We start from the raw sequence: 66650 nt of genomic DNA on the forward strand, positions 1-66650 counted from the left end.
CTCCCCTGGTGCAACTTGGGGCCATTTCCTCTTCTCCTGTCACTTCTTACGAGGGAGGAGAGTCCAGCCCCCGCCAGGCTCCATCCTCCCCTCAGGTTGCTGCAGAGAGCAATGAGGTCTCCCCTCAGCCTCCTCTTCTCCAGGCTAAACACCTCCAGTTCCCTCAGCTGGCCTTGCAGTGCTTCAAGGGCTGAGCAGAAAGCTGGGGACAGACTTTTTCTCAGGACCTGTTGTGAGAGGCCAAGGGGTGATGGTTTGACCTAAAAGAGGGAGTTTGAGAAGAAATGTTTGACACTGAGGGTGCTGAGAGCCTGGCCCAGGCTGCCCAGATAGCTGCAGCTGCCCCATGGCTGGAACCATTGCAGGTGAGGTTGTTTAGGGCTCTGAGCAACCTGCTCTAGTTGGGGGTGTCCCTGCTGACTGCAGTGGGGATGGTCTGGATGACCTTTAGAGGCCACTTCAACCCAACCCATTCAGTGATTGTGTGAAATCCAGCGCTGGGGATAGCACAGAGGGATTCACAGCTCCAGCTGCAGCTTAGTGAGCAGGGACTGGATCTTTAAGGCTCTTACAGAGCTGCTCCTCCCCAGCCCTGTTCTCCAGACCCTTCCCCAGCTTCATTGCCCTTCTCTGGACCTACTCCAGCGCTCCTGTAGTGTGTAAGGTGTAAACCTTAAATAACCACTGTGTAACTGAAGTTGAATAGCAAGGAGCTGCCTCCTGCTTAGCTGTTGTTTGCCAGCTCTCCTCAGGGCACACAGCACCTCTGGGCACCGCATGGCTCTTGGCACACTGGCAATCAAATGCTATTTTCAGCAGCATCATTGCCAGGCACCATTTGAAGGTGCAGCTGCTGTGTCCTGACTCAGGAGTGCAAAGATAAGAGCCTTATCAGCAGGATACAGTGATTCTTCCAGTACGCACACCTGTATGGTGCTTCCTCCAGTGAACGCAGCCCAGTGCCTGGAGTGGGGTGAAGCTGCTCGCTTTGAAGTAGCCCAACACGCCCAGGGTGTGGTTCCGCACCCCCCGGGCAGGCTGGGACCGTGGCAAGCTCTGACCAAAGGTTATTCACATCAGGCCGTGCCACGTCCCCCGCGCCCCTGCCGAGGATTCTGGCACACGGCGGTGCCGGAGGTGTGGAAAGTCCGGAGCGGTCCTGTGAGCCTTTCCTGATTGCAGGCTTCCCAAACCCCTGCTGGCAGCTGATAACTGGCACTGCCCGGAAAGAGCCCTCTGGCCCCGCTCTTCACCCTGCTTGTGTGCCCAGCAAGCAGCCCTTGCTGCTGCTGCTGGGGAGCAAATGTTGGGATCTTCGTCTCCTTCAAGGCTCTCCTCAAAACACTCCACTGGTGGTCTGATTAGACCCTTCCCTGGCACCAGTGGCTTGTCCTCACCTGCCTTGGCTGCTCATGCTCAGGCACCGGCTGCTCTGCAGCTGAGCTAAAGCTGGGCAACCCTGACAGGCATTTTTCACTGCTTCACAGAGGATCCAGTTTGTTACAGGATGGGGCCCACTCTGTACTGGGAGAGGAGCAGGGGATCCAGTTTGTGCCAGGGTAGAGCTCAGTCTGGATGGGAGAGGGTCAGGGGGTGCAGTTTGTACTAGAACAGAGCTCAGTCTGTAGGGGAGGGGATCAGGGGGTCCAGTTTGTGTTAGGTTAGAGCTCAGTCTGTACGGGAGAGGGTAAGGGGGTGCAGTTTGTACTCAACCAGAGCTCAGTCTGTAGGGGAGGGAATCGGGGCGTCCAGTTTGCGTTAGGACAGAGCTCAGTCTGTACTAGGGGAGGATCAGGGGCCAGGTTCGTACGGGGACAGGGCATAGTCTGTACTGGGGAGGGTCCTTCCTCTTCGGCCGGCACCACACGGGCCAGGCAGGGTAGGCAGGATTAGCAGGCAGGATTTGGGGGCGGGGGCTGTCCCCAGCTGTGTCCTGGAGCCTGACACCCACGTTCCCGGGGAGGTCCCGTCTGCGGCAGGGCAGCAGAGACCCGGGCGGGCCACCAGCCCCGGGCACGGAACTCGCCACGTCCCTAAAGGCCGTGCGGGGTCACACCGCCCGTGCCGGAGCCCGGCTGCCGCCCGGCGGCCCCGCAGTAGGCGGCTCTCCGACACCCGCGCTGCCGGGGATGGGGGCGGCCGCCGAGCCCCGGGACGGCCCCCCGGGCAGCTGTCATGGCGCCCGCCCCGTGGAGGCCGGCCCGGGGGCGGCGCCGGGGCCGGCGGCGGGGCCTGGGCAGGTGCGGGCGGAGCCGGCGGCGGCGGCCGTGCAGCGCCAGTGCCGCCGTGCCGCCGCCATGAGCAGCGCCGAGCCGCCGCTCGGGGCCGGGCCGCGGGCGCAGCCCGCCTGGAAGCGGGAGATCCTGGAGCGGAAGCGGGCCAAGCTGGCCGGCTTGTCCGGCGGCGGCGAGCCGGAGCCCCCGGCGGGGGAGCGGCTGGTGGTGGCGGAGAGCCTGGGCCCGCTCCGCGAGAACCCCTTCATGCGGCTGGAGAGCGAGCGGCGGCGGCTGCGGCAGGGGCTGTCCGCACACGGCCCCGGGGCGGCGCGGCCGCTGCAGCAGCTGCTGGAGCTGTACAGCGCCGTGCCCGGCATCCGCACCATCCGCGCCGACAACATCCTCATCATCGAGTCCCAGCCCGACGCCGCCGCCTGCTTCGCCGATGGGGACGCGCTGCCCGGCCGCCGCAAGGACCGGGACCCGGCCGGCTCCTCGCCGCCGCGGCGGCCCGACCCGCTGCAGCAGCTGCTGGCCCGCCGGGGCGCCGCCCTCGCCGAGATCCGCGCCGACCAGGTCGTTATCTACGAGACGGCCGAGCCGCCCGAGGCGGCCGAGCCGGGCACCGTCAGCCGCCTCCTGGAGAAGTTCGGCCAGCGGCCGCGGGGCCGGCGCCGCCGCGTTGGGGAGGCGCTGACCGGGACCGGGCCCGGCGCCGTCTCAGGTGCGCCTCCTCCGCAGGCGGGACCCGGTTCCCCTCGGGCCTCGGCCCCGAAGGCGAGACCGGGATCTCCGCATCCGCTGCCGGCTCCCCCCCGGGCTGCCACCCCCCCGGCAGTGCCGGCCAGCCCCCAGCCCGCTGCCCCGCAGACGGCTCCTCCCGGGGCCATCGCCCCCCAGCCCTCGACCCCTGCTCCTCCCAGGGCTGTCACCCCCCCAGCCCTCGACCCCTGCTCCTCCCAGGGCCGTCACCCCCCAGCCCTCGGCCCCTGCTCCTCCCAGGGCCGTCACCCCCCCAGCCCTCGACCCCTGCTCCTCCCAGGGCCGTCACCCCCCAGCCCTCGATCCCTGCTCCTCCCAGGGCTGTCACCCCCCAGCCCTCGATCCCTGCTCCTCCCAGGGCTGTCACCCCCCAGCCCTCGGCCCCTGCTCCTCCCAGGGCTGTCACCCCCGCAGCCCTCGGCCCCTGTTTCTCCACGTGCTGCCACACCGCCGCCCCCTGCCCCAGCGACCCCCCGGGCTGTAGCCCCCGCGGTGGTCCCAGCCACCCCCAAGCCCGGAGCCCCGCAGGCCAACTGCTTTCTCCACAAGATTGGCTCCAACTCCTTCACTGTCACCCCCCGGGGGCTGCCCCCTGGCAGCCGCATTCCCGAGCCCGGTGCTGTCCCTGCCGGCCGGCCCACGCTGCCCAAGGGGCCACCAGTGCCATCCACCAGCGCTCCCCATGCCAGAGCCAACGCCAGGAGGCCAAAGCCAGAGGAGGCTGAAGCGGCCGTGTCACCCTCGCCCAGTGCCAGTCTGGCCCCCAGTGCCACCAGCGCCACCCAGCCGCTCTCTGCCTCTGCACCTCGGGCCGGGGGCTCCTTCGAAATCCACCCGGCCCCCAAGCCCGACCTGGCTGCCATCCCAGCCCACGACCTGCAGGCCCAGGCCCTGGCCAAGCTGCGCCTGAATTCACGCAATACCTTCCTCTTCGTGCCCCGACGGGAGGGACGCTCAGCTCTGCCCGCAGCCCAGAGTGCCCGGCCAGGGCCGCCGCCGCCGCCGTCCTCCGAGGAGAAGGCACCGAAGGAGCCCCCCAGGGCTTCCGCCCCGGAGCAGGAGGAGCCTGTCGCTTCCTCACCGGCGCCTCAGGATCCCTTGGTACCAGTGACTTACATCGATGACATCGTGGAGCTGGACGGCGGGGAGCTCTCTCCGAGGGCCGGCTCTGCTGCGAGGACGGGGAGCGTGGCAGAGCAGCCTGGAGGAGCTGGCCCTGACCTGGAGATGGAGTTTTCCTCCGTGCCCCTCTACAGACCGCACTCTGCCCCCCGCCAGAGGGGAGGCAGCACCTTCACTGTCGTGCCCAAAAGGAAGCCCCTTGCCTCGGGGCTGCAGGCTCTCACCGATGCCAGCGGAAGGCTGCAGCGGGAGGAAGAGGAGGAGGAGGAGGAGAGCAAAGTCAAAGGCAAAGCTGTGGAGAGTGCTGACGGTGCCCCAGCAGGAGTGTCCCATAAAAAGCGCTACCCCACGGTGAATGAGATCGAGGTGATCGGGGGGTACCTGTCCCTGGAGAGGTCCTGCATGAGCAAGAGAGGCTCACGCCGCAAGAAGGTAACTGCCTGGGGTGAGCTGTGCTGAGCAGCCAGGCTGAGGGGAGCTCCCTGCTGCTTCTGGCTTGTCTGTCTGTGAGGCACTGGCTGGGAAGGTGGGCAGTGTTTTCCTGGTCCCCTGGGGAGCCAGGGCTTGCCCTCAGGGAGAGGGCATTGGGTGCTGTGCCACCAGGTAGGTGAGGGTGGGATATGACCTGTGGTAACTTCAGGGCCCCCCTTCCGGTCGCTTCTGGGAGGTATGGTAACAAAAAGTGAAGGGTTTCAGATGTTTGGGAGGTTGAGGTGGGTTGTGTGGCTTGAAGGGCTGTGGCCTTGCCCCCTCTCCAGCCCAGCTCCTGGTGTCTGGTGTGTGTTGGATGTGTTGAGCTCCCCATGGTCACTGCCTGGCTGTGACAGAGTACTCTGGGCTGGGTGGCATTGGCATCTTCCCTGCATTAGTGATCTATTGATAGAGGCTGAAGAATTAGGTCTCTATTAGGCAGAAAGAGATCAGCAACAACTTAGCTCCCCTTGATGGGATTATAGCTCCTGGCTGCTGGCTCGGGATGTGCAGCTCTGTCTCGGAAGATCCACCAAGCTGTTGAGTGCTCCAGGTGTCTTTGGGGTGGAGGCCAGATTTTTCTCCCTGCTTGGTGGCTGAGGAAGATCCTTGTGAGCCTTAAGCTGAGAATTAGTCTGTGTGTGGCTCGGTGAGGTGCCCCTGCACGGGACAGAGGCACAGCCGTGCTCGGGGAGCAGGTTGTGTGAACTGCCTGGCTCTGGGAGCAGCAGGCCGAGCTGACAGATCGCTGGTGGCAGGTCTGGGTGTGCCGTGTCCCTCCGCAGTGGGGAGAGCTGCTCGACCTTCCCGTTACCTACGCTCAGCTCATCAGTGCCTGATGGACGCAATCCACACGGCTGCCCGAGGCACTGAGCATTATAACTTGAGGAAGTCCTTTGAAGAGGGCAGGGAGGCAGGAGGGCTGCTTCTCGTGGCTTAACCTCGTTAAACTCTGTCATTAGGCTGTAGTCATTTGATTGTGACTGATGCAGGTGGCAGATCGGGAGCACAAGCACCATGAGAGCCTGAGTAAGCTGATAAGCAGGAGCGTGGAGGCTCGCTCGGGGCTCCTGCAGTGTTTCCTTGTGCTCCTACAAGGAAATGTTTGGTCAGACTGGAGTTGTGCTGCTGCTGCTTAAAGACCTGCTGGCCTGCACTCCTCTCCAGCAGTGTTCTTGGCTCTGCTCAGGTGTTAGCTGGACTTACACCAAGTCAGTGTGGTGTAAGTGGTGGGAAGGGTCAAGACAAGGTGTTCCAGTGATGGGCAGCCTTAGGATGGAGCAGAAGACAGAGGAGGCCTTGTGGGACTGCCACTGTTGGCTAAGCCTTCTGATGCAGCCAGGGGAGCTGATTTCTCTGGGATGCTTTTACTTTGCTGGTGAAAGAATAAAGGCTGAAATGAGCAAACCCACATCCATGGTGCACACTGGGAACTGTCCTTAGCAGTACGAAGAGGAGGGTGGGAGAGGAGGACAAGGCTGCTGCAGTGATTGACTTGTTTAAGGTTGGTGGAACTGAAAGAGGAATGCAGTGGCATCTCCATCCTTGGAGCTATTTGAAACTTGCCTGGGGACAGCCTTGAGCAACTGATCAGGTCAGACCTGCTTGGAGCAGGAGTCTGGGCTCAAGACCTCCAGGGGTTCTTTCCCCACCTCAAATATCAAACAGTTCACTGGAAATTGGTTAACTGCTAACTGTTTTGTCTGTGCAGGGTTGGACTTGTGTGACATTGGGCAGGCTGTGTACCTTCTCTGCCTAAGTTCTTACCAGCTTAATAGCATTAACTGTCCTCTGGAGATGCAGTGTGCTAAATACTGCACCATGTGCATGCAGCCACGGTGGTGTTTGCTGAGAGTCACACGTGGGGGGTGTCCTGCATGAGAAATTTGACATCTGACTGCTGGACTGGGTCCAGAGGAGGCCATGAAGGTGATCAGAGGGCTGGAGAACCTCCCCTATGGGGACAGGCTGAGAGAGTTGGAGGTGTTCAGCTCGGAGAAGAGAAGGTTCCAGGGGGACCTTAAAGCAACCTTCCAGTACCTGAAGGGGCTCCAGGAGAGCTGGGGGGGGGAACTTTTGACAAGGCCTGGGAGTGAAAGGGAGAGGGACAATGGCTTTGAGCTGGGAGAGGAGAGATTGAGACTGGAGATGAAGGAGAAATTGTTGAGAGTGAGGCTGGGGAGACACTGGCACAGGTTGCCCAGGGAGGCGGTGGCTGCCCCCTCCCTGGAGGTGTTGAAGGCCAGGCTGGATGAGGCCCTGAGCAAGCTGGGCTGGTGGGAGGTATCCCTGCCCATGGCAGGGGGCTTGAACTGGAGATCTTTGAGGCCCTATGAATCCATGACCTTGTGTAAAGGTCTGTCTTCTGAGAGGAGAGCTGTGAAAAGGAGTGACTGCAGAGCTTGGGAGGCTGAGGTAAATGGGAGCCTTCAAAACCAACATCTAGCTTAAGGAGAAGCAGTGGAGACACAGCTTGCTGCCTCCCATCAAATGTGTTGATGCAGCAGGAGGAGCAGCTCCCGTCCTGCTGGGGTGGCAGCCGTGGAGCTGGCTGGGGAGCCAGGGCTCAGAAGATGCTGATGCTGCAGCAAATGGCCAGACTTCTGTTTACTCTTAACCCAGAGGATGTTTGTGGCTTTTACTCTGGGCACTGAGGCCAAGTGTAGATGCCTGGAAGAGGAAGGAGGCACTACTGGGACACATGCCTTGGGTTCTGCCCAAGGGATTGCTGAGTGTCGCCGAGGTGACCGGCCGAGAACAAGGGTTCTGTTCTGGAGACCCCTCAGGCTTGGCAGACACTTCATTTGTAGCCTGAATTGGGTACAAGCAGGCATTTCCTGGAAGCTGTGGGTCTTTGGGTAAAGCCAATGTGCCTTTCCCTTTTAGAATTAGAATAGAATTAGGATAGGATAGGATAGGATAGGGTAGGGTAGGATAGGATAGGATAGACCAGACCAGCTTGGAAGAGACCTTCAAGATCATCAAGTCCAACCCATCATCCAATACCATCTGATCAACTAAGCCATGGCACCAAGCACCCTATCCAGTCTCCTCCTAAACTCCTCCAGTGATGCTGACTCCACCACCTCCCTGGGCAGCACATTCCAATGGCCAATCTCTCTCTCTATGAAGAATTTCTTCCTCACCTCCAACCTAAACCTCCCCTGGCACAGCTCAAGACTGTGTCATCTTGTTCTGGTGCTGCTTGCCTGGGAGAAGAGCCCAACCCCCACCTGGCTACAACCTCCCTGCAGGGAGTTGGAGAGAGCAAGAAGGTCTCCCCTGAGCCTCCTCTTCTCCAGGCTAAGCAACCCCAGCTCCCTCAGCCTCTCCTCACAGGGCTGTGCTCCAGACCCCTCCCCAGCTTTCTTGCCCTTCTCTGGACATGGATCCTGTCCTTTTGAGGGCATCCAAATCAAAGCTGGTGCTGGTTTTGCTGAGCAGCTCCCCAGCTCTTTCGGGGGGATGCTGCCCAGGCAGACCTGCTGGCTGAGCCCACCTCCTGCTGAGCGTCTTCCTCTCCAAACTTTGCCTTGGGTTTGCTGAAACAAACATTCAGACTGGCCTGAAGTTGTGCCAGGGGAGGGTTAGGTTAGAGATAAGGAAAATTTTCCTGCAGGAGTGGTCAGGGATTGGCAGAGGCTGCCCAGGGAGGTGGTGGAGTCCCCATCCCCAGAGGTGTTCCAGAAACCTGTGGCCATGGCAGCTGGGGCCATGGCTTAGTGGCCATGGTGGTGGTGGGTTGATGTTGGACTGGGTGATCTCAGAGGGCATTTCCAAGCCAAATAACTCTATAATAAATGTCTTTAAGTGTGCTCCAGGCTCAAGAAAGTGGTGTTTGGTGAAACTTGGATGACTTGGGAGGCACTGTGAGAGTGGTGAAGCCCTGGAATGGGTTGTCCAGGGAGGTGATTGAGGCCCCATCCCTGGAGGTGTTTAAGGCCAGGCTGGATGAGGCTCTGGGCAGGCTGATCTAGTGTGGGGTGTCCCTGCCCATGGCAGGGGGGTTGGAACTGGCTGATCCTTGTAGTCCCTTCCAACCCTGACTGATTCTAGGATTCTCTTTGCTGATGCCCAGGAGGGGTCTGGGTGAGATAAGCAGCAGGTCTGGCACAGCCTGGAAATGCCTCATGGATCAGAGGGTTCTGTGCTTGCAGTCAGGGCTAATGATTTCCCAGGAGGTGGGGGTGGCAGCCAGGCTGCTCTCTCAGATGCAGAAATTTGGCCTCACTTCTCCCTCCCCTTGTCTGGCCACTGACTGCCTGACTCTGGTAGAGGAGCCAGCAAAACGGAGCTGACTCAGTCCATGTCCTCCAGTCCACATCCTCCATGGCTTTTTGGAGGGGGAGGCTGGCTGGTGGCTAGGACAGGATGGGAGTGAGCTGCAGCACTGCTGTGGGCTGCGTGCAAGAGCTCCAGTGCCCTGCTCAGGGCTGTGTAGCTGCAGGACCAAAGGTCTGCTTGTGACTTTGCTCTGACCTGCTGGTGTCCAGGCCTCTCAGGAAAAACAGCTTTATTGCTCCTTCCAGACACTTCAGATATGTGAAGCAGCTGGCTCTTGAGCTGATGAGAGATAAGTTCCTGTGTCAGAAGGACATACTGGTTCCCAGTTCTCTTGTGCAGCCAGAGCTGCTGTGCTGGGACAGCTGACATCCCCCAGGGCTGTGAGCTGAGCACAGAATCATAGAATGCTCTGGGTTGGAAGGGACCTCCAAAGCTCATCCAGTCCAACCCCCCTGCAGTCAGCAGGGACATCCCCAGCTAGGATCAGGTTGCTCAGAGCCTTGTTGAGTCTGACCTCAGGGATGGGGCCTCAACCACCTCCCTGGGCAGCCTGTTCCAGTGCTCTGCAGTGGGGCTGTGTGTGATGGGACACAGTCAAGATCTGCAGGTGGAGGGCAGAGCCCCAGCTATGCTTGCCCCAGGGAGTGGGCTGCCCCTGTGGGCAGGGACTTTGAGCTGTGGTCCTCCTACAGATATTAAGATGTCCTTCAGGACTCTTCATGTACTCCATGTCTGTTTTGAGACCTCTCCAAGCTTATCACAGTTCAGATAAAGCAGTAGGGGTTGTGACTTCAGTTTGAAACCTAGGTGAACATTTGCAGTGTTGAAGGGATGTGCTGGGCTCCCAGGGGAGAGCTGGGCAGCTGCTGGAAGGGGCTGGCTGAGCTTTCAGCTCTGCCAGGGAGGACAGGATACGTGTGCAGGAGTGGAAGGAGACCTACTGACCTTTATTCTAGACAGGCAGTGGGGGAAAGGATGCAGCATGCTGTTGGTGACCTCTGCTCAGGGCTCATCTTCATGCTCTGTCATTACAGAAGCAGTACAGACACTGCAGCCTGAGAGCAGCCCCAGGAGGAAGGGAAGGCTGTGCTGCAGGATGTGGATCTTTGGGATCTCAGGGGATAAAATCTAGCTCAGCTGAGCTGACAAGAATCAGTCCTGGTTTGGTTACCTGCCAGAGTAATGTACAATGAAGTTGTCAGCAGGGCAGCAGCCTGGGTTGCTGTAACCCATGTGGCTGGCACGTTGGAGCAGGGATTAGACAGGGCTGCAGGGTGCTGAGCAGGCTGGGGTCCTGAGCAGGAGCTGGCTGTCTCTAAGCTTCATGTTCTTACCTTGTTGGAGGCTGGGCTCTGCCCTGGAGGTGCTGTGTGTACACAGCTTGGCCTGACTCTGCTCTGTCCTGCTCTGGTCACTCCTGCAGCTCATCCCAAGGCACAGTGTGTTTGTCCTCTCCAGCACCTGGTACCTCTTAGGGATCCTGCAGGAAAGGTGACTTCTGGCCAGGCCAGCCAAGGTCCTGTAACTGATAGCAATTGAGGAGCAACAGACATCAGAGTGCTGAAGGCTTTCTGTGGGGTTTGCATGTCCCAGCTGGCAGCTTGCTGAGTGCTGGAAAGTGAGCTGCAGCCTTGTGCCAGCAGGGCTTACAAGAGCAAGGCTGGTGGGACCCAAACAGTTGGAGTCTGATGCTTCTCTGTGAAGCTGTCTTCAAAGATGCTCACCTTCTGCTGAGCTTCAAAGAGTTCCAGCTTGCCTGCACTTCAGCTTGGTCCATGCTCTAACACTTTGAGCTAATGCCTCATTTGTGCTTCCAGATGCCCACTTCAGTGTCTGGTCAGAAAGGATCCTGGACATCCCCCAGTTTGTCACCATGGGCAGGACTGGGCCAGCAGTTCTGTTGGTCTGAGCTCCTTGAGGTTCTTGCTCTGTAGCTTTCCATCTGTGCAGCTCTGCTGGAGATGGCCTCCTGTGAGAACCAGGTGCAGGCTGAGGAGATGCTGGCAGGGATGAACCCTTCCCACTGTTGCCCAGACCTGTTTGGAGCAAGTCTGCACAGTGTGGAATCTAAATACCAGCGACTGCCTGAAGTATGTTTTGGTGAGGTAAAAAGGTAGCCACAGCACAGGGGAGTTAAGCTGGTGGCAGAAGCAAAAAGAGCTTAGGTTGCCTCATCTCCCTGCTTTGGAGGGGTCAGGAGAGAGTTGGTGGTGTTTAGCCTTCAGAGAGCTGTGTCTCCCTCTTCTGTGTTGTGTCTCATGATGTGGATGTGTGGAATCTTTGGGGGATGAGGTCAGCAGTGACAATTCCCACTCAGAAAGTCCCTGTGTTGGCTGCTGGGGCGTGCCCTCCCCTGCAGGGGTGATTTCCACCAGCTGGCAGATCTCAGCAGGCTGCTTCAGCCAGGCAGTGAGTGCCATTTCCCTGTGCCTCTCCTCTTCTAGGTGTACAGATCCATGGAATGCTTTGGGTTGGAAGGGGCCTTAAAGCTCATCCAGTTCCACCCCCCTGCCATGGGCAGGGACATCTCCCACCAGCCCAGCTTGCTCAAGGCCTCATCCAGCCTGGCTCCAGGGAGGGAGCATCCACAACCTCCCTGAGCCTGTTCCAATGTCTCCCCACCCTCACTCTGAAGAAGTTCTTTCTACTCTCCAGCCTCAGCCTGCTCTGGGTGTTGATGTTGGTGGCTGAAGACTTCAGAAGTCAGCATCTGGTGGTGGTTAACAGTTTATAAACCACCTCACAAGCAGCACCTGAGGCTGTCAGTGGGCAAGTGGGTTGGGTTTTGTTTCCCTCTTGCCTGCCAGCCCCTTGAAGGGGTTGCAGCCAGATGCCTGGCAGAGCAGGTGAGTCACATCTCTCTGATCCCTGTGCCGGGGGTTCTCCGTGGCCTGGCCGCCCCGGTGCTGCGCCGCCTGCCGCGGCCTGGGCTGCTCCCCGCTTCCCCCCTGCCTCTCTTCCTCTCTGTCTGCTGCTGTCAGCAGCGCAGGGAGCAGGGCAGGAGAGCCAAAATAGAAACTCTTACGCAAATCAGAGCCCAGCCTGCCTTTGAAGCTGGTTAGGACGTGCCCAGGGCTCAGCTTGAGAGGAGATTTGGAGTACTTTGTGCTCTGGATTGGCATCTCCAGGATTACAGTTCCCTTATCTTAATCACCTTCCTTAATCTCTGCACCAGATTGGAGATGCTTGATCATTTCCTTCCAGCTCAAGTATTCAGCTTGGCTTGGGTTTGGGTTTTCCTCCCCACTCTGGTTGTTTTTTTCCCCAGTGCTTGGTTGTGATGTTCCTGAGAAGAGCTGAGGAAGTACATCCTCAGGCTGGCCAGGGCACAAGTCTGTGTGGTGGGAAGAGTTAAGAGGTTCGGTTTCTAGGCTGAGTGGCAGTGAAGGAAGTCTGCTGCTGCAGATCCCCCATCTCTGGGGTGGGGCTCACTCCCCTCCTGAGCAAAACCTGGGCAAATAGAAACCTCTACAGACCCAGACTCCTTCTAGTGCCCATGGTGGGACAAGGCTATGGCATGAGGTTGTAACAGTCTCACTTTAGGGCACATGAAGCATCTGCAGCAGGTGAGAAACTTCACAAACCTCCTGGGGAAACCTGGGCTGAAGGAGCTTGGTGCTGGTGTGTCCTTCTGGGAAGGGAGGTGGTGGAAGCCTCATCCCTGGCGGTTTTTAAGGCCAGGCTGGATGTGGGTCTGAGCAGCCTGGTCCAGTGTGGGGTGTCCCTGCCCATGGCAGGGGGGTTGGAACTGGCTGAGCCTTAAGGTCCCTTCCAACCCTGACTATTCTATGAAGTGCCCTTTGGAGGATCTTGGGAACTGGGCAGGGTGGAGCTGCTGGCTGGTGGACATTCCAAGGAATAGAGGTGAGCTGAAGGAAAGTGTCTTAGGCATTCTGACAGCCAAACACTGGCGTGCTTGGGGAGATTGGGCAGCTTGCAGCTAGGGAAAATGGAGGTCTGAAGGCATAGCTTGGTGAATTGCTGCCCTCAGTCACTTCTCTTTGAGGAAGCATCTCTTGCATGTTGGTAGCACAGAAAAAGAGCAAAGGAAATGTGAGCTCTGGGGTGCAGCTGATCCTCTGCATGCCACTGAGGCCTTTTGGTCCTGAAGCCTGGAATGAGCTGCTTGCCAGGGTGGGATGTCATTCTGTTCCCAGCCTCCCCACATTCCCCAGGAAACGATGCTCCCTCTGTCCCCTTCCAGCTGGAGACTCTTCCCTTGCACCCAGCCAAGGGATTGCAGATGTTAGTTAGAGGGCAGAAGGGCTCTGCAGAGGGACCTTGCCAGGCTGGACAGATGGGCAGAGGCCAACAGGATGGCATTCAACAACTCCAAGTGCCAGGGGCTGCACTTTGGCCACAGCAACCCCAGGCAGAGCTACAGGCTGGGGTCAGAGTGGCTGAGAGCTGCCAAACAGAGAGGGACCTGGGGGTGCTGATTGACAGCTGCCTGAATATGAGCCAGCAGTGTGCCCAGGTGGCCAAGAGGGCCAATGGCATCCTGGCCTGCATCAGGAACAGTGTGGCCAGCAGCAGCAGGGAAGTCCTTGTGCCCTGTGCTCAGCACTGCTGAGGCCACACCTTGAGTCCTGTGTCCAGTTCTGGGCTCCTCAGTTCCAGAAGGACATTGAGAGACTTGAAGGTGTCCAGAGAAGGGCAAGAAAGCTGGGGAGGGGTCTGGAGCACAGCCCTGTGAGGAGAGGCTGAGGGAGCTGGGGTTGCTTAGCCTGCAGAAGAGGAGGCTCAGGGGAGACCTCATTGTTCTCTACAACTACCTGAAAGGTGTTTGTAGCCAGGTGGGGGTTGGTCTCTTCTCCCAGGCAAGCAGCACCAGAACAAGAGGACACAGTCTCAAGCTGCACCAGGGGAGGTTTAGACTCGAGGTGAGGAGGAAGTTCTTCACAGAGAGAGTCACTTGTCATGGGAATGTGCTGCCCAGGGAGGTGGTGGAGTCCCCATCCCTGGAGGTGTTCCAGAGGGGATTGGATGTGGCACTTGGTGCTATGGTCTAGTCATGGGGTCTGTGTTGATAGGTTGGACTCGATGATCCTCAAGGTCTCTTCCAACCTTAGTGATACTGTGAGACTGTGATTTGGGTGAGTGGTGGCTGCCAGCAGCGCTGGTGGGTGGTACCTGCCTGAGCTGTAGCCACAAATTGTCGGCTGGGAGTTGCCTGTGGAGCCGAATCCTCCGCTGCTGGGGAGTGTGCTGTGTTGCTTGTGAAGCTAAGCAAGGCTTGGCACTAATTGTGTCCTGTTTCTGCCAGCTCTCTGTGCATTCAGAGGAGGTTTGTTTCATGTCTGTAGGGAGCTTTCTGCACTACTTCTGGGCCCAGCAAGCAGTGTCTGAGCTGCCTGTTGAGCTGGGGAAGGCTCTGGCTCCTCCATCTGCAGATGTGTGAAGGACTGAGGTTCAATAAGAGCAAGTGCAGGGTCCTGCATCTGGGTCGAGGCAATCCCAGGCACAAAGCCAGGCTGGGCAGTGACTGGCTGGAAAGCAGCCCTGAGGAGAGAGCCTTGGGGGTGCTGGGGGAGGAGAAGCTCACCAGGAGCTCTCAGTGTGCACTTGCAGCCCAGAAAGCCAACCAGAGCCTGGGCTGCATCAGCAGAAGTGTGGCCAGCAGGGCAAGGGAGGTGATTCTCCCCCTCTGCTCAACTCTGGGGAGACCCCACCTGGAGTACTGCCTCCAGTTCTGGAGCCCCTATGACAAGAGGGATGTGGAGGTGCTGGAAGGTGTCCAGAGCAGGGCCAGGAGGATGAGCAGAGGGCTGGAGCTGCTCTGCTGTGAGCACAGACTGAAGGAGTTGAGGCTGTTCAGTCTGCAGAAGAGAAGGCTCCCAGGTGACCTCATTGTGGCCTTGCAGGATCTGAAGGGGGCTCCAGGAAGGCTGGGGAGGGACTGCTCAGGATCTCAGGCAGTGATAGGACTAGGGGGAATGGAATGAAGCTGGAGGTGGGGAGATTGAGGCTGGAGGGGAGGAGGAAGTTCTTCCCTATGAGAGTGGTGAAGGCCTGGAATGGGTTGTGCAGGGAGGTGGTTGGGGCCCTGTCCCTGGAGGTGTTTAAGGCCAGGCTGGCTGAGGCTGTGGCCAGGCTGATCTAGTGTGGGGTGTCCCTGCCCATGGCAGGGGGGTTGGAACTGGCTGATCCTTGTGGTCCCTTCCAACCCTGACTGATCCTATGATACTATGACTGAGGGCATTCCTGAGTGAATGGCTGCTTTGTGGCCTCTCCCACTGGGGCTCCAGGGCCCTGGGAAGAGTTGAGAGAGCTGCTTGCTGTGATGCTCCCCAGGACCATCCCCAGCAGGAATCTGAACCTGCCCCTGCCCCCTGTCCTCGCCCAGCAGTTTACTATTTCGACTCTGCAGGCACTGCCCCTATCTGCCATGTGCTTCAGCAGATTGATTACACAGAGCTGGCTTTGTGGCTTGCCTTGTAAATGGAGACTGGCTTGTTTTGCCTCGTGGCTTGGGAGCTGGGATGTGATCCTGAAGGCAAGCTCTCCTTTGCGGCCGCACAGAGCTTCCTTGCCTCGCCGCTGCCTGGCACTGGCACCGACCACGGTGCAGTTCAGAGCTGAGCCAAGCTCAGGCTGGCTCTTAGGAAACTCCTCGTGTAAAAGCACCATGGGGTGAGCCTGTGGAGGAGCAACCAGCTCCTGTGCCCCAAAACTCTTCTTCATCCACAGAGCAACAGAGAAGCAGCTTTCTGAGCTGCCATCTGCAGGGTCTGGGCACAGCGAGGCTGCTTCAGCCGCAGCAGCACAGTGTTGGTCTGATACAGGAACCCTTTCCCAGGGGTACCTGTCAGGGAAAGGCCCTTTCTTCCTGTGCCAGGGAAAGGCTTTAGAGGCACAAAAGCTCACAGTATCACTAAGGTTGGAAGAGACCTCGAGGATCATCAAGTCCAACCTATCAACACAGACCTCATGACTAGACCATGGCACCAAGTGCCACATCCAATCCCCTCTGGAACACCTCCAGGGATGGGGACTCCACCACCTCCCTGGGCAGCACATTCCCATGGCCAATCTCCCTTGCTCGGAAGAACTTTCTTCCTCACCTCAAGTCTAAACCTCCCCTGGCACAGCTTGAGACTGTGTCCTCTTGTTCTGGTGCTGTTTGCCTGGGAGAAGAGACCAACCCCCACCTGGCTCCAACCTCCCTTCAGGTAGTTGTAGAGGGCAATGAAGTCTCCCCTGAGCCTCCTCTTCTCCAGGCTAAGCAACCCCAGCTCCCTCAGCCTCTCCTCACAGGGCTGTGCTCCAGACCCCTCCCCAGCTTTCTTGCCCTTCTCTGGACACCTTCAAGTCTCTCAATGTCCTTCTGGAACTGAGGAGCCCAGAACTGGACACAGGACTCAAGGTGTGGCCTGAGCAGTGCTGAGCACAGGGCAGGATGACTTCCCTGCTCCTGCTGGCCACACTGTTCCTGATGCAGGCCAGGATGCCATTGGCATTCTTGTTCCCCTGGGCACACTGCTGGCTCATGTTCAGGCAGCTGTCGATCAGCACCCCCAGGTCCCTCTCTGTTTGGCAGCTCTCAGCCACTCTGACCCCACTCTGGCTCCTTATCTTCCCCTGAAGGACAGCAAATTTCTTGGTAATGTGCTGATGCAGCCCCCAGGCTACTATTCCAGGCTGCCCACGGAGATTGTGCCTGGAGTCACTGAACAGTTTGGGCTGACACATGGCCATGTGAGCAGGACTAGGTCAGGCATGTAGATAAACTCACTGCTAGCTCCTTTCCCCCCAGGTCCTTAATCTCCAAGCTTCAGAGGGAATGGGAGTTGGCCAGCTCACTGACTGATGAAAAGAATGAAGGTCCCTGCAGAGCTCTGCAGTTCATCAACTGCTCCTCCACTTCCTTAGTCTAAAGCTGCTGATCTGTGAGAATGGTCAGAGTGGGTCAGGTGGAAAAACCCAGCTGGAAAGATCCCTTTGGGGATCTTTGTCCACCATTCAGTATCTGCTTCTGCCCTCTGTTTCCAGTCTCACAAGCAGTTCCTTGGCTGTGCCTTCCCTCTCACCCCATGGCAGTGTGGAGATCCTCCTCTTCACACAGACCTGAGCTCCAGTGGCCAGTGCCTGTGTTTTGGTGTCCCAGGAGCTGTCCTGCTCAGCTTTGGGGGCTGTTTCTCACAAAGGTTTATGGGATGCTCTGGATCAACAGACTCTCAGGTGTCTGCTGATGCACTTTCCAGGTATCTGGTGTGATGTCCAACAGAGGCTGGGGATGGCATTGAGAGCAGCCCTGTGGGGAAGGACTTGGGGGTGAGAAGCTGGACATGAGCCAGCACTGTTTAAGAGGGGCAGAGCACTGTACTGTATCACGAGGACAGACTGAGGGAGTTGGGGCTGTTCAGTCTGGAGAAGAGAAGGCTCCCAGGTGACCTCATTGTGGCCTTCCAGGATCTGAAGGGGGCTCCAGGAAGGCTGGGGAGGGACTGCTCAGGATCTCAGGCAGTGATAGGACTAGGGGGAATGGAATGAAGCTGGAGGTGGGGAGATTCAGGCTGGAGGGGAGGAGGAAGTTCTTCCCCATGAGAGTGGTGAAGCCCTGGAATGGGTTGTCCAGGGAGGTGGTTGGGGCCCTGTCCCTGGAGGTGTTTAAGGCCAGGCTGGCTGAGGCTCTGGCCAGGCTGATCTAGTGTGGGGTGTCCCTGCCCATGGCAGGGGGGTTGGAACTGGCTGATCCCTGTGGTCCCTTCCACCCCTGACTGATACTGTGATCATTTTGGCTTTGCCACATCAGCCAGGAAGCAGAAGTGATAATGGGTGGAGAAGGTAAAAGCCACACTAAAGAAACTGCTTCTGGAGCTGATGGAGTCTGACCCCTTGGATCTCTCCTGGGGCTCAGGGTGCTGTCCTTGCTTTGCAAGAAACCATCAGGTGTCTGCTGTGTCATTAACTTGGAGTCTTGCAGACTTTCCCAATCAGCTGTTGGAGGTGAGGTGCCCACTGGCTTCTGTTGCTCATGTTGCAGGTTGGCTCTGATCATAACATCATAGAATGGCTTAGGTTCTGTGATGGGATTGAGAACCACAACAGGTTGGAAGGGAGCTCAGAGAACATCTACTTCACCCCCCCTGCCATGGGCAGAGACACCTCTCAACCAGACCTGGTTGCTCAGGGCCTCATCCAACCTGGCCTTGAATGCCTCCATGGAGGAGATAGCCACAACCTCTCCAGGCAACCTATTCCAGTCTCACCACCCTCCTACTGAAGAACTTCTTCCTAAGATCCAGTCTAAACCTACTCTCCTCAGCTTAAAAGCATTTCCCCTTGCCCTGTCTCCAGACACCCTCAGGAAAAGTCCCTCTGCAGCTTTCCTGCAGGATCCCTTCAGGTTGGAAGGGCAGCTCTAAGTCTTCTCCAGGCTGACCACCCCCAGCTCACTCAGCCTGTGCTCAGAGCAGAGCTGCTCCAGCCCTTGGATCATCTCTGTGGCCTCCTCTGGACTCACTCCAACAGCTCTGTGTCCTTCTCAGGACACCAGAGCTGGAGGCAGGATTGGAGGTGAGGTCTGAGCAGAGCAGAGCCCAGGGGCAGAATCTCCTCTGCTGCCCTGCTGCCCACCCTGCTCTGGCTGCAGCCAGCACACAGCTGCCTGCTGGGCTGCAGGAGGGCACTGCTGGCTCCTGGGGAGCTGCTCAGCACCCAGCACCCCCAAGGCTTTTTCTTCAGGGCTGCTCTCAACCCTCTCTGCACCCAGCCTGGATGTGTGCCTGGGGCTGGCCCAATCCAGGACCTTGCCCTCTGACTTGACCCTCATGCAAATGGCACTGGCCCTCTTCTCAAGGCTGTCAGGATCCTTCTGGATGCCCTCAAGTGATGAAGTTGTTAGTTTCTTTCTCTGTGTCTCTGTGCACAGACACCCTTTCATTGCTGGTCTGCTTCAGAGGGGGTCCTGACAGCCTCACCCCTGAGCCAAGGCTGACTTCTTGTCTTTCCTTTCCAAGTGAGCCCTGTTTGACTGCTCAGATTGAGGCTCCCTGGGCAGTGTTTACCCTGGTTTCTCTTCCCTGGGTACTCTATTACTCATTACTACTCACATCCCAGCAAGTAACTGATTTTTGCTATGGCAACAAGGAGCTGGGGGCTGAGCAGCACCACATCCCCTGGAAAGCTCTGCCTTGTTCTGCCTCAGCTGGCTCTGACTGCTGGGCAGAGTCTTCCTCTGCATAGATGGATGGGTTTGGGCTGGCCCCCGGTGTGACACAGCTCTGGGTGCAGCATTCTGCTGGGCAAACAGTGACACATCCCTGCCCACAGCCACAGCTGAGGGGTGCAGAATTCCTCCTGTGCACAACTGGCAGCTGCTGCTGAGGCAGAAATGGGGGCGGCAGTGCCGAGGCAGGAGGGGCAGAGTGCTCTGCCTGGGCTTGGCTCTTCTGGGCTGCACTTGTCTGCTGCAGAAAATGACCTCTCTCATCCCCTGTGCTTCCAGAGATGGCTCTGTGCTCTGCCAAGGGCCTGCTGACTCCTTGTGCAAGTCTCTGCCAGTGCTGGGTTCCTGTTTTTTTTGTCTCTTTAGATGGTTCCTGGCACTGAGTCTGCCTGTTCCCTGCACACAGTGCTTGGTTCTGCTCCTTGGCTGCTCACAGGGCTTCTTCAGGCAGCTGTGTTGACCCAAGTGTCCCTTTGCTTTGCCTGAATCACAGGCTGGGTTGGGTTGGGAAAGCCCTTTAAAGGTCATCTAGTCCAACCCTCCTGCAATCAGCAGGGTCATCTGCAGCCAGAGCAGGCTGCTGAGAGCCCCAGCCAGCCTCACCTGCAGTGGTTCCAGGGCTGGGGCAGCTCCACCTCTCTGGGCAACCTCAGCATAAAAGATGTCTCCTTTCTCTCCAGGCTGAGTCTCCCTCTTTTAGTTTCAAACCATCACCCCTTGTCACAACAAGCCCTGCTCAAAACTCTGCCCCCAGCTTTGTAGGGGCCCCTTAAAGCCCATGGTGCCCTCCATGCTGTGCTGGATGGAGCAGAGCTGCTTTGTGACCCCCTGAAACCACCTTGTGCCTGGGGGCAGAGAGCCCCTGGGGTGGCTGCCGGAGCAGCTTTATGGGGCTGGGTTTAGGGGCTGCTGCTGGGGCTCTGGCTCTGTGTGAGCAGGGCTGGCCTGGGGCTTGTGCAGGTGCAGGAGGGTGGCTGCCTGTGCCCAGCCTGTTGGCTGGGCTGTGAGCCTGTGCCAGCTGCTGGCTGTTGCTCCAGTGTTTGTTTTGCTGGGGTGTGTCCCAGAGCTTTCCTGCTGCGGGGCCGCGGGGCTCTTCCTGCTCCTTGGGAGCAGCTCTCTGGGTGCAGGGGGGGTGGGACACTGCCCTGGGGCGAGCCAGCCAGCTTCTGGGGGCAGCCTTGCCCTCACAGTATCACTTAGGTTGGAAAGGACCTCGAGGATCATCGAGTCCAACCTATCAACACAGACCCCATGACTAGACCATGGCACCAAGTGCCACATCCAATCCCCTCTGGAACGCCTCCAGGGATGGGGACTCCACCACCTCCCTGGGCAACCCGTTCCAATGCCGAATGACTCGCTTGGTGAAGAATTTCCTCCTCACCTCGAGTCTAAACCTCCCCTGGCACAGCTTGAGACTGTGTCCTCTTGTTCTGCTGCTGCTTGCCTGGGAGAAGAGGCCAACCCCCACCTGGCTACAACCACCTTTCAGGTAGTTGTAGAGGGCAATGAGGTCTCCCCTGAGCCTCCTGTTCTCCAGGCTAAGCAACCCCAGCTCCCTCAGCCTCTCCTCATAGGGCTGTGTTCAAGGCCTCTCACCTCCAGGTGCCCAGCAGAAGTGCCTGGTGTCAGCCTTGGCACAGGCTGTGCTGGGCCAGCCCGAGGTGGTGCTGAAGCAGCAGGTTAGCTGGGTAGGAGCTCTCCCCCAGGCTGGGGCCCTGGCCGTGGGGCAGGCTGGGCTGGGCTTAGTGATTCCTCTTTCTGAAGGGCTCCACCGTTGCCTCCTGCACTCTCAGGGCTTTGCTGCAGAAGGTACCTGAGAAGCTCTGGAGGCAGGGCACTCTGCAGGACACCCAGCCCAGCTCTGGCAGTCAGTGTGGCCCAAGTCAGGCTGGCTGTGGGCAAGTGGGAGCTGTGGTACAGAGTCACAGAGTGGCAGGGGTTGGAAGGGACCTCTGGGGATCGAGTCCAACCCCCCTGGCCAGGGCGGGTCACACAGGGACTTGTCCAGGTGGGCCTTGAAAGTCTTTAAAGAAGACTCCACAACCTCTCTGAGCAGCCTCTCTGGAGGCTCTGCCACCCTCCCAGCAAAGAAGTTCCTCCTCATGTTTAGATGGAACTTCCTATGTCCCAAGTTCATGCCCAGCACTGCTTGTCCTGTCGCTGGGGACCCCTGAGAACAGTCTGGCCCCATCCTCCAGACAGCCACCCCTTAGATCATTGTAAGCATTGATAAGATCTCCCCTCAGCCTCCTCTTCTCCAGGCTAAACAGCCCAGCCCTCAGCCTTTCCTCATCGGAGAGATGTTCCAGGGCTGGGCTGCTGGCACCCTGCCTCCAGGCACTGCAGGGAGGGAGTCTCCTGGGCTGTGCTGCTGCTTCACACTCTTTGGTTTTACTCCCTGGTGAGGCTGTTTTCTCCTCTTGCACTACTCACAGCTTTGGTCCAAACTGGGCTCAGAGTCATTTTCCTCCTGATAGCAGAAGCCCAGGGAAAGGAAGTTCCATCTCCCAGGCTTCAGGTCTGCAGCCGAGGCCCATGGCTCCTGTGCCCACTATGTGCCATGGATAGCCAAGTGCTTGCCTGTCAGCACTGGTAGGCAGCCTGTGTGCAGTGTCTGCACCTGGGATAGCTTCTGAGCTTCCCAGAGCCCTGGGCACCTCCAGCCTGGTGGCTTTTGTGCCTGGCACAGAAGCCACATTGTGAGTGGTCAGTGCCCGCTCCGCTGCCCAGCTCGGGTCAGGGAGCATCTAGGTCAGCAGCAGGGCTGAGAAATTCAGGGAACAATGACTGGGATGCCCTGCTCTTCAAGGCCGTTTTCTTCCAACCCCTTTGCTCTGAAGTACAGCAGCTGCTCTTCTCCCCACATGTCATCTGGAGGAGGTCAGAGCGGCTCTGGCCAGGGCAGGGGCTGGAGAAAGGCAGCTGCCTGCCCTCCCTGCTCTTTCCATTGTGCCTTCTCCTGGAAGCATGGGGAAGGAAGCCAGCCAGCAGGAGCAGGGAAGTCATTCTGCCCTGTGCTCAGCACTGCTCAGGCCACACCTTGAGTCCTGGGTCCAGTTCTGGGCCCTTCAGTTTAAGAAGGACATTGAGAGACTTGAAGGTGTCCAGAGAAGGGCAAGAAAGCTGGGGAGGGGTCTGGAGCACAGCCCTGTGAGGAGAGGCTGAGGGAGCTGGGGTTGCTTAGCCTGGAGAAGAGGAGGCTCAGGGGAGACCTTCTTGCCCTCTCCAACTCCCTGCAGGGAGGTTGTAGCCAGGTGGGGGTTGGTCTCTTCTGCCAGGCACCCAGCACCAGAACAAGAGGACACAGTCTCAAGCTGTGCCAGGGGAGGTTTAGGCTGGAGGTGACAGAAAGTTCTTCCCAGCAAGGGAGATTGGCCATTGGGATGTGCTGCCCAGGGAGGTGGTGGAGTCCTTGTCCCTCGAGGTGTTCAAGAGGGGATTGGATGTGGCACTTGGAGCCATGGTTTAGTTGATCAGATGGTGTTGGGTGACAGGTTGGACTGGATGATCTCGGAGGTCTTTTCCAACTTTATTGATTCTATGAATCTGTGTCTGAGGGTCAGCAGGCAGAGTAGCAGCAGCTCCAACGTGTTGTTTGCCATGCAGAGAGGAGGCATTAGGTACTCACTGTGCTACCTGGGCTTGATCCAAGCTCCTGCTCACTTTGCTGGAAAGCAGCAGTGAAATTCTCACTGTCTTGCCCCAGAGCTCCTCTTGGAAACCCTTCTCACCTGCAGAGCTCCAGAGTGCCTGTCTGTGAGCAGCACAGGAGACTGCAGCAGCAGGCTGGCTGCTCACCTGCAGTGCTGGGGCAGCTCTTGTGTCCTCAGCACAGCCAGGCAGCTGCTGGAGCAGGGCCAGAGGAGGCCACAGCAGTGCTGGCAGGGCTGGAAGCCCTCTGCTGTGAGGCCAGGCTGAGAGAGTTGGGGTTGTGCAGCCTGGAGGAGAGAAGGCTGCAGGGAGACTTCAGTGCTTCAAGGGCTGATCAGGAAGCTGGGGACAGACTTTTCCTCAGGGCCTGTTGTGACAGGCCAAGGGGGGATGGTTTGAACCAAAAGAGGGAGATTGAGACTGGAGAGAAGGAAGCAATGTTTGACACTGAGGGTGGTGAAAGCCTGGCCCAGCTTGCCCAGAGAGCTGCCCCATCCCTGGCACCATCCCAGGTGAGGTGGTTTGGGGCTCTGAGCAACCTGCTCTAGTTGCAGGTGTTCTGCTGACTGTGGGGGTTCTGGACTAGATAAGCTTCAGAGGTCCCTTCAACCCAACCCATTCCATGAGTCTGTGCCTCTCCCCCTCACTGGCAAGCTGCAGGCTCTGGCCCCTGTGCAGCTGCAGGCTCAACTTCAGCAGCTCCTGTTGGCTCAGGGTGCAGGAGGTGCAGAGGCAGCAGGGCACACACACACCTGGGCAGCACCCAGCTTGCTTGCTCCCTGCCCAGGGCCTCCTGCTCTTTCCTAGCTGTGGTGTGTGAGGGCAGCTCAAGTATGGCACATGGGGTGGATGTGCTGCCTTTTCTTCTTGCCAGTCTTTGTCACACAGCATCAGGAGAGATCTCCTGAACCATCCAGCTCCTGCAGCCAGGCACAAGCAGCCATGCTGCCTTGATTCCCAACCCTCTTAGCTCAGTCTTCAATGTTGTTGGAAGCAGAGGCATCACAACACCCTTCTAGGCAGCTGCTCCTGAACCTTGATCTGCATTGGCTTGATACTTCCCTGCTTTTGGCACAGATTTATTCCTGGCAAGCTTCTGCTCCTGGTTTGTCTGTTGTGTGCTGGCATCAGCCCTCCTTCTTTGCTCCTTGGGGGTTCTTTTCTGGGTGTGCTTCCAAAGAGCTTTTCCTCAGCCTTCCTTTTGGTGAGCGTGACCAGGCTGAATCTCCTCTGCACCTGCTGAGATGCTTTGTAACCAGATCTGCTGAGCAGAGCAGTAGATAATGGTCAGGACTTGTTAGGCTGTGGGGGAACAATCCCTTCCTGGGCTTTGCCTCTCAGCAGCCCAGCTGGAGTTACTGTGTCTGGGTCTGAGCCTTCTGCTGCAGGACAGAGGCAGAATCTGGAGCAGCTCCAGCAGAGGCTAACCAGGTGCTCCTGGGGCTGGAGGATGTGGCATGTGAGGAGAGGCTGAGGGAGCTGGTTTGGTTAGCCTGGAGAAGAGACAAGGAGCCCAGCTGCTGCCTTCCACTGCCTGCTGGGTGTTACAGGGAGGATGGAGCCAGGCAGTCCCAATTTGCCCTGGAATTGCCTTGCTTTATTCCCAGGCTGTTTAAGCAGCAGGCAAATGACAGTTAGAATCCTGTGGGCAATCCCCAGTCTTCCTTCTCACTCATTCAGAGGTGATGAACTTCCCTTACAGCAAGGGTTGGCCTTAAACATGATCCCATTTCTAGTGTTACTCTCCAGGTTTCTTCATGAGTGTGACCATACAATTCTGGGTTTTCCCTTGATGAATGCCTGAGCTGGAGTCACCATCTTCATTTCTCAGTCTCCCTGTGCACAGGCCATGCTGAGATTTGCCACAGTGGTGATTTGGCAGCAGTTTAAGACTTGCTGATGGTAGATCAAAAGGTTGGAGTTTAGCAGCCCTGGATCCTTAACCAGTTTGAAATGAGCCAAGTGATTCAGTAGAAGCTGTTAGAATCAAAGCAGCAGCAGATTCAGTGATGAGAGTCCCACTCCCTTACTCTCAGTCATCACAGCATTCACACTGGGGGTGGGGAGACCCTGGAACAGGGTGCCCAGGGAGGTCATGGATGCCCCTTCCCTGGAAGCATTCAAGGTAAGGTTGGATGGGGCTTGGAGCATCCAGATCTAGTGGAAGGTGTCCCTGCCCATGGTAAGGGGGTTGGAATGAGATGTGCTCTTGAGATGTGCTGGAATGTGCTCTGGTGGCCAAGAAGGCCAAGGGCATCCTGGGCTGGATTAGACAGGCTGTGGTTAGCAGGTCAGAGAGGTTCTCCTCCCCCTCTGCTCTGCCCTGCTGAGGCCACAGCTGGAATATTGTGTCCACTTCTGGGGCCCTCAGGTCAAGAAGGACCTCAGGGAACTGCTTGAGAGTCCAGCACAGAGCCACAAAGCTGCTGCAGGCAGTGGAACATCTTCCTCATGAGCAGAGCCTGAGGGAGCTGAGGGCTCTGGAGCTTGGAGAGCAGGAGCCTGAGGGTGACCTCCTTGCTGTTGATCAAGATGTGCAGGGTGAGTGCCCAGAGGCTGGGGCCAGGCTCTGCTGGGGGATGCCCAATGCCAGCACAAGGGGCAGTGGTGGAAGCTGAGGCAGAGGAAAAGCTTTTTCCCTGTGAGGGTGGCAGAGCCCTGGAGCAGGCTGCCCAGGGGGGTTGTGGAGTCTCCCTCTCTGGAGATATTCCAAACCCTCCTGGCTGTGTTCCTGTGTGAGCTGCCCTGGGTGCTCCTGCTCTGGCAGGGGGGTTGGACTGGCTGGGCTTTGGAGGTCGCTTCCAGCCCCTAACTGTCTGTGACTCTCTGATCTTTGAGGTCCCTTCCAACCCAAACCATTCTATGCCTCACAGAACCCCAGCATGGGGGGGGGGGGGGTTGGAAGGGACCTCTGATGATCATGGAGTCCAACCCCCCCTGCTAAAGCAGGGTCACCTGGGGCAGGCCACAGGCCAATAGAGGCTGTGAGGAGGATTAGGGGACTTGAACATCTCTGCTATGAAGAAAGACTGAGAGCCCTGGGGCTGGTTAGTCTGGAGAAGAGAAGGCTGAGAGGGATCTGATCAATGTCTATCAATAGCTGGGGGTCAGGATGAAGGGGCCAGGCTTTTGTGTGGTGCCCAGTGATAGGATAGGGGACAACAGGGACAAGCTGGAACCCAGGAGGTTCCACCTCAACAGGAGGAGAAACTTCTGTGGTGTGAGGGTGCTGGAAGCCTGGAGCAGGCTGCCCAGACAGGTTGTGGAGCCTCCTCTGGAGCCTTTCAAAACCCAGCTGGATGCATTCCTGTGTGGACTACCCTAGGTGGCCCTGCTCTGGCAGGGGCTTGGACTGGGTGATCTCTGGAGGTCCCTTCCAGGCTCCAACATCCTGTGATTGTCAGTGGGTGATGACTGAGTTTTGAGAAGTCTGACTTCATCCTGGCACTTTGTGCCTGAGAGATGTCTGAGCTGGGGGAGGTGCTGGACCCCAGAGCTCCGAGGGTCTGGCTTTCTGCTCGGTGTTTGTAGGGTCTGCCATAAGTGGGGCTTGGTGGAGTTTTTCCACTCTGCCCTGCCTCAGCTGTCAAAACATTCTGCTGTTCTTTTGCCTGTTGTGCAGACACAGAATTTACTGACTCTGGAAGTTTGGTGTCACCTCCCTGCTGGCCACAGCCCAGGCACAGCTGTTGTGGGCTGTCAGGGGGTGATGGACTCCCAAATGACAGGGAGAGCAGACACCAAGGAGAGCCCTCAGTGTTCTGCTCAATGCCTCTCACAGCCCATGACTGACCTACCCCAGGGTGGTGTGTGGCCCAGGAAGGAAGGGAATCACATCAGGCCTCAAGTACCACCACAGGGCATTAGTGAGAACAGTAAATAGCAGCAGTTTCAAGGTGGAACCTTGAAGGACCTCTCTCTCGCCCAGCATTTTTTCTCTGCCCCTGCCATCTCTCCTTTAGCTGCTTCCATCTTCCCCCTGCTGGGGTTAAGCCCTGCTTTTGTGCAGCTTAAATAGCTCTGTGCCAGGATGTCCTCCCAGCAATGCAGTCCTGCTGATGTTTCTGTTGTCTAGAGCAATGGCAACAGGAGAGAGTTGGCAGGAGTTCAGCAATGTCACCTTTCCAAAGCCTGGATGCTTTCCTCCCCTCCTTGGCAACACAGATCCCTCCTGAGGGACATGCCAGTAGCTCCTCCTGGCTGCTGGGCATCAGTGTTAGATGCTGGCAGGATTATGTGCCAGGGCAAAAAGCCAGAGGTACTTTCAGCCTCCTGCCTCCATCCCATCTCCTTGGCCCTTGTGGTTGCTCTCAGCGTGGTAAGAGGCTCAGCAAGGCACCTGGGGCAGGGTGTGGGGACAGGGAGCTGGAGTGATGCCCTGGCCTGAGGGCTGGCCTTTAGCTGAGCAGGTATAGAATCAATAAGGTTGGAAAAGACCTCAGAGATCACCAAATCCAACCTGTCACCCAACACCTCCTGACAACCAAACCATGGCTCCAGGTGTTGGGGTTGATGGTTTCTTGTGCTGCTTCCTAAAGATTCTCCTTGGCTTCTGTCTAGATGAAGATCTCTTTCAATGAGACAAGCTTGCAGACTATGTTTGAGTACCCATCAGAGAGCTCACTGGCAGAAGAGGAGGAGGAGGAAGAGGAAGAACACATTTCTGAAGCAGAGGAGGACAAGTCTTGCACCTTTCACATTCCACACCCAAAAAGCACTTTGCATCCCAGTACACCTAACTCAGGTGAGTGAGGCAGTGGTGGCACTGGGGGGCTACAGGTGGTGCCTGGCACTGTCCATGTTTCCCAAGGGGCTCCACAGGGGTGGAAATGCTGCTTGGAGGTGACCTTTGCCACCCCATGCCAGTCAGGGCTTGGTGGGGACAAGGATCAAACAGAAAGGGAGATGGGGGTGGGGCAGCTTCCATGGTGTCCCTGTGGGACTCCTGATCCTGCTTCCTTTTGGGGTGGGCAGAAATATTCAAGTCAGCTTTGTCCTTCCAGCAGATTTATCCAGCTACACCCCAAAGCACTCCGTGAAGTTCAGTGAGTGGCAGGAGCAGAAGTATGAGGAGATGCCTGCTGCAGAGGGACCCCTCCTGAAGGAAGTCGATGCCCATGGGAACCAAGTCATGGTGAGCCTTCTCATCAGCAAGCCTGGGCTTTGTCCTGCTGTGCTCTCCTTCGGTGCCTGGGTTGGTCTGGGCAGTGGATGGGAGGGGATGTGCCCTCCATTGAGCACTGGTGTTGGTGCTCCCTGCCCAAGGTGCCATGCCACTGCTCCCAAAGGCAGCACTACGAGGGCACAGGCCCCTGGCAAACCTGCCTCTGCCTCTGTGTAAAGGAGAGCTAAGGCAGCTGGCACCCTTTGCACTCCCGGGCACGTTTGGATGGGGGCAATTAGGTGCACTCGTTAGCCCTGGGCAAGGTGCCAGCGTGCAGAGGCGTGGGTGCTCGCTGCTTTGGGTTCGATGACACCTCCTGGTCACCTCTGCTTCCTCCACAGCTCACCCCGGCAGAGAAGGGCAGCCTCTCGGATTTCAGCAGCGAGCCTGCTCTCTACTTTTGACGGCTTCATCTCCCGGCCTGCAGCAGCGGCTGCTGGACGAAGCCTGTCAGTGCAGCCTCCCACCGGCCATGCCAGCCCCGCGGGAGGAGCTCCTGGGGCCCTCCCTCGCCGCAGTTCTCCTTGGATCTTGATGCCAATGGTGCACCAGATGCTGTCAGGCATCTATGGAGAATATTTGCACTGGATTCTGGGACCTAAGGACTACTTCTGAGGCTTATGATTCATGCTACCTGTGGCCTTGCATATTCCTTGTTCAAGATCAGCCACTGAGAGGCGAGTGTCTTAAGGACAGACCTGTCATCCCAGCAGGGATGTAGATCCCCTCAGTGCTTATCTGAGTCCACTCCCCCAGGCTCTCTGCAGGCTCTGGATGGTGTTTGGAACTGAGAGACAAGTGTCTTAAGGACAGACCTGTAATCCCAGCAGGGATGTAGATCCCCTCAGTGCTTATCTGAGTCCACTCCCCCAGGCTCTCTGCAGGCTCTGGGTGGTGTTTGGAACCCTTCCCCCACCAGAGCCCTGCCCTGGAGAGCGGTTCTGGAGCTGCAGCACTGGGAGCGTCTGGGCAGTGGATTCACAGCAGCAGGTGTGATTTGACAGCTGGATTGGGTGTCAGTTTGCAAAGCCCTGAAGGCTTCCTGGCTTGTTCTTGGTTTGCTTTGGGGTCTGGTCTCACTCAGCCACCATGGGATTCATGTGCCAGTCATGTTCTTGTGAGGGAAGCTGAAGGCACCGTGTGAGGGGCGGGAAGGTGGGAAGGGGAACGAAGGCCTTTAGCTGTTCAGGTGTCATTTTTGCACTGCTCCTCCTAAGCACAGGAGGGCAACTCCACTCCTTTCTGCTGCAGAACTTGAACAAGGAATATGGGTTTTTGTTATTTTTTTTTCTAGGGTTTTTATAGCTCTACTGTAATTGCTCAGAGCAGCCAACATGCAAAGGAACCTGCTAGACTCTTCCATTTAAGTTTTTCTACTACTGTAAACTCAGGGTCAAAATTGCACTCTGGAAAAGTCAGGGCACTGCTGCTAACTTGCTTTGTACTTCTGGGATTAAAGGAGATGCAGCTGGAATAGATGTGGCCTCTCTGGGCTTTCTGAAGTGAGTGGTACCCCAGCACGTGGCTCTGTCCAGAGGAACAGGCTGGCCACTTGGGTGACCCTGGATGCATTCCTTGCTTTGGCTGTTGCAGATGGATGGGGAAATGTCTGCTCAAGGTGATGCTGGTCTGTGAGCTAACGCTCTGCACACCTTGCACTTCTTTTGGGGTGTGCTGGAGCAGCAGGAGAAAGGTGGTTCTGCTAGCAGTCAGGGCTAAACGTGAGGACATGCCTACTTCTGGCTGCCTAATTATTCCTGGAAAGAGAATGAGAACACAAAAAAAGGAATGAAATGTTCAGCAGTTTGTTAGCTGTTGGCTGGAGGGGGCCACAAAGGAAGTTTCCACCTCCTTGCACTTGTCCTTTTCAAGCTAAGACAAGCTCAGTTCCCTGTGTGACCTCCCAGGAGCAGCATGTGGCTGGCAGTGGGTCTGCCTGTGGCACAAGTACCCTGGAAAGAGCAGTGAAGGCTACCTGCTGAGGCTTCTTCCATTAGTGAAGCACTTCAGAACAAGGTGCTGAGACTGGGGTAGAATGTGGGAAACTGCAGGACTGCTACTGACTGCTAGATTTAAGGGGTGAGTAAGTGATCAGCTGTGTGCAGTTAACCCTGAGCACTGCCTGCAGCTGGGAGCTGTGCACACAGCCAGAGGAGTCTATGCTTGGAAGAAAAGGCTACACAGAGCTTTCCCAACAGGGATGGTCCCAGGGAGCACTGTGGAAAGGCTCAGGTCAGTTGAGGGCAGCCCTCCCTCTCTCTGTCTCTCTCAAGATGTGCAGCCCAACACACTTGCAGGTGGTGAAGCAAAAGCTGCAGTTAAAAGTCAGGGCCAAGGTGCCTGCCCTGCCCTGTCCTCGTTCTGCTCTGCATCAATAAGGAATGCTAAAGCCAACAATACCCTGCACCTTCTTTCAGGGACTTCAGCCAAGTGCAAAGCTGCTCTGGTGCTGTGTGTGCTGTCCTCAGTGAATGAGCTCTGTGCCTACACCTCCTCTGGTCAGGGCAGGCTGGGTGGCGGTGTGGGAGCGCAGTGTTGCAGGAGAGGAGAGCGCGGTGCCCCAGGGCGCTGCCCACGTCTGCCAGGTTACCTGCTCTCCCCTGCAGCTGTGGCTGGCACCTCACTGAGTGCTGCCTTTGCACTACCTGCATTCATCCTCCAATCCCTGTCTGTAGCAGATGAACCCTGAGCTTGCTCTTGGCAGAGCAAGGTGAATGCTCTCTGAGGGCAGAAGCTTCACCTCCTGGGCTATGTTTCGGTGTCACTGTGCTCAAAATAAAGGCTTTGAGGTTTTTTGGGTAGATGCCTACCTTCCTCCCTAGGGTTTGAGGATTAACTGTAGTAGCTCTCTAACTAATACCAAAGTGCATCTGGAAGGAAACTTTACTTCTGCAAAGCAAAGGTTTTTATTAAAGCAGCTTAGCCATGCTGTTCTTCACCTGCTCGTGGTCCTTTGGAAGTGTGTTGCGGCTCGCCGGCTTTACCGGCCCCCCCGGCCCCTCGCTTCAGGTCAGCTGGCAATGCCTCCAGGATCTGGGAAGGAAGGAAAGAAAGAAAGAAAGAAAAATAGCTTGTTTTTACATAAATTAAGTGTTCCTCTGATGAGTTCCCTTCACATTCAGCTGACCTACCTGGCAGCCCTTACACTCGCTCGGGGACATCTCCTCCCGTCTCACTGTGGGAATAGCTAGGGGGTGTTCACTGGTTCATGCCCAGGCCCTGAACACAAAACTCCTCAAGCATTTAATGTCTTGGAGCATGAGGCAGAGAACCTCCTGCAGCAGGCTCTGCAGTGAATTGTTGTGGTTTGGGGGTCCCTTCTCTCTGTGTCCTCCCTTCTCTCTCTGTGTCCTCCCTTCTCTCTCTCTCCCCTCCCTTCTCTCTCTCTCCTCCCTTCTCTCTCTCTCTCCTCCCTTCTCTCTCTCTCTCCTCCCTTCTCTCTCTCTCTCCTCCCTTCTCTCTCTCTCTCCTCCCTTCTCTCTCTCTCTCCTCCCTTCTCTCTCTCTCTCCTCCCTTCTCTCTCTCTCTCCTCCCTTCTCTCTCTCTCTCCTCCCTTCTCTCTCTCTCTCCTCCCTTCTCTCTCTCTCTCCTCCCTTCTCTCTCTCTCTCCTCCCTTCTCTCTCTCTCTCCTCCCTTCTCTCTCTCTCTCCTCCCTTCTCTCTCTCTCTCCTCCCTTTTCTCTCTCTCTCTCCTCCCTTTTCTCTCTCTCTCTCCTCCCTTTTCTCTCTCTCTCTCCTCCCTTTTCTCTCTCTCTCTCCTCCCTTTTCTCTCTCTCTCTCCTCCCTTCTCTCTCCTCCCTTCTCTCTCTCTCTCCTCCCTTCTCTCTCTCTCTCCTCCCTTCTCTCTCTCTCTCCTCCCTTCTCTCTCTCTCTCCTCCCTTCTCTCTCTCTCTCCTCCCTTCTCTCTCTCTCTCCTCCCTTCTCTCTCTCTCTCCTCCCTTCTCTCTCTCTCTCCTCCCTTCTCTCTCTCTCTCCTCCCTTCTCTCTCTCTCTCCTCCCTTCTCTCTCTCTCTCCTCCCTTCTCTCTCTCTCTCCTCCCTTTTCTCTCTCTCTCTCCTCCCTTTTCTCTCTCTCTCTCCTCCCTTCTCTCTCTCTCTCCTCCCTTCTCTCTCTCTCTCCTCCCTTCTCTCTCTCTCTCCTCCCTTCTCTCTCTCTCTCCTCCCTTCTCTCTCTCTCTCCTCCCTTCTCTCTCTCTCTCCTCCCTTCTCTCTCTCTCTCCTCCCTTCTCTCTCTCTCTCCTCCCTTCTCTCTCTCTCTCCTCCCTTCTCTCTCTCTCTCCTCCCTTCTCTCTCTCTCTCCTCCCTTCTCTCTCTCTCTCCTCCCTTCTCTCTCTCTCTCCTCCCTTCTCTCTCTCTCTCCTCCCTTCTCTCTCTCTCTCCTCCCTTCTCTCTCTCTCTCCTCCCTTCTCTCTCTCTCTCCTCCCTTCTCTCTCTCTCTCCTCCCTTCTCTCTCTCTCTCCTCCCTTCTCTCTCTCTCTCCTCCCTTCTCTCTCTCTCTCCTCCCTTCTCTCTCTCTCTCCTCCCTTCTCTCTCTCTCTCCTCCCTTCTCTCTCTCTCTCCTCCCTTCTCTCTCTCTCTCCTCCCTTCTCTCTCTCTCTCCTCCCTTCTCTCTCTCTCTCCTCCCTTCTCTCTCTCTCCTTGATCCCTGGGATTTTAGATCAGTATTAAATGGTGCTCAGCTGCACAACTGGCAGTTGCATCTGGCTTCCACTCTTGCTTCAAAACTACCTCCACCCTGCCCTTAACTCTTCCATTTTGTTAATTTCCCCCTATTTTTAGCTGGTGTTGCACGTAATCCAAAGGTCCCACTTAGGATGCTCTAGAAAGAAAGGCTGCAGTGGGTTTGGGAGCCCTTGGTGCCTGTCCCCCTCACCATTTTAGATGTAGCAGAGCGGACAGTTCTAACAGTGTGAAGGCAGAGTTGGAGTATCAAAGGTCACCTCTGTGCCTGTGAACCTGGGGAAAGCACTAAGTGATCAGAGATGAAGGTAAGTGCCCTGCAGGACAAGACACCAGTAGAGTGCCAGGATCTTGATGCCTCGTCCATGGAGGAAAGTAGAGTCCTGCAACTGCCAGGGGCTGGGGGAAGGTAAGGAGTGCAGTTATGGGAGATGTGCATCCATAGGAAGGGAACTGTTGCTGGTTTCTGGTCACAGGGTGGCTGTGTGTCCTCTCCCCACCACCAATGCTTTTACCTGCTGAAGTGTCTCCATGTCAACAAACACAAAGAGAATCAACAAGGTTGGAAAAGACCTCAGAGATCATCAAGTCCAACCTATCACCCACCACCTCCTGACAACTAAACCATGGCTCCAAGGGCCTCATCCAATCCTTATTTGAACACCTCCAGGGATGGGGACTCCACCACCTCCCTGGGCAGCACATCCCAATGGCCAATCTCTCTTGCTGAGAAGAACTTTCTCCTTGCTCCAGCCTAAGCTTCCCCTGGCACAGCTTAAGACTGTGTCCTCTTGTTCTGGTGCTGCTTGCCTGAGAAGAGACCGACCCCCACCTGGCTACAACCTCCCTGCAGGGAGTTGGAAAGAGCAAGAAGGTCTCCCCTGAGCCTCCTCTTCTCCAGGCTAAGCAACCCCAGCTCCCTCAGCCTCTCCTCACAGGGCTGTGCTCCAGACCCCTCCCCAGCCTTGTTGCCCTTCTCTGGACACCTTCAAGTCTCTCAATGTCCTTCTTAAACTGAGGAGCCCAGCAGTGGACCCAGGACTCAAGGTGTGGCCTAAGCAGTGCTGAGCACAGGCGCACAAGGACTTCCCTGCTCCTGCTGGCCACACTGTTCCTGATGCAGGCCCCCTGGGCACACTGCTGGCTCATGTTCAGCTGCTGTCCACCATACCCCCAGGTCCCTCTCTGCCTGGCTGCTCTCAACCACTCTGACCCCAGCCTGTAGCACTGCCTGGGGTTGCTGTGACTGATGTGTAGCACCTGGCACTTGGACTTGTTGAATGCCATCCTGTTGGACTCTGTCCAGCCTGGCAAGGCCCCTGTGGAGAGCTTCCTACCCTCTACCAGATCAACTCCTGCCCCCAGCTAGGTGCTGTCATTTGTAGGCAGGGGGCTGTGCCTTGCACCTGAGGTCAGGTTTCTTTTCAAAGTTGCTGGGGTTTTGTGTAGCTTTTACAACACAACTTCAAAGCTGTTCAATTTGTATGGAATTGTCCCCCCCTGCCCCTTGACCCCAAACCATCAGATCTTGAAGGAAGGTGAAAAAAGGGCTCCAGCCTCATGTCAGAGTACTGACTCTGGGACGTGATCTGGCCCTGACAGGTTAGTGACCACATTATAAACCCACATGGGGAAAGGAGGAGAATGTAGGCAGCTTCCAGGGGAAGGGTAGAGCCAAACAGCTCGTTACCAACAGAGGGAAGAGGAGAACGTGCCTCTCTCCCACTCTTACTGGTCCAACACTTCTACTCTTTAAATGAGACAGTTCCATTAAAGATGGAGGGACTCACACTGAAGTTGGGCAGAAAGAGCATTCAGCAGGCCAGCAGCTCTGTCACCACAGCATGACAACTGCATGGGCTTCTGGGTCAAAGTCTTGTCCCTGCTTTCCTCCACTTTTTTCCCCTCCAAATGATGATCTTTATGCAGGGGTCTGTTCCAAGGGACTACGCTGGTGTACTTCACAATGTCTTCTCCCCGAGCTCAAACCAGCACCAAACCAACTCCCCTGCCCAGCCTCCCTGTTAACAGGGACCCCGGAGCTTGGTCCTGCCGGGGCCAGGGTAGGATGAGTGGCCCTGGGGCCGGGTGGGGAGTCCTGGACAAGGGAACCTCAGACTTAAGGAGGGCACTTGAATGTACTCAGAGTGCCTGGTAGTATTGGGGGATACTATCCCGTGTGTAGGGTACCTGGCTGCAGAGGGTTGGTTACCTGGCTGTAAGGGGTCGGTTACCTGGCCGCAGGGGGTTACCTCTGGCCGTAAAGGGTTGGTTACCTGTCCGCAGGCGGCAGGGGGTTGGTTACCTGTCCGAAGGGGTTGGTTACCTGTCCGCAGGGCGTTGGTTACCTGTCCGCAGGCGTTAGTTACCTCTGGCCGTATGGGGTTGGTTACCTGTCCGCAGGGGGTTAACCCTGTCCGCAGGGGGCAGGGGGTTGGTTACCTGTCCGCAGGGGTTGGTTACCTGTCCGCAGGGGGTTAACCCTGTCTGCAGGGGGCAGGGGGTTGGTTACCTGTCCGCAGGGGGTGGTTACCTGTCCGCAGGGGGTTAACCCTGGCCGTAAGGGGTTGGTTACCTGTCCGCAGGGGGTGGTTACCTGTCCGCAGGGGGTTAACCCTGGCCGTAAGGGGTTGGTTACCTGTCCGCAGGGGGTTAACCCTGGCCGTAAGGGGTTGGTTACCTGTCCGCAGGGGGTGGTTACCTGTCTGCAGGGGGTTAAGGTTAACCCTGGCCATAAGGGGTTGGTTACCTGTCCGCAGGGGGTGGTTACCTGTCCACAGGGGGTTAACCCTGGCCGTAAGGGGTTGGTTACCTGTCCGCAGGGGTTGGTTACCTGTCCGCAGGGGGTTAACCCTGTCCGCAGGGGTTGGTTACCTGTCCGCAGGGGTTGGTTACCTGTCCGCAGGGGGTTAACCCTGTCCGCAGGGGTTGGTTACCTGTCCGCAGGGGGTTAACCCTGTCCGCAGGGGTTGGTTACCTGTCCGCAGGGGGTTAACCCTGGCCATAAGGGGTTGGTTACCTGTCCGCAGGGGTTGGTTACCTGTCCGCAGGGGGTTACCTCTGGCCATATGGGGTTGGTTACCTGGCCGCAGGGGTTGGTTACCTGTCTGCAGGGGGTTAACCCTGGCTGTAAGGGGTTGGTTACCTGTCCGCAGGGGGTTAACCCTAGCCGTAAGGGGTTGGTTACCTGTCCGCAAGGGCTGGTTACCTGTCCGCAGGGGTTGGTTACCTGTCCGCAGGGGGTTAACCCTGTCCGCAGGGGGCAGGGGGTTGGTTACCTGTCCGCAGGGGTTGGTTACCTGTCCGCAGGGGGTTAACCCTGGCCGTAAGGGGTTGGTTACCTGTCCGCAGGGGGTTAACCCTGGCCGTAAGGGGTTGGTTACCTGTCCGCAAGGGTTGGTTACCTGTCCGCAGGGGTCGGTTACCTGTCCGCAGGGGGTTAACCCTGGCCGTAAGGGGTTGGTTACCTGTCCGCAGGGGATTAACCCTGGCCGTAAGGGGTTGGTTACATGTCTGCAGGGGGTTAACCCTGGCCGCAGGGGTCGGTTACCTGTCCGCAGGGGATTAACCCTGGCCGTAAGGGGTTGGTTACCTGGCCGCAGGGGGTTAACCCTGCCCGCAGGGGTCGGTTACCTGTCCGCAGGCCGCCTCCGTCTCGGCGATCACGCCGTCGAGCTGTGCGCGCTCGGCCAGGAGCTGGGCCAGGCTCTCGCTGGTGCGGAGCAGCCGCTTGGTGAGCGCCACGATCCGCGCCTGCAGCCGGTCCCGCTCCGCCTGCTCCTCCCGGATCCGGCCGCTCAGCTCCCGCCGCCGGGCGCGCAGCTCCGCCAGCCCTGCGCGGCACCGACGGCTCAGCCCCGGCCCCGGCCCCGGCCCCAGCCCCGGCCCCCGCCCCGCCGCTGGCCCCCGCCCCGCCGCTGGCCCCCGCCCCGCTCACCCTCCTGCAGGTCCGCGTTGTAGTCCCGCACGGCAGCCCCCAGCCCGGCGGCCCCCAGCCCGGCCCCGCTCATGGCCCCGGCCCTGCCCATCGGCCCTGCCCAACGCTCGGCCGCGCTCCGCCTCTTCCTGCGGCGGGGCCTGATGGAGCGGCCGGCGGGCGCCGAGCTCTCCGCCGCCTGGCACACGCTCAGCACCGCCCTGGTGCCGCCCGCTGCCCTGGGGCTGGTGAGCCGGGCGGGGGGCGGGGGGCTGCGGCGGGCCGGGGGGAGGGCGGCCGGCCGGGGGGAAGGGCTGGGGCAGGACTGCGCCGTTCCCCCGTGCCCACTCCTTTCCCTGCGCCGTTCCCCCGTGCCCACTCCTTTCCCTGCGCCGTTCCCCCGTGCCCACTCCTTTCCCTGTGCCTGCTCCCTGTGCCCCCCGCCCCTCCTTGCTCCTCCATACCCCTGGGTGGCTGAGGCGGTCCCAGTTTCGTCCCCCGGCCTGGCCGGTCCCCTCCACCCCTGCCGAGGGGCTGGGGGGGAAATCCGGGAGCTGCTGACCGGGAAAGCGGAGATCTGGCGCTGCCTGGCCCGGGGGGAGTTGTCAGGGAAGGGCCGGGGGGGTCCAGCTGTGCCACTCTTCACTGTTGGCCAGGAAAGCCAAAAAGAAGATGTTGTGCTCCTGCTCACTCCCCGAGGCAGCTCACATTGATCAGAGGAGGTTTTGCCCTACAGCCTGGCTTTTGGGGGACCTGGGTCCCTCCTGTGCTCAGAGCTGGGTGCCCCTCAACAACCACATCCCAGGCAGTGCCTGGATCCTGCGGCAGCCCTGAAGGGACAGCAGTGGCCGGTGCTGGGCTGCTGGGAGCTGGGCGCTTGGCTCGCAGCAGCAAGCTGAGCTGTCCATGGAGGAACAGGATCTGCCTGGTGCTGTTTGGCAGCAGAGTCCGTGTGCATTTGGTCCCTGCTCCTTGGGACAAGTGGTCTCTTCTGCCACAGCTCCTCCTGGAGAATTTTTTGTGCTGCTTAACTCGGTCTCTCCACTTCTCAGGCAGCACCGCGGTCCGATCCTGTGGGGCCGCTGAAGGATGCTGAGCTGCGGGCGGCCCTGGAGGTGCTGCGGTGCTACGACTTGCACTCAGTCGTGGAGGAGTGGTTCATTGAGGTGCTACAGACAGACCTGCAGGTGAACATAGGGCCTGAGTTCTGGAACAGCATCAACCAGTATGAAAGCACAGCTGAGGAGGCCCAGTGCTCCTCGCTCCTCTTGGACGCCTTTTGCCTCCTCAAGTGCCGCCTGGACCCCTACCTGAACAGCCTGGAGCTCCTGGAGAGATGGACCAAGGCAGGCCTGCTCCTGGGCACAGGTGCTCAGATGCTGCAAGAAAAGGTCTACACCATGTTTAAAGCTATCCTGTTCTTCTCCACCACCAAGTCCTTCCAGGAGATGATCCAGCAGTTCTACAGCCGCACCTTCAAGATCTACATGAGGAAGGGAGAGGATGGAACCAACGAGGGCGAGAGCAGCATGAGCGAGGCCGAGCCGGAGAGCGACACCGAGGAGGGCGCCGGGGAGGGCCTGCTGTGCGCCGGCTGCAGCAGCAAGAGGGAGCAGTGCTGGTGCCCTACAGCCATGCAGCAGTTTCAGCAGCTCAATGACATCCTGTGTGTGGGCTGCGGGGTGGTGGCTGTCCCTCGGGGCAAGCAGCTGGGCTGGGTGGGGAGCAGCAGCAGGATTTCTGGTGGCTGGAAACGGGAGCAGGGCTGTGTGAGGTCAGGCTGTATCGCAGTACTGGGGAGAGAACTTGATGGAGCTGATGGCCAGCTGGTGGTGGAACCAGAGCAGAGCTTTAGACAGAAAGTTCCACTCCTTAGAGGTGAGAATGTCTTCTTCTTGCTCTAAGACCTTCTGTCCACAAAGCTGCAAATGCTTCCTGTCCAGCAGGATCAGGGAGGTGATTCTCCCCGTCTGCTCTGCTCTCATGAGACCCTATGTGCTGTGCTGTGCCCACCTCTGGTGCCCCCAGCAGGAGAAGGACATGGAACTGCAAGTCCAGAGGAGAACCTTCCCTGTAGGGACAGGCTGAGAGAGTCGGGGCTGTTCAGCCTGGAGAAGAGAAGGCTCCAGGGAGACCTTAGAGCAGCCTTCCAGTACCTGAAGGGGCTCCAGGAGAGTTGGGGAGGGACTTGTGACAAGGGCTGGGAGTGACAGGACAAGGAGCAATGGCTTTGAGCTGGGAGAGGGTAGACTGGGACTGGAGAGGAGGAGGAAATTCTTGAGAGTGAGGGTGGGGAGACACTGGCACAGGTTGCCCAGGGAGGCTGTGGATGCCACCTCCTTGCAGGTGTTCCAGGCCAGATTGGATGAGGCCTTGAGCAAGCTGTGGTGGTGGGAGGTGTCCCTGCCCATGGCAGGGGGTTGGAACTGGATGATGTCTACGATCCCTTCCACCCCAAACCATTCTCTGCACCTATGAAGTTAAAAAGGTTTTGATGGCTCAGAACCAATGCTCCTGAGGAGGAGAGGCCAGCAGCAGTGCTGCACACCTTGTGTGTCTGTCTGTTTCTCAGAGCCTGTAAATGAAGGGCTAGGCCTGGGTCCCTGGCTCTCAGAGGAGGAAGGTGCCTGCAGGTGTGGGGATGGTCTTTGTGTCCTTGTCCCCTCGCTTCCATGCACTCTGATCTGGTGTCTGTGCCTGCAGGCGCCAGCTGCACCTGCTGGAGAGGGTGAGCGCCGACGCCGTCACCACCATCCTGCACAGGATGATCGAGGAGAGGATGGAGCAGCGGTGCCGGGGCGAGTACGAGCACTCCTTCCTCAACGAGTTCCAGGAGGTGAGGAGGGCCTGTGGGCAGTGAGGGCCTGTGGGCAGTGAGGGCCCTGCCTTTGGGCTGTGCAGCTGCTCCTCAAGATGCTTTTGCAAGCTCTGACTACAAGTGGGTTCCACCTGAGCGCGAGTGGGCAGGGCTGCCACTGGGCCAGGGCAGCGAGACTGGTGAAGGGTCTGGAGCACAGCCCTGGGAGGAGAGGCTGAGGGAGCTGGGGTTGCTTAGCCTGGAGAAGAGGAGGCTCAGGGGAGACCTTCTTGCTCTCTCCAACTCCCTGAAGGGAGGTTGTAGCCAGGTGGGGGGTTGGTCTCTTCTCCCAGGCAAGCAGCACCAGAACAAGAGGACACAGTCTCAAGCTGTGCCAGGGGAGGTTTAGGCTCAAGGTGAGGAGAAAGTTCTTCCCAGCAAGAGAGATTGGCCATGGGAATGTGCTGCCCAGGGAGTTGGTGGAGTCCCCATCCCTGGAGGTGTTCCAGAGGGGATTGGATGTGGCACTTGGAGCCATGGTTTAGTAGTCAGGCAGTGCTGGGTGGCAGGTTGGACTTGATGATCTCTGAGGACTGTTCCAAGCTGGTTGATTCTGTGGTTCTGAAAGCAGTGAATGAGCACAGAAGTTTCTTTATGGGTGAGGGAACTTCTCCTCAATCACATACTGAATGTTCAGAAGTCCAAGATGTGGCTCTTGAAGCCATGGTTTAGTTAGTCATGAGATGTTGGGTGCCAGGTTGGACTGGATGATCTGTGAGGTCTTCTCCCCCCTCGTTGATTCTGTGACTTGCACCTTCCCTGGCAGAAGGGGTGGTTGAAGCTCCCTGCTTTAAGTGATGTTGGAGGGGAAGGTTTGCTCTGACCTGTGCAGTGAAGCTGGGGAAGAGTCTACAGCATAAGTCCTGTAGAGCAGCTGAGGGAAATGGAGTTGTTCAGCCTGGGGGGAGACCTCATTGCTCTCTGCAACTCCCTGAAAGGAGGCTGGAGCCAGGTGGGGGTTGGCCTCTTCTCCTGAGGAACAAGCAGCAGGAGGAAAGGAAGTGGTCTTATGTTGCACTAGGGGAGGTTTAGGTTGGACATGAGCAACAGTTTCATCCCCAAAAACATTGCCAGGCCTTGGAACAGTGGAGTCACCATCCCTGGAGGGATTGAAAAGCCATGGAGATGTGGGCAGCATTTAGTGGTGACCTGGCAGTGTTGGGTTAATAGCTGGACTTGATGATCTGAAAGGTCTCTTCCAAGCAGAGTGATTGATGATTGTGCCTCACCTGGCCCATGGCAGTGAGGGAGTTGCTGGTTGACAAGCCACAAGAACATGCAGTGCCACCAAGCCTGCAGGGAGCCCTCTCCCTGGGCAGGAGGGCTCAGTAAGCTGAATTTCTCTTCCTGTTTTCTATCTTCTTTCCAATTTTTCAGCCCCCCTTTAAAATCTGAAGCAAAGGTGGGAGGTGATCCTCTGGTATTGATCTCACCAGCTGGCTTAATAGAGGTTTGAAATGCTTCCTTGCACCTGCTACCCTGTAGTTTTCCTGCTGCCTTAAACTGAGCTTTTCTTGTGCTGTTTACCCAGTGTGACCTTAAAGCAAAGTTCCCCTCCAGGGGAGGGCTCTGGCAGGATGCAGTCCTGGCTCTGCAGGCCTGCCCTGTGCTGTGTGTGTTCCTTGGTGCATGGCATTGCCTTTGCCTGTGCTGAGGAGCAGAGCGTGAGGTCAGGTTGCCATGCAACCCAGGCTGCTCGCTGTGGTTGCTCTGGTTTCACAGAGTCAGAGAATTGTTTGGGTTGGAAAAGGCCTCTGAGATCATCCAGTCCAACCCTCAGCTCAGCACCAGCATGGCCACTAAATCATGCCCCCAGCTGCCATGGCCACAGGTTTCTTGAACCCCTCCAGGCATGGGGACTCCACCACCTCCCTGGGCAGCCTGTGCCAATCCCTGACCACTCTTGCAGCAAAGACATTTCTCCTCATCTCCAACCTAACCCTCCCCTGGCACAATTTGCCCCCTGGATCCAAAGGGAGCTGAAGAGGATTTCTGCCTGCTGGGAGGCAACTCTCAAAGCCTCATCAGTCTGCTTGGGCTGGAAGGAAGCCCAGACCCCACATGAAAAGCATCATCCCAATGGCTGCAGAAGTACTGCAGCAGCTGCTGATTCTTCCTGTGTGAACCAGTCTGAGCTGATGGAAGGGGAGAACACCTCCTAAAAGCAAGAGCAAGTTCTTCCCTATGAAAACATGTGGCTTGGGCATCACTGTCCACATGGGACTGGATCTCAGGGGAGGGTTTGATTAGATCTAAGGAAGAAATGTTTGACACTGAGAGTGGTGAGACCCTGGCCCAGGTTGCCCAGAAAGGTGGGAGATGTCCCACCCTTGGAACCATTCCAGGTGAGGTTGGTTGGGGCTCTGAGCAACCTGCTCTAGTTGGGGATGTCCCTGCTGACTGTGTGGGGGTTGGACTGGATGAGCTTTAAAGATCCCTTCCCACTAGGGAGAAGAGACCAACCCCCACCTCACTCCAACCTCTTCCCTCACTCTTTGCCACAGCAGCCACTTTTGTCACCTCCAGACATCATCAGTCCTTAGATACTTAGTTCCCTGTAGCTGCTGTGCAGCACTCCCTTGTGTGAAATGCTTTTGGATGACTTGGAGATATTCTCCAGCACCTTTAAAATGTCCTTAGACAATGGAACTCTTTCTGCTTGTCAGGCACTGCAGGATGTCTCCTTGCAGACCTTTTCAGACAGTTTGACTACAGAGTGTTGGAGCATGTCAGAGTTAGGAAGAGAGAACTGGAGCTATTCAGTCTGGGGAAGAGAAGGCTCTGAGGAGACCTTATTGTGGCCTTCCAGTATCTGAAGGGGGCTACAGGAAAGCTGGGGAGGAACTCATTAGGGTGTCAGGGAGTGATAGGACTGGGGGGATAGAGCAAAACTAGAGATGGATGGATTCAGATTGGATGTTAGGAAGGAGTTGTTGCCCATGAGGGTGGTGAGAGCCTGGCACAGGTTGCCCAGGGAGGTGGTGGAAGCCTCATCCCTGGAGGTGTTTGCAGCCAGGCTGGATGTGGCTGTGAGCAACCTGCTGCAGTGTGAGGTGTCCCTGCCCATGGCAGGGGGTTGGAACTGGCTGAGCCTTGAGGTCCCTTCCAGCCCTGACAGTTTTGTGTTTCTGTGATTGAAAAGAGCAATAAAAAAAAGCAGGAGTGGGATCCAAATTAGGAAGATACTAAGACAAGAGTAGATTCACTACAAGCCTGGAGAGGAGAGGAGAGGACTGGAGCATTGTGCTTGAAGTAGGAGTGCTGACAGCAGCCCAGCTTTCAGACACAGCAGTCTGGAGTGTCAGCTGCTAATCAGGCTGTGACAGGACCACTCTGGGAAGATAAACCCAGGAGGCAAAGTGGGTGGATTTGATAATAATTGTAACCCTCAAAACTGAGTTGCTTTGCATTAGTTACAGCCCTGTCCCATTAGAATAGAATAAACCAGGTTGGAAGAGGCCTTCAAGATCATTGAGTCCAACCTATCACCCAACACCATCTAATCAACTCAACCATGGCACCAAGCACCCTATCAAGTCTCCTTCTGAACACCTCCAGGGATGGGAACTCCACCACCTCCCTGGGCAGCACATTCCCATGGCCAATCTCTCTGTAAAGAATTTCTTCCTAACATCCAACCTAAACCTCCCCTGGCACAGCTTGAGACTGTGTCCTCTTGTTCTGGTGCTGCTTGCCTGAGAAAAGAGACCAACCCCCACCTGGCTACAACCTCCCTTCAGGGAGTTGCAGAGAGCAAGAAGGTCTCCCCTGAGCCTCCTCTTCTCCAGGCTAAGCAACCCCAGCTCCCTCAGCCTCTCCTCACAGGGCTGTGCTCCAGACCCCTCCCCAGCTTTCTTGCCCTTCTCTGGACACCTTCAAGTCTCTCAATGTCCTTCTTGAACTGAGGAGCCCAGAACTGGACACAGTACTCCAGGTGTGGCCTAAGCAGTGCTGAGCACAGGGCACAAGGACTTCCCTGCTCCTGCTGGCCACACTGTCCTGATGCAGGCCAGGATGCCCTTGGCCTTCTTGGCCACCTGGGCACACTGCTGGCTCATGTTCAGGCAGCTGTCAATCAGCACCCCCAGGTCCCTCTCTGCCTGGCTGCTCTCAGCCACTCTGACCCCAGCCTGTAGCACTGCCTGGGGTTGCTGTGGCCAAAGTGCAGCCCCTGGCACTTGGATTTGTTCAATCTCATGCCCTGGGACTCTGCCTATCTGCCCAGCCTGGCAAGGTCCCTCATCAAAAGCAGTGTTGCCAGCAGTCCAGGGAGATGACTCTGCCACTTTGCTCTGCTCTGGTGAGACCTCACCTGGAGTGCTGCCTCCAGCTCTGGAGCCCTCAATATGGGAAGGACCTGGAGCTGATGGAGAGGATCCAGAGCAGGCCAAGAAAATGATCAGGGGGTTGGAGCAGCTCTGCTCTGAAGACAGGCTGAGGGAGCTGGGGGTGTTCAGCCTGGAGAAGGCTCTGAGGAGGCCTTTCAGTACCTGAAGGGGGCTACAGGAAGGATGGAGAGAGACTGCTTACAAAGGCCTGCAGGGACAGAACCAGAGGTGATGGCTTCAAACTAGAGCAGAGCAGATTGAGATTGGATGTTAGGAACAAGTTCCTCACTATGAGGTTGCCCAGGGAGCTGGTTGAGGCCCCATCCCTGGAGATACTCAAGGTGAGGCTTGCCAAGGCTCTGAGCAACCTGATCTAGGTGGGGATGTCCCTGCTGGCTGCAGAGGGGGTTGTGCTGGATGACCTGGCTGCATCAGGAGAAGTGTGGCCAGCAGGGCAAGGGAGGTGATTCTCCCCCTCTGCTCAGCTCTGGGGAGACCCCACCTGGAGTACTGCCTCCAGTTCTGGAGCCCCTATGACAAGAGGGATCTGGAGGTGCTGGAAGGTGTCCAGAGAAGGGCCAGGAGGATGAGCAGAGGGCTGGAGCTGCTCTGCTGTGAGGACAGACTGAAGGAGTTGGGGCTGTTCAGTCTGGAGAAGAGAAGGCTCCCAGGTGACCTCATTGTGGCCTTCCAGGATCTGAAGGGGGCTCCAGGAAGGCTGGGGAGGGACTGCTCAGGATCTCAGGCAGTGATAGGACTAGGGGGAATGGAATGAAGCTGGAGGTGGGGAGATTGAGGCTGGAGGGGAGGAGGAAGTTCTTCCCCATGAGAGTGGTGAAGCCCTGGAATGGGTTGTCCAGGGAGGTGGTTGGGGCCCTGTCCCTGGAGGTGTTTAAGGCCAGGCTGGATGAGGCTCTGGCCAGGCTGATGTAGTGTGGGGTGTCCCTGCCCATGGCAGGGGGTGGGAACTGGATGATCCTTGTGGTCCCTTCCAACCCTGACTGATCCTATGCTATGATACTATGACACCTTCAGAGCTCCCCTCCCCCCACACCGTTCTGTGATTCTTTTTCCTTGCGATTCCAAGCGTGGTTGTGCCTCCAGCTGTGGTGCTCAGCAGCTCTGTGCTCTCCCTCTCCCTGTGCAGTGGATTGAGAAGGTGATAGGCTGGCTGAGCAGGGTGTTCCTGCAGCGTGACCCCTGGGCGCGCTCCGCTCCGGAAGCCAGCAGCACCCTGCGGCGCTGGCGGTGCCACGTCCAGAGGTTCTTCTACCGCATCTACGCCAGCATGCGCATCGAGGAGCTCTTCAGCATCATCAGGGGTAGGTGCCACCTGCCCTGCCTGCCCTGAGCCTCGCTGGCCAGGGGGTTGGGGCTCTGGCTCCTGTGCTGAAGCTCAGTGTCCGTTCGCTCGAGGGCTCAGAGGGGCGACAGCCGCCTCTCCGGCTCCTGACAGGCCACAGGGTCTGCCTCTGTCTCCCCATGGAGTGTGGCTTGTTTCTGTGCTCTGCTTGCTCTGTAGACTTCCCAGACTCCAAGCCTGCTGTGGAGGACCTCAAGTTCTGCCTGGAAAGGACTAATCAGAGGCAGCAGCTGCTCAGCTCCCTGAAAAGCGCTCTGGAAATGCGACTTCTGCACCCTGGTGGGTTCCATGGCCCCCTGTCTGGCCCCACGCTGGAAGGAGCCTGGGCATGGTGGGGATCTACTGGGTTCTATGGCCCCCTGTCTGGCCCCATGCTGGAAGGAGCCTGGGCATGGTGGGGACCTACTGGATCTTATGTCCCCTTGTATATCCCCACACTGTAAGGGGCCTGGGCATGGTGGGGATCTACTGGGTTTTGTGTCCCCTTGTCTGTCCCCACACTGTAAGGAGCCTGGGCATGGTGGGGATCTACTGGGTTCCATGGCCCCTTGTCTGTCCCCACACTGTAAGGAGCCTGGGCATGGTGGGGATCTACTGGGTTCCATGGCCCCTTGTCTGTCCCCACACTGTAAGGAGCCTGGGCATGGTGGGGATCTACTGGGTTCCATGGCCCCCTGTCTGGCCCCACACTGGAAGGAGCCTGGGCATGATGGGGATCTACTGGGTTCCATGTCCCCTTGTCTGTCCCCACACTGGAAGGAGCCTGGGCATGGTGGGGACCTACTGGGTTCCATGTCCCCTTGTCTGTCCCCACACTGGAAGGAGCCTGGGCATGGTGGGGACCTACTGGGTTCTATATCCTTACATATGCCCTACCACTGTAAGGAACATGGGCTTGAGCAGGGATCTACTGGATTCTATATCCCCTTGTATATCCCTACACTGGAAGGAGCCTGGGCAGTGTGGTGATCTACTGGGTTCTATGTCCCCTTGTCTGCCCCCACACTGGAAGGAGCCTGGGCATGGAGGGGATCTACTGGGTTCTATATCTTTACATATGTCCTACCAGTGTAAGGAGCATGGGCCTGAGCAGGGATCTACTGGATTCTATATCCCCTTGTATATCCCCACACTGGAAGGAGGCTGGGCATGGTGGGGATCTACTGGGTTCTATATCCTTCCATATGCCCTACCAGTGTAAGGAGCATGGGCCTGAGCAGGGATCTACTGGGCCCCAGCTGATCCCCTGTCAGGTGTGAGTGGCAGCCAGGCTGTGCCCGCTGGGAGCTCTCGCCGTTGGGGTGTGCAGGGCAGCACTCCCTGGTGGTATCCCAGCCCCTTCTTGCCTCATTTTCAGTGTGGTGAGGAGCTGAGCTAGGGCTGTGGCCTTGCTCCTGGTGGGTGAAGGCTGCTCTGCTGTGTGTGCTCTGAGCTCCAAACACACAGTCCAGGCTCATCTGCTTCCCAGGGGTCTCTGAGCCTGTGTTTGTGGTTGGCACTGGTTCCTCAGACATGTGGATCTGATCTCCCCCTGTGGCTGGGGCAGGAGGGCAGCACACCCTTCACCTCTCACTCCATTGATTGAGCAGAGGGCTTGGAGCATCCAGGCTCCTGACATCCAAGCTCTGTGCTTGGGCCTCTGACCCCTTCTGCCCCTCTCCTGCAGGAGTCAACACTTCTGACATCATCACTCTCTACATCTCGGCCATCAAGGCCTTGCGAGAGCTTGACCCCTCCATGGTGATCCTGGAGGTCGCCTGTGAGCCCATCAGGAAGTACCTGAGGTAAGAGGCTGGCAGGGCAGCCCTGCACCTCCCCTCTCCCTGCCCTCCCCTCACTCACTGTTTCCCTTGCCCCTGGCAGGACTCGGGAGGACACCGTGCGGCAGATCGTGGCCGGGCTCACCGGGGATGCAGAGGGCTCCGGGGATCTGGCAAATGAGCTCTCCAAAGCTGACCCAGTGACCCTGGAGAATGGCCAGGAGAGTGATGATGACATCACAGAACCAGGGGACTGGGTTCCTGACCCAGTTGATGCAGATCCAGGTTAGATGCTATGACCAGACTTGGAAAATCTTCTTTGGTGTGAGGCTGCTGGAGGCCTGGAGCAGGCTGCCCAGAGAGGTGGTGGAGTCTCCTTCCCTGGAGAGCTTCCAAACCCCCCTGGCCACTGTGATCCTGGGCCAGCTGCTGTGGGTGCCCTGCTTGAGCAGTGGGGTCAGTCTGTCTGACCTCCAGAGGTCCCTTCCAACCCCCACCTGTGGTGGGTTAAAAATTCCTCCCCAACACTAAATGGCCAGCCCAGCTCAGCTGGGAGCAAATGCAGTTGCATTTACAAGCAGAGCTACAATCTGCAGTGGAATGCAGTGAGCATGGACAAAACATGCAATATTTGCAGGGATTTACAATCTATAAACAGCACAGGAGCCCCCCTGGACAAACCAGGGCAGCTAATAGCTTCCCCTTCCCTGCTACCCTTCCCTGCCCCACGGAGGAGAGAGAGGAGCAGAGGGTTGGTTGTTAGCACATTCCCATGGCCAATCTCTCTTTCTGTGAAGAACTTCTTCCTAACCTCCAGCCTAAACCTCCCTTGGCACAGCTTGAGACTGTGTCCTCTTGTTCTGGTGCTGCTTGCCTGGGAGAAGAGACCAACCCCCACTTGGCTACAACCTCCCTGCAGGGAGTTGCAGAGAGCAAGAAGGTCTCCCCTGAGCCTCCTCTTCTCCAGGCTAAGCAACCCCAGCTCCCTCAGCCTCTCCTCCCAGGGCTGTGCTCCAGACCCCTCCCCAGCTTTCTTGCCCTTCTCTGGACACCTTCCAGCAGCTCAACCTCTTTCCTAACCTGAGGAGCCCAGACCTGGACACAGGACTCCAGGTGTGGCCTCAGCAGTGCTGGGCACAGGGCAGAGTGACCTCCCTTGCTCCTGCTGGCCACACTTGCTGGTGCAGCAGTTTCCTGTCTGACCCTGTGCTGTGCTGGCTCTCCCCAGGGAAGCTGAGCTCCAAGCGCCGCTCCTCGGACATCATCAGCCTGCTGGTGAGCATCTACGGCAGCAAGGACCTGTTCATCAACGAGTACCGCACGCTGCTGGCCGACAGGCTGCTGCACCACTTCAACTACAGCGCCGAGAGGTGAGGCCAGGCCCTGCACCAGGCCTGCACAGCCTGCAGGCCTCTCAGGGCTGAAGGAGGGCTTCACACTCGGCCCTGTGACTGCGCCGAAGGGCTGTGCTTAGCATCACCCAGTCACAGAAGCAGCTTGGAAAAGAGCCTCAGGATCACCAAGCAGCAGATGTTGGTCAGTTAGAGGGCAGAAGTGCTCTGCAGAGGGACCTCAACAGGCTGGACAGATGGGCAGAGGCCAATGGGATGGCATTCAACAAGTCCAAGTGCCAGGGGCTGCACTTTGGCTATGGCAACCCCAGGCAGAGCTACAGGCTGGGGTCAGAGTGGCTGAGAGCAGCCAGGCAGAGAGGGACCTAGGGGTGCTGATTGACAGCTGCCTGAACATGAGCCAGCAGTGTGCCCAGGTGGCCAAGAGGGCCAATGGCATCCTGGCCTGCATCAGGAACAGTATGGCCAGCAGGAGCAGGGAAGTCATTGTGCCCTGTACTCTGCATTGGTTAGGCCACACCTTGAGTCCTGTGTCCAGTTCTGGGCCCCTCAGTTTCAGAAGGACATTGAGAGACTTGAAGGTGTCCAGAGAAGGGCAAGAAAGCTGGGGAGGGGTCTGGAGCACAGCCCTGTGAGGAGAGGCTGAGGGAGCTGGGGTTGCTTAGCCTGCAGAAGAGGAGGCTCAGGGGAGACCTCATTGCCCTCTACAACTACCTGAGGGGTGGTTGTGGCTGGGAAGGGATTGGTCTCTTCTCCCAGGCAAGCAGCACCAGAACAAGAGGACACAGTCTCAAGCTGTGCCAGGGAAGGTTTAGACTGGAGGTGAGGAGAAAGTTCTTCACCGAGCGAGTCGTTCATCATTGGGATGTGCTGCCCAGGGAGGTGGTGGAGTCCCCATCCCTGGAGGTGTTCCAGAGGGGATTGGATGTGGCACTTGGTGCCATGGTCTAGTCATGGGGTCTGTGTTGATCAATGATCCTCGAGGTCCTTTCCAACCTAAGTTATACTGTGAGACTGTGATACTGTGACAAAGTCCAACCCAGAACCCTCCTCTGCAAGGCTCACCCCTAGACCATAGCCCCAAGCATCATATCCAAGCCACCTTGAAACTCATCCAGGCTTGGTGACTCAACCATCTCCCCTGGGCAGCACATTCCAATGCCTGACCACTCTTGCTGGGAAAAACTTCTTCCTACTGTCCAGTCTAAATCTACCCAGTTGTAGCTTGAGGCCATTGCCTCTTGCTCTGTCACTAATCACCTGGGAGAAGAGACCAGCGCCAGCCTCTCTCAACCTCCTTTCAGGTAGTTTTAGACAGCAATGAGGTCTCCCCTCAGCCTCCTCTTCAAACTAACCATCCCCAGCTCCCTCAGTCGTTCCTCTTAAGATTTATTCTCCAGGCCCTTCACCAGCTCTGCTGCCCTGCTCTGCACTGGCTCCTGTAGGTCAAGAGAGGTTCTCCTTCCTCTCTCCTGTGTTCTGCTAAGGCTGCATCTGGAATCTTGTGTTCAGCTCTGGGCCCTCAGTTCAAGAAGAACCTCAGGGAACTGCTTGAGAGAGTCCAGCACAGAGCCACAGAGCTGCTGCAGGCAGTGGAACATCTTCCTCATGAGCAGAGCCTGAGGGAGCTGAGGGCTCTGGAGCTTGGAGAGCAGGAACCTGAGGGTGACCTCACTGCTGGTGATGAAGCTGTGCAGGGTGAGTGCCCAGAGGCTGGGGCCAGGCTCTGCTGGGGGATGCCCAATGCCAGCACAAGGGGCAGGGGTGGAAGCTGAGGCAGAGGAAGTGCCATGGAAACAGGAGGAAGAGTTTTCTCCCTGTGAGGGTGGCAGAGCCCTGGAGCAGGCTGCCCAGGGGGGTTGTGGAGTCTCCCTCTCTGGAGATGTTCAAACCCCTCCTGGCTGTGTTCCTGTGTGAGCTGCCCTGGTTGCTCCTGCTCTGGCAGGGGGGTTATATTGGCTTTGGAGGTCCCTTCCAGCCCTTAACATTCTGTGATTCTGGTACTTGGCAGTGCTGGGTTAACAGCTGAACTCCATGAGCTTGGAGGTCTTTTTGAGCTTAATGATTCTCTACCAGCTGTTTCTGGAGGCACAGCAGTGCCTGTGGCCATTTCCTCTGCAGCTTTGGGCTTGCACCTAGAATTTCATGCCCTCACCTCTTCTTGGCTGCTTCCAGCTCAGTCCTGCCCTTGGCTTGCCCTAACAGACCAGCATGTAGGAAACTGGAGGCACTGACACCTCCTTAGTTCCATCCCACCTGTTTGGTGGCCCTTACAACCTGCTCAGGCTGCTTAGGGTCAGCAGGAAGTGTCAAAGGGATGAAGAATCAGGAGACCTCAGCTGCAATTCAGTGATCTTGTGATTCAGCAGCTGCAGTGGTTCTCCTTTCTCTGAAATGCAGCTGCTGCAAGCCACATCAGGGGTGGGCAGTCCTGGGCAGGTATCACAGTATCACAGAATCACCAAGGTTGGAAGAGACCTCAAAGATCATCAAATCCAACCTGTCACCACAGACCTCATGACTAGACTAGATACATCCAGTCCCCTCCTGAACACCTCCAGGGATGGGGACTCCACCACCTCCCTGGGCAGCACATTCCAATGCCTAACAACTCTCTGTGAAGAACTTTCTCCTCACCTCCAGCCTAAACCTCCCCTGGCACAGCTTGAGACTCTGTCCTCTTGTTCTGGTGCTGCTTGCCTGAGGAGCTTACCTTTGCCCAAGGAGGTGGTGGAGTCGCCATCATTGGAGGTGTTCAGGAGGAGACTTGCTGGGGTGCTTGGTGCCATGGGTTAGCTGTTTGGGTGGGTTGGATTGGTTGATGGGTTGGACACGATGATCTTGAAGGTCTCTTCCAACCTGGTTTGGTTTATTGTAAATAAAGAGCCCAACCCCCACCTGGCTACAACCTCCCTGCAGGGAGCTGAAGAGAGCAAGAAGGTCTCCCCTGAGCCTCCTCTTCTCCAGGCTAAGCAACCCCAGCTCCCTCAGCCTCTCCTCACAGGGCTGTGCTCCAGACCCCTCCCCAGCTTTCTTGCCCTTCTCTGGACACCTTCAAGTCTCTCAATGTCCTTCTTGAACTGAGGAGCCCAGAACTGGACACATGATTCAAGGTGTGGCCTAACCAAAGCAGAGTACAGGGGCACAAGGACTTCCCTGCTCCTGCTGGCCACACTGTTCCTGATGCAGGCCAGGATGCCCTTGGCCTTCTTGGCCACCTGGGCACACTGCTGGCTCATATTCAGGCAGCTGTTGATCAGCACCCCCAGGTCCCTCTCTGCCTGGCAGCTCTCAGCCACTCTGCCCCCAGCCTGTAGCTCTGCATGGGGTTGCTGTGGCCAAAGTGCAGCCCCTGGCACTTGGACTTGTTGAATGCCATCCTGTTGGCCTCTGCCCATCTGTCCAGCCTGGCAAGGTCCCTCTGCAGAGCCTTTCTGCTCTCCAACTGATCAACATCTGCTCCTAACTTGCTGTCATCTGCAAATTTGCTGATGACTGACTCAACCCCCTCACCCAGATCATCAGTGAAGATATTGAAAAGGATGGGGCCCAGCACTGATCTTTGGGGGACACCACTGGTGCCTGGCTGCCAGCTGGCTGTGGCACCATTCACCACCACTCTCTGGGCTCAGCCTCCAGCCAGTTCCTAATCCAGCGCAGCGTGTTGCCGTCCAAGCCAGGGGCTGACAGCTTAGCCAGCTGGCTCACCAAAGGCTGTGGTTGCCCTGTGGTGTCAAGGGGGTGGCTAAGTGCAAAGGAAAGGGGTGGGAAGGCTTCAGAAGGTCGCTGCCCTGTGGGGGAAGTGACTGTTCCTCACTCTAGGTGCTAGATCCTGTTCAGATAAAGTGCCTTGCAAGGCTTCCTAGGAAGGGCACCCTTGTGCCAGGGCCCTTTTTGGGCTGTGTTGTGAGGGGTGGAGGCCAAGCCTGGCTCATCTGTCTGAGGACCCTGTGCCTGAGGTGCTGCTTTCCTCCCCAGGGAGATCCGCAACGTGGAGCTGCTGAAGCTGCGCTTTGGTGAAGCTCAGATGCACTACTGTGAAGTCATGCTGAAAGTAACTCTGCTTCCCTTCAACTCCTGGGTGTTTGAGCCCCCTGGGGAAGGGCTTGAGGAATGACCCAAAGAGGGCCTTCTGAGAAAATGGCATTCCCAGAATCCCAGTGAGGAGCTGATTCCATAGAATGGGTTGGGTTGGAAGGCACCTCACAGATCATCCAGCCCCAAGCCCCCTGCCATGGGCAGGGACACCTCCCACCAGCCCAGCTTGCTCAAGGCCTCATCCAACCTGGCCCCTTGAACACCTCCAGGGAGGGAACAGCCACAACCTCCCTGGGCAGCCTGTTCCAGTGTCTCATCACCCTCACTCTGAAGAATTTCTTCATCTCCAGTCTGACTCTCCCAGCTCAAAGCCATCACCCCTTGTCCTGGCACTCCCAGCCCTTGTCCCTCCCCAGCTCTCCTGGAGCCCCTTCAGGTACTGGAAGGCTGCTCTGAGGTCTGCCTGGAGTCTTCTCTTCCCCAGGTTGAACATCCCCAACTTTCTCAGCCTGTCCCCACAGGGGAGGTTCTCCAGCCCTCTGACCATTTTCATGGCCTCCTCTGGACCTTCTCCAGCTGTTCCACATCCTTTTATTGCTGTGGGCAGCAAAAGTGCATTCAAAATCCTCTCTGGTTTTGAGCCCTGTGTGTCGTCATCCTCTCTGGGGGATGCTTGCTCTGATGCTCTTCTCTCCCCTGCCCTTCCTGCAGTACAGTGTTCTGGCACTGAAGAGCTGGGCTCTTCCAGCTCCTCTGGGGTTGGGACTGTGCAGATGAATTCACTTGGGGCACTGTGAGAGGAGCAGAGGTCTGGAGGGCCTCCAGTGTAAGCCAGTGTTGAGTTGTAGCCTTTGCTCAAGCTCCCCACAGATGTTTCTGAGTATGCAGCAGACATTCTAGTAGAGGTGCTCAGGTCCTTTCCAGTGTCCCCAGTGTCATCCTGTGGAGGCAACACTAGTCACCTTGTTTAAGCTTCTGTCCTAAGGGTTAGCCCTGATGGGGAAGAGAAGGAGCTGCTGAGCTGCTCTGCCTCTTGCAGGACATGGCTGACTCGCGGCGCATCAACGCCAACATCCGCGACGAGGAGGAGAAGCTCCCCAAGGAGGAGAGGCCTCCCTTCAGCCTCATTGCTGTCATCCTCTCCAGTGAGTTCTGGCCACCACTGAAGGAGGAGAAGCTGGAGCTGCCAGAGCAGGTCAAGGAAGCCATGGAAGCCTACTCCAAGAAATATGAGAAACTGAAGGTGAGGCAACTTCAGCCCTGCCTAAGGGAGGCCTCTGCCCTGCCCTTCAGGCTTGGCTCTGGAGGGGGGATAGGGGCAGGCAGGGTTAGACACTGCAGCAGCTTAGCTGTTGCCAAAAGCAGGGTTTATCTCCTGCTGGGGTGCCTGGGGGGTGGCAGTCAGGGAAGGGAGTTGTCTGAAGTGCAGCAGTTTGTTGGTTAAGTGGACACTGAGGTGGCACTTCCTGGCCATCTCTATCTGGTCCAAGCTCCTTGGCCTGAGTTCTGTAGCAGATGAGTGGCATCCTGGCCTTGCTGGGCTGGGTCTGGAGCACAGCCCTGTGAGGAGAGGCTGAGGGAGCTGGGGTTGCTTAGCCTGGAGAAGAGGAGGCTCAGGGGAGACCTCATTGCTCTCTCCAGCTCCCTGAAGGGAGGTTGTAGCCAGGTGGGGGTTGGTCTCTTCTCCCAGGCAGCCAGCACCAGAACAAGAGGACACAGTCTCAAGCTGTGCCAGGGGAGGTTTAGGCTGGATGTTAAGAAGAAATTCTTCTCAGAAAGAGAGGTTGGCCATGGGAATGTGCTGCCCAGGGAGGTGGTGGAGTCCCCATCCCTGGAGGTGTTTAGGAAGAGCCTGGCTGAGGCCCTTGGTGCCATGGTTGAGTTGATCAGATGGTGCTGGGTGATAGGTTGGACTTGATCTCTGAGGTCTTTTCCACCCTGCTCTGCTCTGGCACTCTCCTTCCCTGTGTGCCCTCCTGAAGAGCTCTTTCAACATGGTCTCTTTCTAAGGTCCACTGTGAGCCTGGAGTTAGGGGAATGTAGCTTCCTCTCCTGTCTGTGGTCTCTCCTGGGTTTGTTCTTTCACTTCTGGAGGGCCCTCCATGGTAGGCAGTTTATGTGTAAGCATTTTTGGTCACTTTAACTGTGGCTCCAAGCTGGAATCCCTGGCTTTATAAACAGCATGGGAAGGTGGAAGAGAGGCACAGAGAGCAGACAGAAACAATGGTGCAGTCTTCTGTTCTTCAGGCTCTCCATCATGGCTGTTAGTCAAAGAGAGAGGGCTGAGGGGCATCTTGCTGTGCACATGCAGAGTGGCTTGGGAGCAGGAGCATCCATCTGGAAGACAGGGAGAGCTTTAGGTCACTTTCAGAGTTGTGGCCTTGGCTTTCTCATCCTGCAGGTTCTTGCCTGGTGGCATGCAGGGCACACATGTGAGGCACAGGTGATTCAGATCCAGCTGCCAAGCCACTGCAGTGTCTGTGTGCAGGTGCAGAGGGCTCTTTGCAGGCAGCCTGAGCACAGCTGGGGGTCTCATGCAGATGTTGCTCTTTGCTTGTCCACTTGTGCCCTGGCTCTGTCAGCCCTGGTTTTCTGTGTCCTTTCTTCAGCTTGTTATCATACCCCAGGTGATAGGTGCCATGAGGCCAGGGAGCTCAGAGCTCTAGGTGCTGCCTCTTCTGCTGTAGCTATGTGCCAGATGTGGCTGCCAGATGTTTTCTGTGCCTGTAAAAATTACTTGGGAGGGGATGCAGGAGGACATGCATGGAGGGAGCAGGCTCCTTGAGCATCCTCAGACAGCAAGCAGTGCTCTTTTCACCCCAGTATCAGAAGAGAGTGCTTCTCTCTGAGGAAATCCTGCCTCTGAGGAGTATTTCTGGTAGGAGCCTGGCCTCAGAGGCCCAGTTGGTGTTCTAGTGTTTCCTCACCCTGTGCCTACCTTACCTGAGGGCTGAGTGACTGGCTTTTGGGCAGGAGAGGAGCAAGGGCTGGGCAGCAACTTGTGCCAAGGAGAATGTCTGCCAGGAGGGGGTAGGGGGCAGTTGGGGGGTGGCAGTGCTGGGTGGCTCACGAGGAGGAGAGCAGCTTTCATATCTGCAGAGGTGTGTGGGGTGCAGATGGCCCTGCCTGTAGAGGGACATATGCAGTACTGCAGCACTTAGGGGTTCCTGTTGGAAGATCTGCTGAGAGTGGCTGCTTCTCCTCTCTCCAGGCCATGAGGACCCTGAACTGGAAGTACCACCTGGGGCTGGTGAGCCTGGAGGTGGAGCTGGCCGATCGCACCCTCTCCCTGTCCGTCTCTCCTGTGCATGCTGCCATCATCCTGCACTTCCAGACCAAGAGTGAGTGCTGGGGCAGGGGCTCAGCACTGCCACCCTGCCTGCTTGACATGGCTGGGTGGCAAGGCCATGTTGCTTGGGTGGCTGAAGGCTCTGAGAGCTCTGGCAGCAGGACCAAGACCTGGTTCCTGGGCTTGGATCTACCACAGGGCTCAGCCAGGTCTCCTTAGAGACTGCATCAGCTGGGCCCCATCTCAGCAGCCCATCTGCTTTCACTGCACACAGCTCCTGACAGCAGCTCCCCAGCCTTGGGGCTCTCAGCAATCTAACCTAGTATGAGGTGTCCTGCCCATGGCAGGGGGGTTGGAACTGGCTGATCCTTGAGGTCCCTTCCAACCCTGACAATTCAGTGACTCTGTCATCCTCTGGCATGCTGGGGGGTGGGCAGGTGTCCTGGTGTCTGACATCTGTGGTCTCCACAGGTACCTGGACACTGACAGAGCTGAGTGAAGTGCTGAAGGTGCCTGTGACCTCGCTGAAGAGGAAGATGACCCTGTGGCTGCAGCAGGGTGTCCTGCGAGAGGAGCCCCAGGGCACCTTCACTGTGATCGAGGAGGAGCAGAAGGACCAGGTGGAGAAGGTCGTTCTGATAGACAGCGATGAGGAGGGGGACTCTGCCATGGCATCACAGGCTGACCAGAAGGAGGAGGAGCTGCAGGTACCCATCCATGTGTCCCAGCTGCTCCTGGAGCCAGCAGGACAGCACAGCCACCCTGTGCTGCTGGGTTTGGGGAGTGTGAGGAAGGGGATGGATGCCATTTGCTCCTTGGGTTTGCATTTCTACTGCAAGTGGCTAAGTCCAGCATGAGGGTCTTTGAAGTGGGTGTCTCATGGTGAATAGGTTGGAACTAGATGATCCTTGAGGTCCCTTCCAACCCTAACAATGCTGTGATGCTGTGAGTGCTCACTGGTGCAGGGGCTGGGTTGCAGCCTTTGCTCCAGAGAAGGCCCAGGGCTCCATTTGGACAGCTCTGAACCTCTTGGTGTTTCAGTTTAAAGAAAGAAAACGTCTGGGACATGATTTTTGCCTTTGAAAACAGTCAAACCTCACTTGGGTTCACCCAGACAGGGTTGGGTTGTTTTGGCACTTCGGCTGACCCAGCTCTCCCAGCTGGAGCTTTGCCTCCTCTGGGTTGTGCTCCCTCACAGTGCTTTTCCCACCCTCCCCTTGTGCCTCGGTGCAACCCGGAGGTGTCATGCTGGTGTTCCTCCACTGAGGGTCATGCTCCTCCCTCAGATCCTGCCTCTCACTCTGTGTCCCAACACCTCCTGCTGTGCTTGGATGTTTCCTCTGTAAAGACCTTGTGGCTGAGAGCAGAGCTTCCTGCCAGCCACAGCCCTGCTCTGCTTTTGGGATGTGTGATGCTGAGAGCAGCTCTTTCCCTCCCGGTGCCAGTATCACTGTGGGTTACTGTTGCTTTAAGAAGGACATTGAGAGTCTTGAATGTGTCCAGAGATGGGCAACGAGGCTGGGGAGGGGTCTGGAACTCCACATTGCTGGTGAAAGCCAGCACAGGACAGTGTGAGACAGGCTCCTGGCCTGCATCAGGAAGAGTGTGGCCAGCAGGAGCAGGGAAGTCCTTGTGCCCTGTGCTCAGCACTGCTGAGGCCACACCTGGAGTCCTGTGTCCAGTTCTGGCTCCTCAGTTTAAGAAAGATGTTGAGATGCTGGAAGGTGTCCAGAGAAGGGCAAGAAAGCTGGGGAGGGGTCTGGAGCACAGCCCTGTGAGGAGAGGCTGAGGGAGCTGGGGTTGCTTAGCCTGGAGAAGAGGAGGCTCAGGGGAGACCTTCTTGCTCTCTCCAGCTCCCTGCAGGGAGGTTGGAGCCAGGAGGGGGTTGGTCTCTTCTCCCAGGCACCCAGCACCAGAACAAGAGGACACAGTCTCAAGCTGTGCCAGGGGAGGTTTAGGCTGGAGGTGAGGAGAAAGTTCTCCACTGAGAGAGTTGTTAGCCCTTGGAATGTGCTGCCCAGGTAGGTGGTGGAGTCCCCATCCCTGGAGGTGTTCAAGAGGGGATTGGAAGTGGCACTTGGAGCCATGGTTTAGCTGTCAGGAGGTGCTGGGTGACAGCTTGGACTTGATGATCTCTGAGGTCTCTTCCACCCTTACTGATTCTGTGCTTGCTTGTCCCCCTCTGCAGCTCTTCTGGACATACATCCAGGCTATGCTGACCAACCTGGAGAGCCTGTCCTTGGAGAGGATTCACAGCATGCTGAAGATGTTCGTGATGACAGGCCCAGTGGTGACAGAGATCGACATCCAGGAGCTGCAGGGCTTCCTGCAGAAGAAGGTCCGGGACCAGCAGCTCATCTACTCGGGAGGGGTCTATCGCCTGCCCAAGAACTGCAACTAGGCTGCAGGTGTCCTCCTTGCCTCTCTCTGGCACTTCCCTGTGCTGCTGCTGGGCTCCTGAGTGCTGCCCAGCTCTCTCCATCCTGTGCTCTGGGGGTGTGCTGTGCCCTCTGCCCCTAAAGGTTATCCTTTTCCCCCATGGAAGCAGCTGGGCAGCAGCCTGGGCTGTGCACCCCACAGCTGCTCAGGTTGGGCCTGCACCCCACATTGCTCTTGCTCCCATGGGGGGGTGTCTGGGCCCATTTTGCTGGTCAATAAATTCCAGCAGGCTCCTTTTGCAGATGGTACCAACCCTTCTCTCAGCAGAGCTCTCTTGGCATCAGCCTTCCCATGCTGAATGGGCAGGCAGGAAACTCCCTCCTCTGCCAGGCACTGGCTGCTGCCTTTCTCTGGGTCTAGCCCTGGGAGCGTTGGGAGGGGGCTGTTGGTTCCACTTGCTGCCTGGCTCTGTCTGTGTGGCTAAAGCAGCATCTTGCAGCTGCCTGTGATGAGCAGGACCTGCACAGAAGCAAGTGTTGAATCATAGAATCAATAAGGTTGGAAAAGACCTCAGAGATCATCAAGTCCAACCTGTCACCCAACACCTCCTGACAACTAAACCATGGCTCCAAGTGCCACATCCAATCCCCTCTTGAACACCTCCAGGGATGGGGACTCCACCACCTCCCTGGGCAGCACATCCCAATGGCCAATCTCTCTTGCTGGGAAGAGAGAGCCCCTGGCACAGCTTGAGACTGTGTCCTCTTGTTCTGGTGCTGCTTGCCTGGGAGAAGAGACCAACCCCCAGCTGGCTACAACCTCCCTTCAGGGAGTTGGAGAGAGCAAGAAGCAGATCACCTCTCAACACTGCAAACTTACTGAAGCCAGCCCTGCTCACTGGAAGTGTAACAGCTCTGGGTTCCCTGGGGGGCATGTAACCAGCCCTGCTGGATGAGGATGCACCTCTAGTGCCTCTGGGTTCCCTGGGGGGCATGTAGCCAGCCCTGCTAGATGAGGATGCACCTCTAGTGCCTCTGGGTTCCCTGGGGGGCATGTAACCAGCCCTGCTAGATGAGGATGCACCTCTGGTGCCAAAGCCAGCACACAAGCATGGCCTCCCCAGGCTAACTCCAACATTGTTGTGCCACCTACCTGTGTTCATGCTGACACTTACCTGTGTTCATGCTGACACCTTCCTGTGTTCATGCTGACACCTTCCTGTGTTCATGCTGACTCCTACCTGTGTTCATGCTGACTCCTTTGGCTTATGTGGGAGGAAAGTTCCAGGATCTGCTTAGCCTTCTTTGGGACTAAATCCTGGGGGTGAAGAATGCTTCAGGGGGATGAGATGTAGCAGTTCTTCAGGGTGAGCTGTTTAGTCCTGGAGGTTAAGTGGATTAGTTGGGCACTGGTAGGTTTGCTTTACCATGGCACCAACATCACAGAATGGTAGGGTTGGAAGGGAGCTCTGAAAATCGAGTCCAACCCCCCTGCCAGAGCAGGATCAGGCAGGGCAGGTCACACAGGAACACATCCAGGTGGGCCTTGAAAGTTTCCAGAGAGGGAGACTCCACCACCTCTCTGGGCAGCCTGCTCCAGGGCTCTGCCCCCCTCACAGTAAAGAAGTTCCTCCTGATGTTTAGATGGAACTTCCCACGTTCAAGTTCATGCCCTTTGCCTCTTGTGCTGTCACTGGGAGAGCTGAGAAGAGTCTGGCCCCATCCTCCTGACAGCCACTCAGCTGTTTGGAAGCATTACTGTGTGTTTCCCTTCAGCACCAAGGTGATTGCCCTCGAGGGAACATCACCTTGGTGTGCTTCAAAGGTAAGGCACCACTGAGGTCAGGGAGGCTGGTGGGTGGGAGCACTCCTGAGCACTCTGCTGGCTGAACATCAGTGGGGTTCAGGCCTATATTATCTCTCCACTGCTCTCTGGGTGGGGTTAGCTCACCCAGGAATAGGCTGAGCAAGTCTGCTTGTACTGAGGATTTGCTTTGTGTGCAGGATGGTGCAAGGAATCTTCCCCTTGCTCTGCTGAATCTTCTGTCCCAACCTGTGGGCACCACAGTAGCTGGCATGGAGACAGCCAAGTGCCACACTTAAAATGCCAAAGCAGCCCTGGCTGTGCATCTGGATGCCTGACAGAGCTGTGGAGCACAGAAAACAGCCCATGGCTAACATCTCTCCTTTCTCAGTGCCTGAAGGCTCAGAAATCCCACACTGGGCATCCCTCCCATAGCTGCAGGCAGCAGGGGAGAGCCCTTACCCCCTCCTTTTGCACATTGGGTGAGAGCCCAATGTCCTTGTTCCCCCCCCCAGCACTTTGCTCCAGGCTGCTGGTGGTGTGGCACTACCAGCTGGCTGGCATCTTCTGCTGTGGAGCTGAAAGTGTGCCTTGTACTGTGTGGGACTCTGGAAACAACCAAGTGAACCCCAGCCTGAACCTCAGGAGGGTCACCAAGGAGAAGTGTAGAGCCCTGCACCTGGGGAGGAATCACACCAGGCCCTAGTACAGGTGAGGGGTTGGCCTCCTGGAGAGCAGCTCTGCAGAGAAGGACTTTGGAGTCCTGGTTGCTGAGTTGTGGGACAGCAATGTGCCCTGGTGGCCAAGAAGGCCAATGGGATACCTGGGGGCATTAAGAAGAGTGTGACCAGCAGGCTGAGAGAGGTTCTTCTCCCCCTCTACTCAGCCCTGGTTACAACACCTCTGGGATACTGTGTCCTGGGCTCCCCAGTTCACAAGGGACAGGGAACTGCTGGAGGGAGTTCAAGAGAGAGTTATGAGGATAATTAAGGGACTGGAGCATGTGAGGAGGGAAGGTTGAGAGCCCTGAGGCTGTTTAGTCTGGAGAAGAGCAGCCTGAGAGGGAAGCTTATCAATGTCTACAAATACCTGCAGGGTGGCTGTCAGGAGGATGGAGCCAGGCTCTTTTCAGTGAGACACTGATAGGAAAAGGAGCAATGGATGTCAACTCAGGAAGTTCCTTCTCAGCATGAGGGGAAGCTTTGCTGTGAGGGTGCTGGAGCCCAGAGAGCTTGTGGAGTCTCATTCTCTAGACATCTTCAAGACCTGCCTGGATGCCTTCCTGTGTGACCTGCCCTAAGTGCTCCTGTTGTGTGTGTGTGTGGGGGTTGGACTGGATGATCCCTTCCAACCCCTACCATGCTGTGATTCTCTGCTGTTGCTCCAGGTAAAGCCAAGGAAAATGAACAGCAGGGTAGATTTGATCTTAAAGATCTTTTCCAGCTTAAATGATTCTCTGATTCTGTAACTCCAGACCACAGCAGGCAGGGGAAGGAAGTGCAGCTTGGTGAGCCCCAGGCAGAGCTCTCTGCAGCCTGGTGAGCCCCAGGCAAGAGAGCTCTCTGCAGCCTGGTGAGCCCCAGGCAGAGAGCTCTCTGCAGCTTGGTTGAGCCCCAGGCAGAGCTCTCTGCAGCCTGGTGAGCCCCAGGCAGAGAGCTCTCTGCAGCCTGGTGAGCCCCAGGCAGAGCTCTCTGCAGCTTGGTGAGCCCCAGGCAAGAGAGCTCTCTGCAGCCTGGTGAGCCCCAGGCAGAGAGAGAGCTCTCTGCAGCCTGGTGAGCCCCAGGCAGAGAGCTCTCTGCAGCCTGGTGAGCCCCAGGCAGAGCTCTCTGCAGCCTGGTGAGCCCCAGGCAGAGAGCTCTCTGCAGCTTGGTTGAGCCCCAGGCAGAGCTCTCTGCAGCTTGGTGAGCCCCAGGCAGAGCTCTCTGCAGCTTGGTGAGCCCCAGGCAGAGAGCTCTCTGCAGCCTGGTGAGCCCCAGGCAGAGAGCTCTCTGCAGCTTGGTGAGCCCCAGGCAGAGAGCTCTCTGCAGCTTGGTGAGCCCCAGGCAGAGCTCTGTGCTGTCTGCAGGTCTGGGAGTGATTTCTCTCACACAAAACCATCTCCTGGGGTCTTCTCTATGTTCCCTCACAGGCTGCTGAGCTCCTTTGTGCCCTTGCTCAGCTCTATCTTGTGGGATGAATCAAAGCAGCCCACAAGTGCCTGGGCTTACATCCCAAACCCACATGCCTCAGGCCAGACGTGGGCAGGCTGGGCAGACATCCCTGCAGGCTGTCCCTTCCCAGTACATGCTGCAGGTGCACAGCCCCAGGGCTGCATTTCCCAGCTCCTCTTGGGCTATTTTGTTGAGTTTTGTTTTATTTTGTTCAGGAAAGAGAAACTGTGGGCACAGGGAAACATCTGGGAAGGTGGGCAGCCAAGGGGGCCGGTGTCTACCAGCTGCAGGAGCTGGAGCTGCCCAGGCTGTGCCAGGGCCCATCCAGCTCCACACTCAGGCTGTGCCAGGGCTCATCCAGCTCTACACACAGTGTCTGGGCAGCTGTGGCCACGATGGGGCCTGGGAAGGTCTCCTTTTGATCTCCTGAGATCAAAGACAGCTCCAGCTCTGTGGAGGGAGCCCTGCTGGCAGCCAGGGCTGTCCTCAGCCACCAGTGGAGACAGGGCTGGCTGCTGGGGCAAGGAAGGTGGCTGGGAGGGACTCCAGGGCCCTGGGTGGTTCTGCTTTGCTTGGAGATAGAAAAAGTGTGTAGATGCAAAAACGTCTAAGAGAGTTGGGGTTGTGCAGCCTGGAGAAGAGGAGGCTCTGGAGAGACCACCTGGTGGCCTTGCAGGGCTTCAAGGGCTGAGCAGAAAGCTGGGGACAGACTTTTTCCTCAAGGCCTGTTGTGAGAGGCCAAGGGGGGATGGTTTGAAACTGAAAGAGGGAGATTGAGACTGGAGAGAAGGGAGAAATGTTTGACACTGAGGGTGGTGAGAGCCTGGCCCAGGTTGCCCAGGGAGGTGGTGGATAGCCCATCCCTGGGGAGGTTTAGAATAGAATTAACCAGATTGGAAAAGACCTTTGAGATCATCCAGTCCAACCTATCACCCAGCACCATCTGAGCAACTCAACCATGGCACCAAGGGCCTCAGCCAGGCTCTTCCTAAACACTTCCAGGGATGGGGACTCCACCACCTCCCTGGGCAGCACATCCCAATGGCCAATCTCTCTCTCTCTGTAAAACTTCCTCCTAACCTCTAGCCTAAACCTCCCCTGGCACAGCTTGAGACTGTGTCCTCTTGTTCTGGGGCTGCTTGCCTGGGAGAAGAGACCAACCCCCACCTGGCTACAACCTCCCTGCAGGGAGTTGGAGAGAGCAAGAAGGTCTCCCCCGAGCCTCCTCTTCTCCAGGCTAAGCAACCCCAGCTCCCTCAGCCTCTCCTCACAGGGCTGTGCTCCAGACCCCTCCCCAGCTTTCTTGCCCTTCTCTGGACACCTTCAAGTCTCTCAATGTCCTTCCTAACCTGAGGGGCCCAGAACTGGACACAGGACTCAAGGTGTGGCCTAGAGGTGAGGAGAAAGTTCTTCCCAGCAAGAGAGATTGGCCATTGGGATGTGCTGCCCAGGGAGGTGGTGGAGTCCCCATCCCTGGAGGTGCTCAACAGGGGATTGGATGTGGCACTTGGAGCCATGGTTTAGCTGTCAGGAGGTGTTGGGTGATAGGTAATAGGTTGGACTTGATGATCTCTGAGGTCCTTTCCAACCTGGTTGATTCTATGCTCTTTCTTGCCCTGACACTTCCCAGCTGCCCTGGTGGGCTTGGGGTGTGATGAGTTTGCCTGTCCCGAGGTGGTCCCTGAGCCTTGCTGCTGCTGAGGGAGTTGTGGGAGGTGCTGGTGTGGCTGAGCCAGAGCCACCAGCTGAGCTGCAGTGTGGTTGTTTCTAAGTGTGAAAACAGGGGGGAAAAAAAGCCTCTGATTTAATGAGCACTTCAGCTTTTATGGAATGTAAAAGTCTTAAAGTTAATTGAAACAAGCTGGGAACTCAGGCTCTCAGCAGCACACAAGAAGCTGGGGGAAAGGAAAGGGCTTTGGGCTTTTGCCCTGTGCCTTTGCCTTGCAGTTGCATTGCTTCAGCCCAGAGCTGGAGCTGCTGGCTGAGGTGAAGCCTCATCCCAGGTCCCTCAGCCTTGCAAATCACTTCAGCCTTAGGAGAAATGAAAGCAAAACAAAACATCTACAGCTTAAAAAGGCTCCTGTGAGAACCCCCTTGGCTCCTCCTGTGCTTGGGATTGGCTGCAGTCCCCTTGTGGTGCCATGGAAAGCCTCTCTGTGGGTGCTTCTCTGCCTGGGAAGGTCTTCAGATGGTTTGCTCTGATCAGCCCTGGTGGAGTCCATCGTTGTCCATCAGAAGGACACTGAATAGAATAGAATAGAATAGAATAGAATAGAATAGAATAGAATAGAATAGAATAGAATAGAATAGAATAGACCAGACCAGGTTGGAAGAGACCTTCAGGATCACCAAGTCCAACCTATCACCCAACACCACCCAACCAACTAACCCATGGCACCAAGCACCCCATCAAGTCTCCTCCTGAACACTTCCAGTGATGGGGACTCCACCACCTCCCCAAGCAGCACATTCCAGTGGCCAATCTCTCTCTCTGTGTAAAACTTCCTCCTAACCTGCAGCCTAAACCTCCCCTGGCACAGCTTGAGACTGTGTCCTCTTGTTCTGGTGCTGCTTGCCTGGGAGAAGAGACCAACCCCCACCTGGCTCCAACCTCTCTTCAGGTAGTTGGAGAGAGCAAGAAGGTCTCCTCTGAGCCTCCTCTTCTCCAGGCTAAGCAACCCCAGCTCCCTCAGCCTCTCCTCACAGGGCTGTGCTCCAGACCCCTCCCCAGCTTTGTTACCCTTCTCTGGACACCTTCCAGCATCTCAACATCTTTCCTAACCTGAGGAGCCCAGAACTGGACACAGGACTCCAGGTGTGGCCTAAGCAGTGCTGAGCACAGGGCACAAGGACTTCCCTGCTCCTGCTGGCCACACTGTTCCTGATGCAGGCCAGGATGCCCTTGGTCCTCCTGGCTGCCTGGGCACACTGCAGGCTCATGTTCAGCCTACCAACAACCAGCACCCCCAGGTCCCTCTCTGTTTGGCTGCTCTCAGCTACTCTGACCCCAGCCTGTAGCACTGCCTGGGGTTGCTGTGGCCAATGTGCAGCCCCTGGCACTTGGATGTGTTCAATCTCCTGCCCTTGGCCTCTGCCCATCTGTCCGTGGGTGGCTGTCCCACCCACTGCAGGAGGAGAGCCTGGGGGCACTCACTGCTCTCCAGCTTTTCCAAATGATCCAAAATTTCCCATTTTTCTCCCCAGTTTTTCACATTATTGTGTGGCTTTTTTCATGAAGTAAATAGCAGTGTGACCTCCAAACCCCCCTGGGTGCTGCTGGTCCCTGCCCTCTCCCATCCCCACTCCCAGCACCTACCCCACTGCCACCCTGGTGCTGAGCCCAGCTAGTGCCTCACAGCAGGATGTCATAGCATGGCCAGCAGGTTGAGGGAGGTGATTCTCCCCCTCTACTCCACTCTGCTGAGACCACACCTGGAGTACTGCATCCAGTTCTGGAGCCTCTGTGCCAGGAAGGATCTGGAGGTGCTGGAAGGTGCCCAGAGAAGGGCCACAAGGAGGAGCAGAGGGCTGGAGCTGGTCTGCTGTGGAGACAGACTGAGGGAGTTGGGGTTGTGCAGTCTGGAGAGGAGAAGGCTCTGAGAAGACCTCATTGTGGCCTTCCAGGATCTGAAGGGAGCTACAAGAAGGATGGGGAGGGACTTTTGAGGGTGTCAGGGAGTGATAGGACTGGGGGGGATGGATCCAAGCTAGAAGTGGACAGATTGCAGGTAAGAAGTTGTTCCCCATGAGGGTGGTGAGAGCCTGGCACAGGTTGCCCAGGGAGGTGGTGGAAGCCTCCTGCCTGGAGGTGTTTGCAGCCAGGCTGGATGTGGCTGTGAGCAACCTGCTGTGGTGTGAGGTGTCCCTCACACCACATGCCATGTGGCCATGGCAGGGGGGTTGGAACTGGCTGAGCCTTGAGGTCCCTTCCAGCCCTGACAATTCTGTGATTCTATGATTGTGACCTTCCTGGTAGCCCAATGGCTGTGCTAAGGTCAGCATGTGGCAGGGGGGGATGCTGCCAAACCCATTTTGCATTATTATTTGCCTTCTAAAAACACTTCTAATGATGTGGGGATGGAGCTCAGCTGGAGGAGATAGCAGCAGCAGGGTTCAGGGGGGTCAGGGTTAAGGGGTTCGGGTTTTAGGGGGGTTGGGTTTTAGGAGGATCACTGGGGCCAGCACTCCTGAATGGCTCTGAAAAAGAAGAGATGAGCTAAAAGATCCCCATTTGCTTCAGAGGGAGGGCTTGGGCTCCTTCACCTTGGTCTATTTATAAACTGTTTAGAGGGGCCTGGATAACCCAAGCAGGATGCGGCGGCCGCTCGGGACACGTTCCCCGGCCCGCGGATAAACTGTTTGGGTTATTTAGGATGTGTTAAAGCAGGGCTGCCCTGCACAGCCTGGAAAGTTTTGCTAAGAGTGAGACTGGGAAGAGCACAGGACCTGGCTCCACAGCCCCAGGGCCTCATCCTGCCCTGGGAAGCACTGCTGGGTTGCACCCAGCTGGCTGCAGCTCCTGCGATGTGCTGGGGTTAGGGTGCGGGAGAGCTGCTGAGGGACCCCACGGGAGTGAGCAGCTGGAGCAGCAGCTGCAGGTCCTGGCAGAGCAACTCGAGGTGGGTGATAGACCAAGGGCAGGGTCCTGCAGCTGGGTGGAGGCAATCCCAGGCAGTGCTGGGCAGGGACTGGCTGGAAAGCAACCCTGAGGAGAGAGAATTGGGGGTGCTGGGGGAGGAGAAGCTCACCAGGAGCTCTCAGTGTGCACTTGCAGCCCAGAAAGCCAACCAGAGCCTGGGCTGCAGCAGGAGAAGTGTGGCCAGCAGGGCAAGGGAGGTGATTCTCCCCCTCTGCTCAGCTCTGGGGAGACCCCACCTGGAGTACTGCCTCCAG

At 57.2% G+C, this 66650-nt stretch overlaps 3 protein-coding genes across 4 annotated transcripts; 2 read left to right on the forward strand and 1 right to left on the reverse strand.

Moving 5' to 3' along the window:
* The first annotated feature begins 2258 nt into the window (after nt 1–2258).
* Nucleotides 2259–29318, forward strand: TPRN (taperin). 2 transcript variants are annotated; one of them, XM_068164181.1, is made up of 4 exons: nt 2259–4532; nt 27241–27424; nt 27684–27814; nt 28186–29318. In XM_068164181.1, exons 1-4 carry the CDS (start codon nt 2298–2300, stop codon nt 28246–28248), a joined length of 2613 nt encoding a protein of 870 aa, XP_068020282.1. In that variant the 5' UTR covers nt 2259–2297; the 3' UTR covers nt 28249–29318. The 2 variants fall into 2 exon arrangements, with proteins under 2 accessions (XP_068020282.1, XP_068020283.1); XM_068164182.1 differs by having other exon boundaries at nt 27687–27814.
* Nucleotides 29319–30212: 894 nt separating this feature from the next.
* On the reverse strand, nt 30213–36575 carry LOC137454215 (microtubule nucleation factor SSNA1-like). The gene is made up of 3 exons (XM_068164184.1): nt 36460–36575; nt 36156–36355; nt 30213–30877 (listed from the first exon to the last, which is right to left on the reverse strand). Exons 1-3 carry the CDS (start codon nt 36548–36550, stop codon nt 30764–30766), a joined length of 405 nt encoding a protein of 134 aa, XP_068020285.1. The 5' UTR covers nt 36551–36575; the 3' UTR covers nt 30213–30763.
* Nucleotides 36576–36582: 7 nt separating this feature from the next.
* Nucleotides 36583–58144, forward strand: ANAPC2 (anaphase promoting complex subunit 2). The gene is made up of 13 exons (XM_068164183.1): nt 36583–36686; nt 37491–38104; nt 39142–39274; nt 44771–44945; nt 45146–45265; nt 46653–46770; nt 46850–47031; nt 47975–48116; nt 52077–52152; nt 53176–53379; nt 55348–55477; nt 55897–56132; nt 57614–58144. Exons 1-13 carry the CDS (start codon nt 36603–36605, stop codon nt 57824–57826), a joined length of 2427 nt encoding a protein of 808 aa, XP_068020284.1. The 5' UTR covers nt 36583–36602; the 3' UTR covers nt 57827–58144.
* Nucleotides 58145–66650: the final 8506 nt, after the last annotated feature.

This window comes from Melanerpes formicivorus, unplaced genomic scaffold, assembly GCF_026170545.1.
Source record: "Melanerpes formicivorus ecotype bairdi unplaced genomic scaffold, bMelFor1.0.p_v2 SCAF_77, whole genome shotgun sequence".
NCBI lineage: Eukaryota > Metazoa > Chordata > Aves > Piciformes > Picidae > Melanerpes > Melanerpes formicivorus.

Bases quoted from the DNA above. Each gene is read 5' to 3' on its own strand.
- TPRN (XM_068164181.1), top strand. From the start codon at position 2,298: ATGAGCAGCGCCGAGCCGCCGCTCGGGGCCGGGCCGCGGGCGCAGCCC. The intron at 4,533-27,240 runs GTAACTGCCTGG...GCTTCTGTCTAG, and splicing joins GAGGCTCACGCCGCAAGAAG to ATGAAGATCTCTTTCAATGA. The intron at 27,425-27,683 runs GTGAGTGAGGCA...TTGTCCTTCCAG, and splicing joins TCCCAGTACACCTAACTCAG to CAGATTTATCCAGCTACACC.
- LOC137454215 (XM_068164184.1), bottom strand. From the start codon at position 36,550: ATGGGCAGGGCCGGGGCCATGAGCGGGGCCGGGCTGGGGGCCGCCGGG. The intron at 36,356-36,459 runs GTGAGCGGGGCG...GGTGCCGCGCAG, and splicing joins CAACGCGGACCTGCAGGAGG to GGCTGGCGGAGCTGCGCGCC. The intron at 30,878-36,155 runs GTAACCGACCCC...CTTCCTTCCCAG, and splicing joins CGGAGGCGGCCTGCGGACAG to ATCCTGGAGGCATTGCCAGC.
- ANAPC2 (XM_068164183.1), top strand. From the start codon at position 36,603: ATGGAGCGGCCGGCGGGCGCCGAGCTCTCCGCCGCCTGGCACACGCTC. The intron at 36,687-37,490 runs GTGAGCCGGGCG...TCCACTTCTCAG, and splicing joins CGCCCGCTGCCCTGGGGCTG to GCAGCACCGCGGTCCGATCC. The intron at 48,117-52,076 runs GTGAGGCCAGGC...TTTCCTCCCCAG, and splicing joins TTCAACTACAGCGCCGAGAG to GGAGATCCGCAACGTGGAGC.